A 72,089-nucleotide genomic window follows, 5' to 3' on the forward strand; every position below is an offset into this window, starting at 1 on the left:
ACAACAATAATACAAATAATTAAACTACAATATATTATAACAAAATATCAATAAGACTAATAAATTCAAAATTACTTAAAAACTTAATAAGTTACTTAAAAACTCAAAGACTAAGCAACAATTAGAATAAAAAATGTGGTAAAATAACTCTATTTTGTAGAGTTATCACACCCCCAAACTTAAAGTTTTGCTAGTCCTCAAGCAAAAGAAAATTAAAACACACATTTTTTTTTGGTGATATAAAAAGGATTTTCTCAAAAATTTCACAATGAAAATAAATCTAAAAAATTATTATGAATATAGATTAAGCTTATCAAATGATCAATCTTGATTTCTAAGAAGATTTAAGCAATATTATTTTTCATCTAAACTTATAAGAAATAGAAGTGTTTTATTATGAAAAATATATAAAAAAAAAAACTTAAATCTTGTCCTAGCTCTTGTTTTCATTTCTTAATATTGTTTACGTTATCTTAATTTTATTGTTTATTTTTTATTTTTATTGTGTTCAGTACTCTTCTAAATTTCTGTTATAATTTTTTTTTTAAATCTCTTGAAATGGATCATTTTTGGAATTCTAAGTACAACTATTATGAGCACTCAAATTTAAATTATAGAGAAACTAACGACATGTATGATATGCATGAATCCATTATTGATATCTCATTTGCCCCCGCCCATAATCCAAATTTTTTATGGAGTCATACCCAGTCTTCAATGAATCAAGGGCATGAATTCAACATGCATAATCAAAGTCATGCCCAATCCGACCTATCATATCCCATTCAACGAAAAATGAACTCATCTTTAGAGGATACCCTACAACAGTTCATGCAATCAACCTACCAAATCTTACAAGCCCAGCCTCAGTCAATCTCAAAAATTGAGACAATAGCAGGACAGCTTGCAACTGTTATAGAGTCCGAAAAACAAGTTTATCCCAATTAATCCATTCACAATCCAAATAGTCAAATTCAAAGTGAAAAGAGAATGAAGTAGTTGAAGAACTTATAATATGCATTCAACCCCCTAATGAAACAAAGAGTTGAATGAAATAATTTTCGAGGCTCATGAGGAAAATGAAAAATATATAATTATATCTCAAGAGCCCATAATTGAACAAATTTGTATATTTACTCAAAATGAAAAGGATTCTAATATAGTTATGCAATTTTCTTATTTTATTGATATTCCCTTAAAATTGCATATTTCTAGTTTTCTTGTAAGTGTGATGTTATCAATTATTATTTATGATATTTGCATCAAAGTCATAACTCACCCTACTAATGAAATTCTACACCATCGATTGGGTGTAGGTTAAAATAAAAAAAAATAATTATAGTCGAGCTAAAGACTATAAACTAAAGCGCTTTGTGGGAGGCAACCCATACTCTCATGATTCATTTTATATTTCACTTGTGCTGTGTGTTTTTATTTCATGTTTTTCAAAAGCTTAAAAGAAACTTCTTGCCCAAAAAAGGTCAAATGAAAAGAAGAGAAGAAAACAAAGGACCCAAATCAAAGAAGCATACATCAAAGGGAGTAGTTCTTTTTTTTTTTCCATTTTATTAAACATTGAGGACAATGTTTCATTAAAGTTAGGGGGTAGTGTGTATGTGTGTTTTTTTTTCTTTCTGTTTATGTGTTTTTCTTGGTGTTTATGCATGCTTTTCGTTTTTTGTAAAATGTCAAAAAAAATTGGTGATATTTTTCATGTCCAATTAAATACCTTAATTAAGTTTAATTGTAGTTATCTAAAGAATATGAATAGTTTTTAAGCTTTATTTTTAATTATTGGGTCAAGTTTTCTAAGTTTTTTATTTTTATGTATATATTTCATAATAGAACACTTCTATTTCTTATAAGTTTATATGAAAAATAATACTGCTTAAATCTTCTTAGAAATCAAGATTGATCATTTGATAAGCTTAATCTATATTCATAAAAAAATTTAGAACTATTCTCTTTGTGCAATTCTTGAGGAAATACTTATGATGTCACCAATAATTAAAAAAAATTGTATGTTTTAATTTTCTTTTGATTGAGGACTAGCAAAAATTTAAGTTTGGGGCTGTAATAACTCTACAAAATAGAGTTATTTTACCACTATTTATAAGCTAATTAGTGTTAAGTTCTTAAGTTTTTGATTAATTTATTAAGTTTTTAAGTAATTTAGAATTTCTTAGCTTTATTTTAATTTTATAGATTTTTGTGTATTTTTATAGTTATATTATTGTAAAATGTTGTAGTTTAATTAATTGAATTATTGAGTTTAGTTAGAAGTAAAAAAAAATGCACTTTTGTTGATCTTTAATATAAATTAAATTGAATTTTAATTAAGTATTTTTAAATGATTAATATGATTTATTTATTGAAAATATTTGAATGTGATTTAATCTATTTTTATGTTGTAGAAATTGTTATATTTTTTGTTGTGTTTGAAAAATAAAGAGAAAGAATGGAAAATGGCATTTTTGAAGGGAGAATAACCCACCAAGTCAGCCCAAAGGCCCAGTGGCCCAATCTGCACCTAGCCCACACCAGCCCGCCTAGCTCCCTGCACCACCGTGGGCCCGCCTGCCCTCTCCCAGCTCCAGGCCCAACGCCTCCCCAAACTTCCTCCAGCTGCTCCCAACTAGCCCCCCCCCCCCCCCCCCCCCAAGGCCCAATCTAATGCCTAAAGCCCCAACCTCCTAGGCAGCTTGCCACCAGCCCACCTTCAGCTCTCCCAGCTGCCCCTCAGCTCTCCCAGCAAGCCCATGCTAAGCCCAACTGAGCCCACACGCCCAGCCGCCTGAACCACCTGGCCCAGCCACCTTACCCTTCCCCTTGAGGCCAATTTGTCCCCTTGTCCCTTTGTCCAAAAATACCACATTTTTATCCAACTTTTCTACACAACTTTTACCCCAAAATCATCATTACACCCTAAAATTTACCCATACTTGCCATATTATTATTTATTTAACCAATTTAATTAATTTAAATTGATTATTGTAATACTCTCATTTTGGCTATAAATAGGGAATTTTTAAGACCATTTGAGGTGTGCTTATTTTAGGGAGGTCACACTACACATTTGCTACGCTTTCAAGACCACTCCATTCTCTTCATATTTTTCTTCTTTTTGGTCATTTTTTCTATGAGTTTTTAGAGGAAAATTTTGGGGGTTTCTCCTCCAAATTTTCCTACTTATGTTTATAATTTTTTGTTTGTAATTTCAATGCTAGTTATGAGTTTCTATTCTTTTTAAGATTATTAAGGTGATGATGAAACAATATGTAACTAGATACTATTTATGTTATGTGTGGATTTCCCATTTTGTCCAATAAAGTTTATGAATTTTCTTCTTCAAATATTTTATTTCATCTTAAATATCTTGTATTCTTTATTGTTAGAATATATTTATACTTTGTTCTTCATTAGTGCAAAATCATAATATTCTTTGATTAAGGTGTGCCATTAAATTGTCCACATCAAATGCTTAGAACAAAAATATTATGTTTTGCCTTATAAATAATATTAATTAATTTATTTGTTATTTTATTAGATTAATTTACATTAAATACTTTGAAATTATAATTTTAAAAGTGAAGATAAATCCTAAAATTCCATGATAATTTGCGCTTAAATAGAATATCTAATTTGAATAAGTGATAGTTGATTAATTTCTATTATTAATGAAACTTGGGAATCAATGTACTTATAAATATTATTGAACTTATATTTTGTGGATTCTAATACATTAATAATCTTATTTTACCATCTTGATTTCTACTAGTAATTTATTTTTATATAGTGTCTTTAATTTCATTATTATTAATTATTTATTTTATTTTCATTATACAAAAATCTCATCAATCTTTGGAGCTAGGTTAGAATTTATTAATTTTGATTTAAAATAGTTTTCTTTTTTATTTTAGACAACTCCTTTGAGTTCGACCTCGTGCTTACATGAACACTATATTTCATATACGATTCGTGCGCTTGCGAGTTATAAATTTTTAAAACATACCCATTTTGGGTCATACACTTGCTCACCACTCCCACTACAAAGTAGATCTCCAGTCACAGCATACAACATAGCATGCAGTAGACTTCTAATTGCAAATGCATAAGGAATTCATTTCATCTTTTATTTCTCTTGAGGAGTCTGTGAAGACTGCTGCTTAGAAAAACAAATTCTATGTCAAGACGCTAAATGCAATGCCCCGAATTCTCCGATGTGGTTTAATGGCGGGATTAGTAGGTCGGGAGGGTCATTCTTGCTTAATTATGCCATTAAATGATATTATGCATGTATATGTGAATTATATAATAATATGATGTTAAATGCATGCATGTGGGTCCACATTTTAATTACAGGGGTGTGATGGTAATTTGGCCTGTTGAGGGTATAATTGTATAATTGTATGCATGTCGGTGATATATGTTGAGACCACATTATAATGTGGGTTTGTTCGAGGTATTCGGCATGAGACGATCTTGGAATATTGATTAGCAATTTAGTCACAACAGGTTTAAGTGCGGGGCTCGGGTTGAGTCTCGGGGTGATTTTAATGATTTAAGCGTTACCGGGTATTAAAAGGTAACATGATGTGAATTATAGGTGTTAGTGATTATTGAGAATAGCGAGAATTGGAGAGCGTTAATTATGATTAACGAGATAGGAGGAAAGTACCAAATATGCCCTTGGGAGCCTTTAGAAATCTTAAATTGACCTAGGGTAAAATGGTCATTTCACCCCTAGGATAGATAAAACCATTGGTGGCTGAAAGAAGAGAGTAAAACAGAGCAAGTTTCAAAGTTTCTCCCGTACCATCTTCTCCTTCAGTTTTCTTTGTAATTTTTGAACCATTCTTGAGGATTCAAGCTTGGGAAGCAAGCCTTAGGAGTTTGGGAGTGTGTTCCTCCATTGAAGAGCATCATAAGCTGAGCTTTGGGTAAGTTTTTAACCATAGAATTCTCTGGTTTGCCTTGTTTTGCAGCTGAGATTTCTAGGGTGAATATTTGGTTTTGTTGGGAGTTTTGGCTAGGGTTCCTATGCTTGTGATGTTTGTGGTGTGTTAGGATGGTTTTTGGGTTCATTTGGCATCAAGAATGGGATTTGGAAGCTTGGGAATCAGGTTGGGATCGAAGGAGATGAAGAAGGCTGGTTCAGGGGAGTTTTGGTCTGGAGGTAGCGCTATAGCGCCCACCCTAGGGCGCTACAGCGCTCCTCAGGAGGTAGATGGGCATGTTGGGGGTTCTGAGTATAGCGCTGGGGTGCTAGGGGTTCAGCGCTGTAGCGCTACCCTGTTCCTTCAAAGTCCCGTTTTGAGTGTTTTTAAGGGTTTTTGACTTGGGGTTTCAATCCTTAAGGCCCAAGATCGAATCTACTCACTGTGTGGGCATGTTTCGAGGTCCCGAGAGTGGTGCTTAGGTTAAGACCCTATTCATGTGGATTCTCATTAATGGAGGTTATAATTGGTTGTGATTAGGTAACCACTAAGGAACTAAAAGATCGATCGTTCTCAGGGGTCGTCCTTATTATACTTCTCGCTCGAACCTGAGGTAAGAAAACTGCACCCTGTGTATATATGACATGCCTATTTTCTATAGGGGCATGTTGATTGACAATGTGGACATGGATTTCATATTAAATGCTAGTGAATTTTGATTACTTGTATATGGCACTGACTAGTTAGGGGCACTGACTAGTTAGGGACACTGACCCAAGAGTCAGAAACGGCATGAGCGTCCTGAACGCAGGGTTGAATGAAGATTAGATCTAATCGATATCAGTGTTGAATGGATCTAAGGAATTACCACTGGACCGACCCTAAGGTCGATGAACTTATAAGCGCTTGGCTAATCTAAGACTAGTTACACAGAGCCAGGGCATATGGCCCCGGTGACTGTTTGTCACATGGCTAGGGAACGCTGTTCCAGGGGTTATGACTCTATGGTCATGAGGAAGGTTATGTTGGTGAATATTCACCATACACCTATCCTGTTCAAACTTATGAAAGGTTCACTTATCAGTTAAGCCCGAGTGACCCTATCGTCACATGGCTATAGGGGGTTGTACCCGCTTATGTGACTTTTGCGACTGTCACCTATTTGTTTGGACTGAGGGTCCTGAATGATTATTACGATCATTGTTGATATTATATCATGCTTTATTGTGTTTTCTTGTTGGGTCTTGGCTCATGGGTGCTATGTGGTGCAGGTAAAGGGAAAGAAAAGCTCACCCAGCCTTGAGTGGAGAGCTTAGGTGGTGATGTGTACATATGCGGCCGCTTGACCACCACGGCCAAGGCGTTCTTAGAGGAACTAAGGAGTTTACCCTATTTTTGCCGCTTAGGTCGGCGGGATTGTAAATTTGAAACAGTAATGACCATTTTGTACTGAGAACAACTTGTAAATGTTTTTATTAGCTCTGCAGAGCAGTTTGTAATGAAAGATATCCATTCCTTTTTATTAGTTTTTCTACCTTAACCTGTTAATCACACTTAGAGCACGTTTTTTAACCAAAGGACTCGGGTAGCGGGTCAAATTTCTGGTTCACCGTTCATCGTAACTATTCTGGGGTAACCAGGGCATTACAACTTGGTATCAGAGCAATGCCAAGGTTAGGGTTCCTGTAGACTGGCTGGACATGTACACACATCACTGAAGTCAAGCTCGACTCATGGTTTGGTAACTATTTATGTAGTTATATGTATGACTGCTTAAATGCAACATATATGCTTTACCTGTATGCATGAAGCACTATGTTAAACCCGTGCCTTGAAGTATTATATCCTCAGCAATTGTGTGCTTATTAGTACTGGGAATTGCTGGAACATACCTATAAGTATGATTGATTGTGAATTATCATGTGATACATGCTGAGTGATAAATGCTATAGACATGTATCTGCCTATATATGTTGTATGACTGTGGACTGTGATAATTGTCTATTTGTTCTTGGACCGTAAGGCGGCAAGAGGTTTAGTTATTACTACCTGACTGGCCGTATTGATCATTATTTCAGTAAGGTATCAGTGACAGAATTATGAATCCATTACAGACAGACACTTCAGCTGGCCAGAGTGATCAGGGCCAGAATAATAATAATAGCCAGGGTCAGGAAAATGACCAGTCATAGATTCCACAGCCTGCTCCTGTAAACTGGCAGCAGATAGTCAGTGATCTGCAGGCTACTATATTGAAACAGGGAGAAGAGCTTCGTCTCTTGAAGCAACAGCAAGGGCTTGCAGTGGCCAGTGGATCAGAGGCACTTCCTGCGTTGGTGCTAGCAGCTGGGCAGCTGCCTGAGGTTGGGAATAAATGGGAGCCTCTTTATGAAAGGTTCAGGAAGCAACAACCTCCAGTATTCGAGGGTAGTGCAGATCCTGCCAAGGCTGAACAATGGATGAGCATGATTACCACTATCCTTGACTTTATGAGGGTATCTGGTAATGAGAGGGTGGCCTGTGCCACTTACATGTTTTGGGAGGATGCTCGGATTTGGTGGGAAGTGATTACCCAGACTAAGAATGTTAATGCTCTGACTTGGGAAGAGTTTCAGACTCTATTCAATGAAAAATATTATAATGATGCTATTAGAGCGGCGAAGGCCGAGGAGTTCATTAGGCTACTGCAGGGGAACTTATCAGTCACTGAGTATGCCTTAAAGTTTGATCGTTTGGCAAAGTTTTCCAAGGAGTTGGTGCCCACTGATGGGACTAGGAGAGAGAGATTATTGAAGGGGGTACAGCCCAGGTCAGCCCGAGATGTACATATCACCACTGTGGCTAGGGTTACTACTTATGCACAGGTGGTTGAGAAGGCACTCACAGCTAAGAGTGCAGAGATCAAGATCTGGCGTGACAGTGCAGCCAAAAAGGATTTCAGGAGGACAGGTCCTCCATTTGTGGGTTCTGGTAGGGGTGTTGGCCCCAGTGATCAGAAGAGGAAGGTGCCTGACACCTTCCCAGTTCCAGGTCCTGACAGGAGGCCCCGTGGTATTTCTATGGGTCATCCAGGTGGTGGTGAAGCCTGGAAGTCTTATCCTGAGTGCCCTAGATGAAAGAGGCATCACTTGGGAAAGTGTAGGGCAAAGGCCTGCTTCTCGTGTGGAGCAGTGGGTCATCTTAAAAAGGATTGCCCTAAGGCAAGAAAGGAAGAAACCAGAAAGGCGAACAGCTCGGCCCCATCTCGAGTGTTCGCGTTGACCCAAGCAGAAGCTGAGGCTTCTCCCTCAGTTGTTACAGGTCAGCTTCTTAGTGCTGGAACCCCTTATAATGTGCTGATTGATTCTGGTGCTACACATTCTTTTGTTGCTAGTAGTGTTATTGATAGACTGTGTAGACCTTGTGATTTTTATGCTGTGGGGTTTGGTACCTTGTTTCCCACTGGAGAGTTAGTGGTATCCAGGAGGTGGGTCAGATCTTTGCCAGTGACAGTAGAGGGCAGAGAGTTATCAGTGGATTTGATAGAGTTGGTTATGACTGACTTTGATATGATACTGGGTATGGATTGGTTGGCAAAGTATGGGGCAACCATTGATTGCAGAAGGAAGATGGTCACCTTTGAGCCTGAAGGTGAGGATCCTTTTGTGTTTGTTGGTGTTGTACATGGACCTCGCATTCCTATTATTTCTGCATTGAGGGCTAGGGATTTATTGTAAGAAGGTTGCATTGGATTCTTGGCCAGTGTAGTTGATACTACTCAGGTCATGCCAGTGAGACCGGAAGATACTAGACTTGTATGTGAGTTTCTGGATGTGTTTCCAGAAGATTTGCCAGGGTTTCCACCACACAGAGAAATTGAGTTCATTATAGAACTGGCACCAGAGACGGAGCCAGTGTCTAGAGCGCCTTACAGAATGGCCCCAGCTGAGTTGAAAGAATTAAAAGTATAGTTGCAAGAACTGTTGGATTTAGGTTTTATCAGACCTAGCTTTTCACCTTGGGGTGCGCCAGTTTTGTTTGTAAAGAAGAAGGATGGTTCTCTAAGAATGTGTATTGAATACAGAGAACTGAATAAGCTGACAATTAAGAATAAGCATCCTTTGCCAAGGATAGATGATCTGTTCGATCAGTTGCAAGGCAAGAAGGTATTCTCAAAGATCGACCTTCGTTCTAGTTATCATCAGTTGAGGGTCAAGGAGGGAGATATACCTAAGACTACTTTCTGTACTAGGTATGGGCATTATGAGTTCCTAGTTATGTCATTTGGATTGACTAATGCCCCTGCTGCGTTTATGGATTTGATGAACAGAGTGTTCAAGGATTATTTTGACCAATTTGTGATTGTCTTCATCGATGATATTCTGTTGTATCTCAGACTGAGTCAGAACATGAGCAGCATCTGAGGTTGGTTCTCCAGAGACTGAGAGAGCACAGACTGTTTGCTAAGTTCAAGAAGTGTGAGTTCTAGTTGTCTCAGGTATCCTTTCTTGGGCACATTGTCAGTAAGGAGGGGATTAAAGTGGATCCAGCAAAGATCGAAGCGGTCAGAGATTGGCCAAGGCCAAGGAATGCTTCTGAGGTTAGAAGTTTCCTTGGATTGGCAAGCTATTATAGACGTTTCGTGGAAGGGTTCTCAAAGATAGCTAGTACATTTATTGAGCTGACAAGCAAGGGTCAGAAGTTTGTGTGGTCAGATAAATGTGAGAACAGCTTCCAGCAACTGAAGCAGAGATTGATTACAGCTCTGATCCTGAGTCTTCCGACAGGTCAGGAGAAGTTTGTGATTTACTGTGATGCTTCTCATCAAGGTTTGGGCTGTGTTTTGATGCAATCAAAGAAGGTAATTGCCTATGCTTCTCGTCAGTTGAAGGAGTATGAAAAAAGATATCCTACTCATGATTTAGAGTTAGCAGCTATGGTTTTTGCTTTGAAGATATGGAGGCACTATCTCTATGGAGAGAAGTGTGAGATTTATTCAGACCACAAGAGCCTGAAGTACTTCTTCACCCAGAAAGATCTGAATATGAGGCAAAGGCATTGGCTGGAGTTAGTAAAAGATTATGATTGTGAGATCGTGTATTATCCAGGAAAAGCCAACGTGGTAGCTGATGCTTTAAGCCGAAAGGGTCCGGGACAGATTCATGGTATGAGGCTGATAGCCAGAGAGTTAGCATATGATATGACCAGAGCTGGTATAGAGTTGCTGGTGGGCCAGTTGGCTAACATTACGCTACAGTATATGCTGCTAGAGAGAATTAAGGAGGGTCAGCTGAGTGATCCACAACTGATCAAGATCAGAGAGGGTGTTCTGGCTGAAGCATCCAGAGATTATACAGTGTCTGAGTAAGGCTTTTTGAGATACAAGGGGCGGATATGTGTTCCGTTAGACACTGCTTTGAGGCGAGAGATTCTAGATGAATCTCATACTACACCTTACTCTTTGCATCCAGGCACCACGAAGATGTATCAGGTTGTGAGATCGTTATATTGGTGGCCAGGGATAAAGAGAGATGTAGTAGAGTATGTGGCTAAGTGCTTGACCTGTCAACAGGTCAAGGCTGAGCATCAGAGGCCGGCAAGGCTACTGCAGCCTCTGGATATCCCGGAGTGGAAGTGGGAAGACATCACAATGGATTTTGTGGTGGGCTTACCCAAGACTGTTAGTCAACATGATTCTATTTGGGTGATAGTGGATCGCTATACCAAGTCATCTCACTTTCTGCCAGTGAGGACTACTTATACAGTTGACCAGTATGCAGATCTCTATGTGAGAGAGATCGTGCGGCTCCATGGTGTGCCTAGGTAGATCGTGTCAGATCAGGACCCTACTTTTACTTCCAAGTTCTGAGGGAGTTTGCAGAAGGCCATGGGGACACAGTTGAAGTTCAGTACTGCTTATCATCCTTAGACAGATGGGTAATCTGAGAGGACGATCCAGATATTAGAGGACATGCTGAGAGCATGTATGCTGGACTTTGGTGGATCTTGGAGTAAGTATCTGCCTTTGATAGAATTCTCCCACAAATTTAGTTATCAGTCTACCATCGGGGTTGCACCTTATGAGATGCTGTATGGTAGGAAATGCAGGTCTCTCATTCATTGGGATGAGACAGGTGAAAGGAGATACTTAGGTCCTGAGGCAGTTCAGAGGACCAATGAGGCCATTGAGAAGATTAGAGCTCGAATGCTTACTTCTCAGACTAGACAGGAGAGCTATGCAGATCCCAAACGCAGGAACGTGGAGTTCCAGGTGGGAGACTATGTCTTCCTTAGAGTCTCACCATGGAAAGGGTTGCGAAGGTTTGGGAAGAAGGGCAAGCTGAGCCCCAGATATGTAGGTCCATTTGAGATCCTGGAAAGGATTGGTGAGGTGGCTTACAGGTTGGCTTTACCTCTGGCATTATCGGCCATGCATAATGTATTTCATGTTTCAGCTCTTCGGAGGTATATGCCTGATGTTAATCATATTCTGAGCTATGAAGATCTGGAGCTTGAGGTAGATCTCTCCTATGAGGAACAACCTTTCCAGATACTTGACAGAAAGGATAAGGTCCTCAGAAATAAGACGATACCTTTGGTTAAGGTATTGTGGAGGAACAGCAAGGTCGAGGAAGCGACCTGGGAGATGGAGTCAGACATGCAGAATCAATATCCCGAGCTGTTCAGGTAAATTTTGAGGACGAAATTTCTGTAAGGAGGGGATAGTTGTAATGCTTCGAATTCTCCGATGTGGTTTAATGGCGGGATTAGTAGGCCGGGAGGGCTATACTTGATTAATTATACCATTAAATGATATTATGCATGTATATGTGAATTATATTATAATATGATATTAAATGCATGCATGTGGGTCCACATTTTAATTACAGGGGTGTGATGGTAATTTGGCATGTTGAGGGTATAATTGTATAATTGTATGCATGTCGGTGATATATGTTGAGACCACATTATAGTGTGGGTTTGTTCGAGGTATTCGGCATGAGACGATCTTGGAATATTGATTAGCAGTTTAGTCACAACAGGTTTAAGTGCAGGGCTCGGGTTTAGTCTCGGGATGATTTTAATGATTTAAGCGTTACCAGGTATTAAAGGGTAACAGGATGTGAATTATAGGTGTTAGAGATTATTGAGAATAGCGGGAATTGGAGAGCGTTAATTATGATTAACGAGATAGGAGGAAAGTACCAAATATGCCCTTGGGAGCCTTTAGAAATCTTAAATTGACCTAGGGGTAAAATGGTCATTTCACCCCTAGGATAGATAAAACCATTGGTGGCTGAAAGAAGAGAGTAAAACAGAGCAAGTTTCAAAGTTTCTCCCGTACCATCTTCTCCTTCAGTTTTCTTTGTAATTTTTGAACCATTCTTGAGGATTCAAGCTTGGGAAGGAAGCCTTGGGAGTTTGGGAGTGTGTTCCTCCATTGAAGAGCATCATAAGCTGAGCTTTGGGTAAGTTTTTAACCATAGAATTCTTTGGTTTGCCCTATTTTAGCTTTGTTTTGCAGCTGAGATTTCTAGGGTGAATATTTGGTTTTGTTGGGAGTTTTGGCTAGGGTTCCTATGCTTGTGATGTTTGGGGTGTGTTAGGATGGTTTTTGGGTTCATTTGGCATCAAGAATGGGATTTGGAAGCTTAGGAATCAGGTTGGAATCGAAGGAGAGGAAGAAGGCTGGTTCAGGGGAGTTTTGGTCTGGAGGTAGCGCTATAGCGCCCACCCTAGGGCGCTACAGCACTCCTCAGGAGGCAGATGGGCATGTTGGGGGTTCTGAGTATAGCGCTGGGGCGCTAGGGGTTCAGCGCTGTAGCGCTACCCTGTTCCTTCAAAGTCCCGTTTTGAATGTTTTTAAGGGTTTTTCACTTGGGGTTTCAATCCTTAAGGCCCAAGATCGAATCTACTCACTGTGTGGGCATGTTTCGAGGTCCCGAGAGTGGTGCTTAGGTTAAGACCCTATTCATGTGGATTCTCATTAATGGAGGTTATAATTGGTTGTGATTAGGTAACCGCTAAGGAACTAAAAGATCGATCGTTCTCAGGGGTCGTCCTTATTATACTTCTCGCTCGAACCTGAGGTAAGAAAACTGCACCCTGTGTATATATGACATGCCTATTTGCTATAGGGGCATGTTGATTGACAATGTGGACATGGATTACATATTAAATGCTAGTGAATGTTGATTACTTGTATATGGCACTGACTAGTCAGGGACGCTGACCTAAGAGTCAGAAACGGCATGAGCGTCCTAAACGCAGGGCCGAATGAAGATTAGATCTAATCGATATCAGTGTTGAATGGCTCTAAGGCATTAACACTGGACCGACCCTAAGGTCGATGAACTTATAAGCGCTTGGCTAGTCTAAGACTAGTTACTCAGAGCCAGGGCATATGGCCCCGGTGACTGTTTGTCACATGGCTAGGGAACGTTGTTCCAGGGGTTATGACTCTATGGTCATGAGGAAGGTTATGTTGGTGAATATTCACCATACACCTATCCTGTTCAAACTTATGAAAGGTTCACTTATCAGTTAAGCCCGAGTGACCCTATCGTCACATGGCTATAGGGGGTTGTACCCGCTTATGTGACTTTTGCGACTGTCACCTATTTGTTTGGACTGATGGTCCTGAATGATTATTACGATCATTGTTGATATTATATCATGCTTTATTGTGTTTTCTTGCTGGGCCTTGGCTCATGTATGCTTGTGGTGCAGGTAAAGGGAAAGAAAAGATCACCCAGCCTTGAGTGGAGAGCTTAGGTGGTGATGTGTACATATGCGACCGCTTGACCACCACGGCCAAGGCGTTCTCAGAGGAACTAGGGAGTTTACCCTATTTTTGCCGCTTAGGTCGGCGGGATTGTAAATTTGAAACAGTAATGACCATTTTGTACTGAGAACAACTTGTAAATGTTTTGATTAGCTCTGCAGAGTAGTTTGTAATGAAAGATATCCATTCCTTTTTATTATTTTTTCTACCTTAACCTGTTAATCACGCTTAGAGCACGTTTTTTTAACCAAATGACTCGGGTAGCGGGTCAAATTTTTTGTTCACCGTAACTGTTCTAGGGTAACCAGGGCGTTACACTAAACATCCTTTCTCAGAATTTGTTACAGTGTAACACCCAAGCACCTCACCCAAGTAGGTCGCTTGGGTTAGAGCCAGAATTCAGTTATTTCTATCCTGGATGATCTGGATACCAAGAACACGACTTGTTACAACGAAATCTGGAATTTTGTTTCTAGCCAGTTCTTTATGTCTGATAATTTCTTGACATTGTTTCCAATGAGTAAGACATCTTCTACAGAAAGTATTAAGAACACCACAATGTATTTTTCCTTAAGTTGGTTAAACACAAGGGTCATCTACATTTTGTTCAAAACCATAGGTCTTAATGTTCCTATTAAACCTTAAGTTCCAGGAGTGCGAATCTTGTTTAAGTCCATAGATTGACTTACTCAACTTGCTGACTTTCTTGTCCAACTACTTTAAATCCTTTTGATTGATCCACGTTAATGGTTTCACCAAGATAGCCATTGAAAATGTATTTTTTATGTCCATTTGCCTTATCTCTTAATCAAGGGTTGTGATTATGGAAAAGAGTATACTAAATGAATTTTAACATGGCTACTGGAGAAAAAAGTTTTCTCTAAGTCAACTTTCTCTCTCTCTGCCACGAGTCAAGTCTTAAATGTATCGACCTTTCCATCAGCTCCTCTCTTATTCTTATAAACCCACTTGCACCCCATGTGCCTAAAGTCCAATGGCGCATCTACAAGATCTCAGATAAATTTATAGTACTTAGACTCAATTTCCTGATACTTGGCTTCGAGCCAAAAATCCCTTCCAGACCTACCCATTGCTTGTTTAAAGGCCAATATATCATTATTACTTGTGTCCCCAACCAGCTTGTGGGTTTCACTATCTATCTCATAGGTACTGGGTTCCAAGAATCCCACTACGACGAGATACCATAACATTTTGACTTGGATTAGTGGTTTCAAAATCTACCTTGTTTTCATCGAGTTGTGTCAGTGAAGATGGAACAATAGTTTATCATGTTTTCACCTAATACTATTTTGTTATGAGGCTTGAAATTCATTATGTAGTCGTTATCCATAAAAGCAGCGTTTGTAGAGGCAAACAATTTCTTGTCTACTGGACTTTAAAAACAGACCACCTTGAGTACCTTTAGGATATCCAACAAATAAGCAAACCTCAGTTTGTTGTTCTAGCTTTCCTACCTTTTTGCTCAGGACATGAGCAAGACACCCCCAAATTACATAATGACGTAAACCAGGTTCACAACCATTCTATAAATCTAGTGGTGTCTTGGAGACAACTTTGAAACGGCACAACATTTAAAAAATGTCTAATGCGGTCTAGGTAGTATGTCTCCAGAAAATATATGGGTAAGAAACTGGTAGAGTTGAATAGCTTATCATAGAACACGCATTATCATAAGCGCGCGATTCACGTCGCTCAGCAACATCGCTCTGTTGCGAAGTCCCTAGGGCAGTTGCTTTCTAAAATTCTCCAAGTTCAATTAAATGATCTCGGTTCTCATTATCCAAATATCCTCCACCCCTATTAGATCGCAAGATCTTTAACGTTTTACCTAATTTGGTTTTAAAGCCATAGCAATGAATTCTTTGAAATTCTTAACAAATTCTCAGAATTCATTTGCTTTAGGTACTTACATGAGTCTCTAGAGAAATCGTCAATGAAGGTGACAGAATACTCATAACCACTCCTCGCTTGAACATTCATTTGTCGCTAGACATTTGAATATACTAGCATTAGTGGTTCTTTGGCCCTTTCTCTATCACAGAGAATGGACACTTTGTCATTTTTCCCTCGAGACTAGATTCACAAACAAGTAGATCACCCTAGGTGAGTTCCCTCAAAGGCCCAACCTTTGTTAATCTTTGAATCCTATCATAGAAAATATGATCAAAGCGAAGATGCCAAAGGTACATCATTTCTATTGTTATTGACTTTTTATCGTTTAACGGTCCTAGGCTTAGATATTTAAACAACTCATTATTTAGCACATATGGTTCGTTTGGTTGCAATAGGTGCTCATTTTCCATACATCCACCCCATAATTAACATCCATTTAAAGAAATAAGATTTTATTACTTGTGAAAGTAACTACATATTGTTGTTGATGTTTTAAGGAAAATTAAAATTAAAATTTCACTAAAAATAAGAATAAAATAAACATTGTCTTGAAACAATAGATTTATTTCCAAAATCCATTCAAGCTTATCATTTTTCCTTGTCTGATACGAACAACCCTTGTCGGATTCCAAGCTTTAGCTTTTCATCCTTCATGACTTTCCTAATGCTAAAAGGTCGTAAAAAGGTATATGCATGTTTAGTAGATCCTGGTCCAACAGTCTAAAACCGAAGAATCATCATCTAAAATCACATGCATCCAAGAAAAATATTTCATTATCTTGGGTTCCATATACCTTGAGTACCGGGAAATCTTGTCCCAATTCTCAGTCTCCTTGCAGTTGGATACACTCCCCTTTAGTGTACTTATAATCGGACCATGCTCCAAGATGCTTTGCAACATTTGGTGCCTTGCCAGTGGACGTCTTGTTCTTTTTGTTTGAATTTCTTCCTCATTTGCTCTTTGAGCATGTTTGGTAGTATTAACCTTCCTTCCTTTGCTCAAACCACCAGCAACAATCCTCCTTGAAATATTTGGTAATCGTTGCATAGGAAAAATAGGAATATATTTGATTATCACGAACTCAATGTTGTCCATAATCAACAACATGTTGATGTTGGACAAATATTTCGTGAGGTTCTCATCATAGAGTAACCTTTTAGAGATTAGAGTGAGTATGTGGTGTGAAGCCTAGAGCTACGATTATCAACTAAGTCAAAATTAACGCATTGCTTGACAAACATTCATTCATCAAATTTTTAGAAATAGCATAACATACAAATTGTTTTGAGATAAGAAAAATACTAAAACACTTATCTTCTATTTCTTAGGTACTTTAACTAGCCATAAACCCATGTGTCCCGGTAGGCAAGAGTCACAAATATTCACTTAATTAAACAGAGAAACATATCTCAATTAATAAAATGTCCTAGACTTTTATTAACTACCTATCCATCTTATCAAAGTAACGAAAATCCAAGTGTCCCGGTAGGCGAGAGTCACAAATATTTCTTACTTTATGAGTTTGACCCACGGTTTCGATTTTTATTGTAACGCCCTGGGTAGCCAAGACTATTACACTGTGTGATTATAAAGGTGCAAGACTTGCTAATCAAGTCATGTAGTTGAAAAAGTGGTCCTAAAGTCGTAATTAGGTCAATATTAAAAGGTTTTAGTCATAAACAGATAATTTTCATATAAAATGATTGTTTAGTACATGGGATCCCAAAACAGGGTTTAAAAGACATGTTTACAAAAATTCCAAAACTTATAAATAACCATGGCCACTCTAATGGCAAAATATACATTTTAGGTTTCCGTCCTTGTACAAACCCTCGACTGTGGCGGCCGAGCAGTTGACAATGTACACCTCGCCCCCAGAGCTCTTCAACTCATGGCTGAACCACCAAACCCTTGCCTTTACCTGCACCACGAAGCACCCGTGAGCCGAGGCTCAGCAAGAAAACTATAATGCATAGCATAATCAACAACAGTAATCAGGTAATTCAGCGATCATTAATCAAGCACCCAATAGATCACATCGTTCACATAAATAGTGATATCAATCAACAAACTAACAATTAACCATCCAGGTAATAAACATGTCATGATCATCAGATTAACATCAATTAACATAACCCACAATATCTAGGGTTGACACCCTTAGGCCACACCCTCTAAATAATTCACTGTCTTCGGCTCACTTAGGGCGAGCCCAGTGTTCAACTCACTGACTCTGGCTCGCTTAGGGCAAGCTTAGTGATTATTTAATTAACCTCAGCTACCAGTGGCCGAGCCGCGTCCTGTGCACAAATATTGATTCCGACACTCTTAGGTCGTTTATCTCATGTCCCCATGGCATAATACCGTCATAGGATATCACATACAAGTATAGGGAACTCTTAGTCCCAACATAACCACATAACCGGGTGCAGTTTTCTTACCTTAAATTCTGATAGCTTTGATTAGTGAAATCGACCTTCATGCGTGATCCCGTCCGAGCCCTAGCGTACACCTAGTCATAGCCATAAATTAGAACCATCATTAAACTTCAATTCCATAACCTAACCTTGGGACCAATCCCGAGCCTTCGGGAAGCCCTAATTCCACTAAACGGGGTGGTGGAATCAAACCCCGAGCCCCCGGGCAAAAACCCTAAGAAAATACCCAAAAATACACTTCTGAAGGTAGGGTAGCACTACAGCGCCACAAGGTGGGTGCTAAACATTACAAGCAGAGCCAAAAGTCCCCAGAAAACCCAAGCCTAGCACTGTAGCGCCCTAAGGCTAGCGCTACAACGCTAGTTACAACACCTTCAGCACACTGATTTTCTTCTTCGAATTTCCTCGAGCCAAAACTCCCTAAAACCCCTCCAAACCTCAACCACACACCAAATTGAGCCTACCATCATCTACATCTCACCCCACATAGCCCAATAACATAAAACTTAGCCACATGCACCATTAAACAAAGAAAACCATGTTTGAGCTTGAAGCTCAAAAACTCAACAGAAAAACCAGAACAACCCAGATTCTCAAGTGACCAAGCTCAGAATTTCTTACCTTTAATGGGGAGTCCAATCCTAGGTTGCCCTTAGTGTCCTTCCAGTCCTTAGCTCCTCAATTCCCCAAGCTCAAATCCTAGAATTCCCATCCAAAAACTCAAATTCAAAAGCAACTCATCAAAGTCAGAAAATTCATACCAAACTCTTTAGGCTTTACCTTAATTTGATAGCTAATTCCAGCCAACCCTCTTCAATTACTTCAAGGTTCAAGGCTCCAAGACTTAACTTAGACTCTCTCTGAATTTACAGCTTCAAATTCCACAAGAAATAATGAGGAAGACCACCATTCGAGAGAGAGAAGGAGAGAGGTCATGTACTCTGTTTTTCCTTCCTTCTTTCTTCCTTTTCTTTCCTTTAACTTCTAACTCATTCTACAGCTTCCACTAAGTGTATAAAGGCAGTTTAATACTTATCTACTTTTAAGTCAAATGACCATTTTACCCTCCCATTAAAACCTAAGCCTTTAAACATTCTAAGGGTATTTTGGTCATTTGTTCCCAATTCCCGCTAATTCCTCGAGTGTCCCTAATACTTACCGCTTACTTTCTGACACCTAACCAATCACCAATTATTTTCCTCAATATCAAATAGCCTCTAATATATTTCCCAAATTCCCAGAAATACCCACAGGCTCCCCTGAGCCGGGTATAAATCCCCACCGTGACTTTTTCGCTAAACCGCTCACTAGGATCGCCTCGAGTCACAAGCTGCAAATATATCCACAAAATAATGTGGTCTCAGAAATTTATCACAAATAACTACATTTATACCCTTAACGGGCCAAAATTACAAACATGCCCTTATGAACAAGACAGGGCCCACTTGCATATTTAATACTCATAAATATGCATCTAATCATATCCATATACTCATATAGTCATGCATGCCACATAATCATGCATTTAATCATTTATTCACATGAATACCAATTATGCCCTCCTGACACACTAATAAAGGCCCTTAAGCCTTATTAGTAATTTTGGTTCGTTACAATTATAGACTTAATTCCTATAATCACCGTAGGGATGAGTCTATAGAAGGTCCATCTATAACCATCTATCCTAAGAAATTTAATCATGTTAAGAAGTTCAGTGAACAACTTCCGTAGGGAGACGAAATCAAAGCGCCATGAGGCCCCACTGAACTATAATCTTGTTAAATCAACGGTGGAGATCGAATTCAAATTTTAAAACTCATTATTAAATCTTTTAGTATTCTTTTGAAAATTACCAACTTAGGTTTTCCAAATTATTAAATTAATCAATAAACCATAGTTTATAATTTTCCTATTAATTCTTAAATTACTATTGAAAATTAATCAAAAAATTAGAATTAATTTGTTTCTAATCAATTATTAGGGGCAACTAAAAATATTAACCTAATACAATTAAGTCCAACTTAGGTAAATGAGCCTTAACAACTTGAACTTGCATAGAGGAGAGCAGGGTTCAATATGTTGTACTCACTACGAAGGCTCCCTAACTTCCACACAAAGCCCAAAAAGACAGGAATTTGAACATTCGTTTTATTAATTGATATTTAATTGATTAGACCCAATATAGTAATGCAAAGCAAATGGACATTCACAAGTGAAACCACCCACAAGAGATGAATTTAAACTTTACATGTTCAATTGATTCCAAATAAAACTTATCAAGATTATGACCCGTTTTATTTGATCTTTTTCTCATTATCTAAAATAATGGGTCATCACTATAAGCTCATCATCTAAGCACAAATTTGTAAAAATGACAATTATAATGATGCATGACATGCTAATTAATTGGATGGGTCTAGCATACAATCAATATAGCATGTTACTAATTTATGCATGTACACGTTTATCACCAAAAAAAATAAATAGCTAAAAAAAATAATTAATCAATCTATTTCATGAAATTAATCACAATTAATTTCAATTCAATCAATCTTCAAAATATTAATCAATAAAAATTAATTCAATTGTTCCCATTTGAGAAAAAAATATCTTTATTTTCTTTTTAGAAAAAAAAAAATTACCAAAAAATATTTACTTGCACAAAAATATATCATTTATTAAGGTTTAAAAATACAAATACAAAATAAATGATTTTTTTTATTTAACGCCTTACACATATAAATATGTTACTGTTGACACGATTCTTCGCCAACAGGTAATTAAGAGAAGAAGAGAAAGGGATTAGTGCTGAATATAGAACCGTCGCAGATATAAAATCTTAGAGAGTGAACTAGGTGACTCAAGACACGTTTTTAAGTGGTTCGAATGTTAAAATCCTTCTACTCCACTAGTCAATATTATTGATATACTCTGGGTATTTGGTTACAAAACATATATCTATTCAGAGACTATTTTTCCCAACCCTTGTCAACTCCCAGGTTCTCCATATTTATAGGAGAAGGCACCTGGAAGTTGGTAAGGAGGTCATCCCGTGACCTTATTATTTGTCATATCAACTCTGTGACATTCATGATTAATTCCTAAACCTGACACATAAGTATGGTCAAATCGATAGGTAAGGAGATAATGGACCGCACGGCCCAACCCAGCCGTGGGTTTCTGAACATGCACGTTCCTGCTGCGTGTCCGAGAAGTCAGGGAGATATCGGACACGTGATGTCAGATATATGCACGTTTATCTTGCGTGTGTTGACTTTACAGAGGGTCAGAGCTCCGTATATAGCTCGTGCCACGAGCTGCTCCCCTGACCCGACCTTCGGCCTTCAGGTTCTTTGCCCCAGTCCTGGGCAACCTTGGCGTGTCCTTAGGGATTGCTCGAGCTAAGAAGGTACGACCTCGAAACGGGAGCTCCAATCTTGGGGATGTTCATGGACTAATTGTGATTAGTCAGTAGCTCGGCCTGCTAATCAGCCCATGGGAAAATCAGGGCATACAGTTACCAAATTTATATCTTCTATATAAAAAATGTATAGACAACGGAAATTCTTGGTTTTAACAGTTTTTTATTTTTTCCCGTTAACTTTAACGGAATATTCTTATATTTAACAGAATATTCTTATATTTAACAGTAGATTGTAAACATGACTTAAACTTAGATAAAATTAAATAAATAAATAATTAAACAAATTAAAATAAGATATTTTACAATAACAATTATTTAAAAATAATAAACCATATGTTTAATAACTTAAATAAAATTTAATTAAACTTAAACTTCACATATTAGAATAATGTTATATTAAACATATAATATAATATAATCTACTATCAACTAGCAACAAACTCAAATTTAAAATCCACATATAATATTAATATTATATTAAACATATAATATATAATCTCCTGTTGTTACTGCAAAATTAAAAAACTAGAACAAACATAAACTTAAACAAAAATTAATTAATTAATTAATTAAAATATGATATTTTAAAGATATTTTATGATAATTAAAATAATTAAATCATATTTATTTAAAAATAATAAAAGCATACATATCATTTTTTTATCTCATAAATTTGTGTAGTAGTATGTTTTTTTATCAAGTGATTGAAGCTATTTTTCTTCATCAAATTCACCAAAGGACATTGTGAGATACATTAGAAACTAAAAATAGTTGATGCATGTATACTACTGTCTACACTATGACTTTTTTTATTCTTATTATTTCTATTATTAATTTCTTATTAAATATTATTGTAATTTATGTATATGTCATGTAAATATATATATATATATATCTATGTCAATGTTGTGTTTAGATGTCCTATATGTAGAGATTATTGATATAAATATTTATGTATACTATAGAACTATAATTCAATCTATTATATATATTTTAAAAACACTAAACCAATTTTTATTAAAATTATAGATAATATTTACAACTTTAAAACTAAACAAACGTGTATTGCATGTTGCTTTTACCTAGTATATATATATAGTTTCCTAAAAAAATGGGCCACAACACCTTCCTTTTTTTATTTTTTATTATTTACTATTTTTATTTTTATTTTTAGTCTTATACATTAAAAACTAGGGGTGTTTGTGGTGCGGGTGGTGCGGTTTTTCTCTAATTTTTTTGGACCGCACCGCATATGCAGTTTGAACAATTTTCCAAACTGCAACCCGCACTGCATAGACCTCAAACCACATAAATTGCACCGCAAAAATGCGGTGTGGGCAGTTTATATCTATCGCCAGATAATTTAACAATTAAATATTATAATTAAGAAAGATGCATAATAAATCTCATAACCATAGAGTGTTTACCAAATTAATTAAATGTACAACAAGCTAATAAACTTTAAGCAAAACAATAAAAATATAACAAGCTAATAACAAAGAAAAAATATAATATAAAAGTAAATATTATTTTAATTAAGGAAGAATATATTTAGATTGAAGTACAATATGTGTTAGCATCCTATGAAACATTATATTTTTTTTAGATAATGTGTATATTATATTATACTATATAAATATTTATGCATTAACTTTAAATGTAGTAAAATTGAAAAAAACAATATAAAAAAGTTAATATATAATGATGCGGTGCGGTGTGGTTTGAACTGCATTTATAAAATTTAAAACCGCAAACTGCATCGCACCGCGCAGTTTGGCAAAAATACAAACTGCAACCGCATCGCAAAGGGTTCTAAACCACAAATTGCGGTGCAGTGTAGGCGGTTTGTGCGGTGTGGGCGGTTTTATGAACACCCATATTAAAAATGTATGTTATATAATAATATATGACATTAAAAAATAATAATAATACTTAAAATATATTTTACAACTGAATGAAACAAAATCCCAAAAAAAATAATTTTTGTGCAATTTTCAAACTTTTATTTTAGGGTTTATACTTTTTTGGACCCTGTGTTTTGTCTCATTACCTGTTTGGACCCTGTATTTTGAAAAATTACTTTTTGAACCCTATGTTTTGTAAAATGGTTAAAATAGAACCCTAAACCTGATTTTGGTCAATGTTTTCACAACTAAAATCACAAATAATTTACCAAACTAACAATTCAGAACAAAAATAAAATCATTCTGCTTAAAAACTGTGTTGTTATATTCAAATTTTTCATCATCAAAATTGAGTTTAGGGTTCTATTTTAACTATTTTACAAAACATAGGGTCCAAAAAGTAATTTGTCAAAACACAGGGCCCAAATAAGTAATGGGACAAAACACAGGGTCCAAAAAAGTATAAACTCTTTATTTTATGTAAAGAGTTTATGAGTTTTATACAATAAAATAAAACACACTTAAACAATCATAAAATATACAAAAATCATGAACAATATTATTTTTAGCATCACACATACATAATATTTAAACATGCAAACATTTATGCTACCATCCAATTAACAAATCTAACATGTCAAAAAATCACATATATATATATATAAACATATAAACTAGCAACCATTAGCTCTGAAGCCAATTGTAAGATCTCATTTATATAAGTTTATATGCATGCTCCCTATAAATATATATTCAAAACAATATACATAGTAGAAAGCATAAAATCATACAAGCATGTGAAGATTACAGGGATACGTAAATACAATAACAAAACCATTAGAGTACTTACGAGACGCGTAGCGGAACAATGACTACTCCCTTTAGATTCCCTAACATTTTGTTCTTATTGAATGCTAGGTAATTCAAGGAATCTAAACCGCTTTGAAACAAAACCACAGTATTTTAAGTCTTTCTCTAAAACAACTTAGTGTTTGTGTGGGCAAGTCTCAACACATGAGAAGAGAATTCCTAGAGAGAAAACTAAGAGTGAGTGGGCGGCTAGGTATAGAATATTAGTAGTGAATTTTTACCTTGCCAAATTCATCTAACCTAATGCATTTTATAACACTAGTATAAATAGACAATTGGCTAGGACATAAAATAGGTTTTAGTTACCCATTTTATTTTAATTATTTAATAATTATAATTAATTAAATACTTGTCAAAATTAACCAATTATACTTTTGACCTTTATTTAATTCATTTTATTAATATTAATACAAATTTATCAATATTAACAAAATTATCCCAATTAACTATAATACTCTCTTTATGAGACTTTGCAATAAAAACCTCAAATTTTCCTTTATTTCTTTTCTCACAAAAATATCAATAAATAATTTAACATTATTTATTTCCATTGAACTAGTCAATATGATATTTTTATAATTAATAATTAAACTAGTCAATATGATATTTTTATAATTAATAATTAATTATTCAATACTACTAGGTTCATTTTGATAAGAGATGACATGAGGATCATGAATCCATGAATTCAAGCTCCAATAAATTACCGTGAGTTTATTTATAACAAATAATCTCACTATCTTATTAATTCCTCATGATTCTACTACAGACTCAGAATTGTATTCTTGATTTTATATAACATTTTACATTAAATGTAAATACGTTATCTATTGTTATAACCATAACCATCATTCAATCCTCTATAGATGATCTACTAATGAGACGGTTGAAAATCACTGATTTACCCCTCATTGGTATTTTATTCTTAACTCTCACAAAGTTCCTTGTAAATGATATTTGCGTAAATTTAATTACAAAAATGAGCACTCTATCATTTAACACTTGGACCAAGCTATAAGGAAATTATTGTCTCACTTCTTAAACAGAAGCTATAGATTTCATATCTATGATAAATACTCACACTCAATTATACTACCAAATCTTCAATATGTAAGTATGAGCTAGTCCGTAGGGTAAGTTGGTAATAAATAAATAAAATGACTTGAATAATACAATTAGCAGAATATTAATTACTTAGAATTAAGATTGAATTGACCTATGGTCAACATTATGGTATGATTAGATTAGAAAATAACGATACTTACTTATCTTGTCAATAATCAATATCGGTCCAATCCAATGTAACAAAATACAATCGATCTTATCTACTTGGATAAGACATCACACCCCGAATGTGTAAGTAGATCATATCGTAGATTACCATATCAGTGAAAATCCAATGCACTGACTTAATCTTAGAACTCGTTCTTTTGAACATATAATTACAATTATAATCCACTATGACCTAATCACTATAATTGTAATTATTTATATGTTCGAGATTTTATAAATGTTTGTATTATTCAAATAATCATGTAATAAAACAAGCAAGCAATACGGTTGTCAAACTAAATGATTTCTACTTCTTGTATTGACAATATTAAATCGCGTTACATATCCGACATAGTTTTATAAGGGCATAAAACCTAATAATTTCCATTGGTATCCCATGTTTTTTTTGTCTTTTATTTGTTATTATAAAATGTATATATTCATAAAATATCTTATTTCCATTTATATTTTTTATTTGGTTTATTGTATTCTACTACTTCCACAATATCATTTATTTCCTATTTTTATTTGTTCTTGGAGGAAGTGTCAAAATTATATATGTATTCAAATAGAATTTTCTTTTCGTAGTTTAGCTTTTTTTTTGTGATTTTTTTAATTGATAAAACTATTAATTTAATAATATATTTTTATAATAAATGACATCATGACTGAAAATGTGAGGAAAACTACTCATGCACATTAAGGTTTAATATAGTTATTAATTAGTGCATAAAATTATATCATGCATGCTCCCAAGTTACAATTCGACATATTATACAATATTTACTAAATAATTAATAAAATTAAATATTCATGTTTATGTCATCACAAAATAATCAGTATAAATTTATATCATTTTTTTTGTATCCGACTTTTACTTACTCTTTATTATTTCATTTTTAATTTTAAACTTAAATTGACATAAACATTATTAGTATATATTAGTTATAGTCATCTATGTTTTGTCTTAATACTAATTGTTATTAAATATTAATCAATTCAAATATATATTTTTAAAGATAATTGCCATGTTGCATGCCTCAAATTTTTTTATCTTCATAAATTGATAAAATGATTCTTGAATTTTTTTAATACAATTTAACCAGCAATTAATTTCAAATAGAATTTTTTTATAAATTATATGGCTTTTTGGATATGAATAAAAAATAAAAAATTATGTAATATTCAAACTTTCTTTACAATTAAAATAATAAAAAAATAGTTGTTATTATTTATATATTACAAAATTTGACAAGGAAAAAAATTCAAACATTTTCATTCTTCAAAAATTTTAAAATCAGTTATATATTTTTGTTTGATTTATTCATCTTTTAATGAATTAAGAATGAATTATTAGATTAGAAATTAATTCCAATCCAAATTTAATTTTTTTTGTTTGATTTATTCATCTTTTAATGAATTGAGGATGAAATACTAGATGAAAAATTAATTTCAATCCAAATTTAATGCTATTATTTCAAATTAATATTATGTTTTTAAAATTCAATAATAACACATATATTGTATGTGCTCATACCAGGTCCAACCCTAAGCATAGGTGGACTAAGTCTGTGCCTATGGCTCCCACTTTAAAAAGACTCATATTTTGAAAAATATAATTATTTTATACAAAATGTCCAAAAATTTTATAAAAATATCATTTTATATATAATTATTATAAAAGTACTAAAAACATTTTTGGCTCGATCCTAACCGCGGGCGAGACTTATACCACTAGTATATATATATATATATATAAAAGAAACTTAAAAAAATCAAATTTTATTTTGTTTATTAATTTTTAATTTAATTAATATTTTTTTAATTTTATTTATTTTTGGAATTTTATAATTTTATAAAAGTGAAATCAGATTCAACCACTTCTTCGTTGATATTACTAATGATGTAATGAGTTTCATTCGATTAGTGAGAACCTATGTTATTTATTTCACCTAGCTGAGGATACATAGAATAGGAAAAAAAATCCTTAATATATTTAGGTACGTTAATTAAAGGTATTAAATATTACATGCAACAACGTTAAATATTAACAAAGATACAATGACGTAAGATACAACCACCTTAATAAGAAATATATGAGATATACAACCAACTTAAAACGATAAATTATGTGAATTTATTCATGCAAACGCTATTGAAGAGACATGCAAAAATATTCATTTTAATTAATTCTTTTATCCTATTGAAATATTGTACATTTTTAATGGACTAATATAACACGAATGTTTATTAAAAAATTAATATGTTCTAGTTTAAAATAATAAAATGAGTAAAGTAGTTCTTTCTATTTTCTTCAAAAAAAAAAAATTGAACAAACTCATAATTATTTCAATAGATAAAATTATACAACATAATAATGACACTTTATTTATATTATGCATGAAATATAGTAAATAAAAAAATATTTAACATATGAAACTATAACACACGGCAGAGCATAATAATTCAATAAAATTATACTAATATGTATATATAAGGAAAAATACTAATTTCATCTTTGTATTTTTTCCAAATACGCGATCGACCATGGTATTTTGTTAAATAATAATTCGTACCTTATGTGTTACAAAATAAATCAAAAGAGTTTCCTGGATGATTTTAGTTAAAATATTTTCAAATATAATATTTCTTTCTCATATCTCTTTCTGTGCTTCTTTGAACTTATCGCATCATCAAAGAGACCAGAGACTTGATCTTATAATTGAAAATATTTTGATAAAAATTAGATATAGGGTATTATTTTAATCCATTTTGTAAACATAATGTCCGAATTGTCATTTAACAAAACATAAGTGTCAATTGTGTATTTAGAAAAAAATATAAAGACTAAAATAGTATTTTTTCTATATAAATATATATTTTTTATTTTAAAATGTCAACATAAATTTTATACATATATATTTAATTTTTTTTAAAAATAAAACAGGATAGTCGTGACCCCCTAATTTCGTCATTGAATACATAACACCATATATGTCTCTCTTAACATAACTTACTTGGAAAAGTTAATTAGTGATAATGCAACGACATTAATACGTACACCTTAACAAAAAATATGTATAATATTACATGAAACTGTATCAAATACAAATACGATGTAAATGATATTATTCATGCATACATGATTGGATAGTTTTCAGGTTAAGTAAACTTTTGATATATTAGAGACTTTCAACAATAAATCAATAAGATCATTTATAAAAAGTATCCTTAATATGTAATTTAAAATTCTAAATATATATATATATCTATTCCATATAAAAAGTGTGTAGATAACAGAAATTCTTAATTTTAACGGTTTTTTAATTTTTTCCAGTTAATTTTAACAAAATATTCTTATATTTAACAGTAGATTGTAAACATGACTTAAACTTAAGTAAATAAATAATTAAATAAATTAAAATAAGATATTTTTGAGATATTTTACAATGATAATTATTTAAAAATAATAAAACCATATATTTTATAACTTAAATAAAATTTAATCAAACTTAATATTATATTAAACATATAATATATAATCATTTGTTATCACTGCCAAATTCAAAAACTAGAACAAACATAAATTTAAACAAAAATAAATAAATAAATTAATTAATTAAAATAAGATATTTTATGATAATTTAAATAATTAAATCATATTTATTTAAAAATAATAAAGATGATTGGAGCTTTTTTTCTTCATCAAATTCACTAAAGAATATTGCGAGATATATTAGAATATAAAAATAGTTAATGCATATATACTACTGTCTACACTATGACTTTTTCTATTATTATTTTATTTCTATTATAAATTTATTTTTAAATATTATTCTATTTTATATATATGTTATGTAATCATGTAAATATATATTTATCTCAACGTTTTGTTTAGATTTCATATATATAAAAATTATTAATATAAATATTTATATATAATATAGAACTATAATTCATTCGATTATAAAAATATATATATTTTCAAAAAGATAGTGAACCAGATTTTTTTAAAATTATATACAATATTTATAATTTTAAAACTAAGCAAACGTGCATTTGTAGGTTACTTTTATCTAGTATATATATATATATATATATGAGTAAACTAATCCATCTTCAACAATTTTTAATTTTCACTCCAAGGTCATACTTTAAAAGATTGATGTAATTAGACAAAAGTTAATGTACATAAATTTTGAACCAAAACTATCTTATGTTATGCAAAATATTATAAGTTGACAACCTTGTTGATACGACATTTTGGAGACATGTCACAAGGAATAATTTGACCACAATACAATAATAATAATAATAATACTAAACTAATAGGGCTCAGATATAATATGATCATCACTGTTGATATATATTATTTCTCAGCAAATTCCTATGCGGTCGAATATTTGTTAACAAAATCTACAACCGAAATTCAAGGGATGTGGGGAATATTTGGCTGTAAATATGACTTAGTTAAAGAAATTACTTTTCGTGCTCTAATCTCATGAGAGGCCATAATAGAGTCCAAGCGCGTGCATCACTCTCGACTCAATGTAAAATAATAATAAAATCTATTTCGTGAAAACTACAGAAAATAGTGAGAATAACCCATTAATGTTCTTTAAACTACACATCTTTAAGTAGTGTGTTTATAACCAAAAGCCAACCCTATTCCCATGCTCTGCAAAGCTGGGACCTTTAAACACCCATTTCACATTTATTTTCTTTTAAGTTCAACATTTCAACTTATTTATACGAGTAAGTATCAAAGTTGGTACAATGAAAAGAGAAAATTTGTGGTTTAATTTGGTGGAGTAACTGTCAAAGGCATTGAATGGTGAGTTAAAATGTTACAACCAGACAACATTAACAGCAAGAAAGAGAGAGTAAGAAGAAAAGAAGAAGAGAGTCAACTCGTAAAAATTTATCCAAAGACAGAGGAACCAGATTCTGTATCCCATTTACATGTCTTATTCTTTATCAATCTAATTAAATTTCGACACATCGTCTCAATACAAATGTTTATAATTAGATTATGTTAAGTAAAATGACGTGTCACACCATAGTTGGATGGAAAGAAAATAATAAAAATTAAGACAGAATAATGAGATGATAAAAATTTCAGAATTAGAGAAATTAGACGAAAAAAAAGGCCCAAAACAACTTGGTAAAGTAAGAGAGAGCGTTGAACGAGACAAAGTGGAGACAAAGTGTTTCCAGCACAATATTTATTTTACATTTATTTAAGTTTTTGGTAAAAGGAGAATAAAAATATCTGCTTTTTTTTTCTTCTTCTTCTTTTGTGGAGGTCCATTATATCACCTGCTGGTTCTATATCATCTACTCGCTGCATACCAAGAGGTGGTCCAATCTCTCTACTTGTTCCTTAAAGCACTTCTATCAATTCTTTGTCAAATACCCATTTCAGTTTACACAATATTTTCATTTTAAAAGGTTAAAAAAAAAATATTTTCTTTTCAATATTTGATCAAGGAGTTTTAGTCCACCCAGTTTCAAAGATCCAACATTTTTCACTTGGTTCAAAAGGGTATGCGCCTTTTGCTCTCTTCTGAATTTCTTTTATTCTAATACATCACCTTTGGAACCAGATCTTATATCATTTTGCATTAACATGCTATATATTATTTGCTAATGATCGTATTTTGCCACAAGTTCTTCTTTTTCCCCCTAAGAAAAGTGATAGAGCTGTTTGTGTTGTGCGAGTTTCAGATCGATTACTGGGAAAAGCTAAGTAGCAGATTTGGGTTTTATTTGCTTATATTTTGAAATTTGATAAATGGGTTTTTCTGTGTCAATTTCTTTTAGTTTTAATGTCAAAATTTGTTTGTATAATGGTTTAATCAGTGATGAATTGTCAAATCATATACTCCCATTTTCAGACGTTTTGTTGTTCTCATTTTCTTATCCAAACAGGGTTATTGCATTTCTTATCATCTTTTTTATTTGACTTGATTTTGACCCATTTGTTTTATATAATGGTGTAAACAACAATGCATTTACACAACAGATACTTAAAATTGAATAAGTTCTGTTGTCGTTGTTATCTCTTCATTTTTCGTCAGCCAAACAAGGTTTATGCATTTATCTTCTCTCACAATTTTGTCTTGGTTTTGAACCCATTTTTCTCTCTTGCTAAACAGATATAAGGTTGAAAAAGGAAGAAAATTTAGGCAGTGCATCAGTGGTGGTGTTGGGGTGTGGAGGAGAGCTCAGATCTAAAATCATAAAGGGTTAATTATGTCTTTCCTCGGAACCCAACAGAAATGCAAGGCTTGCGATAAGACAGTTTATCCAGTAGAGCAGCTATCTGCAGATGGTGTTTCTTACCACAAGTCATGCTTTAAGTGCACCCATTGCAAAGGGACTTTAAAGGTACATTACACTACTCTTAATTTGTAGCTCAATTCTTTTGCATTGTTATCATTTCCATGCAATGAAAAGATTCCCATATTTTTATTTTGGTTGAGCTGATAAGTCTACCATTATGAAAGTTCCTTTGCTACACTAACCTTGTTCTAATGCTTATATAGTTTCTACCATGGAGATGCCCATATTAACATTTGGGCTCAATAAACGTCTATGTGAGAACTAGATTTGAGAATTCGAAAGGAGAATTGTTTGATAGACTGAAATCCTGCTGTTAAAGTTAAAGACTAGTAAATCAAGAATTTGGAAGTTTTATTGTTGTTGAGGAATGTCTATTTTTGTTTCAGCTGAGCAACTATTCCTCAATGGAAGGTGTTCTGTACTGCAAGCCTCATTTTGAGCAACTCTTCAAGGAAACTGGCAATTTCAACAAGAACTTTCAGTCACGTATGTCTTTTCTTTTCACTGAGAAAGTTCTTTACCTGATTTTTCTTAGTTTTTTTCCCTTTCTTTTTGTTACCTTTTTTTAATTTGCCATAAATTTTATTTTCAACAGCTGCAAAGTCAGCTGACAAGTTAACTCCAGAGCTGGTAAATTACCTCTGCAATGCACTGCATTTGATTACAAATCTAACTCTGAATGAAGGAATAACTTGATTAAATCCAATATCCCATGTTGTCTTCTTTTCAGACTAGATCACCAAGCAAAGCTGCCGGCATGTTCTCAGGAACACAAGACAAATGTGCCACTTGTGGTAAAACCGCCTATCCACTGGAGAAGGTAGGATAGCAAGATCTTAGAATGTTTATCGGTTATGATGCCTTAGAAATATCTTCTTCTACTTCCATTTCTCTATGTCATGGTCTAACTTGCTCTTCACACCTTCTCACATTATGCTTGCGTATTCCACAACTACAGTTGTGGATTATGTTGGTATCCTTCTTATTTTGGCTGAATAAGTGTTAGAGTGTCCCACTTGGAAAGTATGTGGAAATATTGTACTATTTATAAGAGCTTGAGTTGATACATTGAACTTCATGAGTTGTATTATACCTTCCATTCTCTATTCTTACAGGCTATCCCTAAATATTGTGTTATTTCACGCCATTGGTTTTGGAGACTTTTAACTTAACATCTTGCATGGTCAATTGGCTTGCTCTTGACCCAATTTGCTTTGTTTGTTTGTTTGTGTGTATGGAGTAGTCTGAGTTCCACTTGAAATGGGTTTCCATGTATGTGCAAATATCCACTTTGAATGTACTCAAAGCAAGCACAAATGGCACAATATTTATGGCAATTATAATTTCAGAGACTTAATACTTGTTTGAAAACTTTGCAGGTGACAGTGGAGAGTCTGACTTATCACAAGTCTTGTTTCAAGTGCTCCCACGGTGGCTGCGCCATATCGCCATCTAACTATGCAGCTTTGGAGGGGATTCTGTACTGCAAACACCATTTCTCTCAGCTCTTCAAGGAGAAGGGAAACTACAACCATCTGATCAAGTCTGCATCGATTAAACGGGCTGCCGCAGCCTCTATTCCAGAAGCATAAACTCATGAAAGAAAAAACATAAAGAAAAAAAAAAACAAAAGAGAACTTGTGGTGTGGTTACAATGACTTTCTTTCTATTGTTTGAGAGTGTTTTTTTTTCTTCTCCTCAGCACTATGATGCTTTATTTTACATGATGGAGACGGGCAAAACTTGGCTTTTCTCTGTCATGTATGGCCACCAGTGTTGGATCGTGTTGTTTTTTTGTTGTTGTATGGGAATGGGATGTGGAAATCCAACGGTTGTAAAATGACAATTCAGGACCTGAGATGCAAGTCATGTTGCCTTTTCATAAAGACATGGAAACACCCGAGTCAAGTGAGTTATTTCTTTTATGTCACTCGACTCATAACGTGAACTCCATAACATCTACGATTCTACATATACATATGTATTATAATATTTATATTTGTAGTTAAAAAAAAATCATATTTTTAGTCAACCATATAATAGGGGAGATATGGTGGCATGTTTTTCATAAACAAAATCATATTTATAATGAGTAGATGTGACATTTTATGGTAGACATAAATATTTGGAGCTGATTATTTCGGAGAGAAAAATTTAATTTATTTTGTAGATGGGTCTCTTTTTAAAATTTTATCTCAGTCTCTCTCCAAGTAACGCTTACACTGATTGATTGAAGAGGGGAGCATGCTATGAATTAAAAAAATAAAACATTGACGAAATAATTCTAATTCTAAATTTTATCCTAAAATTGTATTAAAACACTTTTATATACACTAGCAGAAAGCAACGTGCAACATTTGCTTAGTTGTATTACAAAAATATGTGAATTTAGTTTTATTTTTTAACTTTGCTTTACAATGTTTATAGCTAGGCCCTAATAGAAGTGAATATGGTTCAGATGACACTTCTTTTAGCAATTGTCTAAATCTAGTAGAACGCATATGCGATTGACCTATTTTGATGACACTTCTATATATTATGAATATTATTGTTATCCAAAATAAAAGAGAATTTCGTTGTCTCTTTGATACTTTTTGTAGATGAATAACATGTTCAATATTGTTAGTATATTGAACACTAATAGAATGTTGAGTAATCGATATTGTCGTACGATCATTAGCAAATGTGTCCAAATCATCGTTATTTGATGATTCAGTATCATTTATACGAATTGAATTGGTTTTTAATGCTTTCTGTTTAGCATATCTCTCTCTTTGTTTTCTACGAATCTCTTCCTTTTTTTCTTCTAGAAAATCTTTATATCAAATTCTTCACGCAGGTGGTTTGTCATGATCTTCCAAAAGGAAAAAATTTCAAATATAAAGTTCATAATTTTTTTTGTAGGTTTATAATTTTTTTAAACTGTTAATAATGAAATCTTACAATTGCCCATTGTGTGAATGAATGAAGTATATGTTTCAACTACAAGATATTTTTCTACAGGAAAAAAGTAACAAATATATCATATCATAGTCTAGATTAAATAATTAAATGATAAAATATCTTTTCAAATATACTAATTAACTTCCAATTATTTATGTAATAATAAATAATTAATATTTTAATTAATACTAACTTGGTAACACTCAAAATGTTGAATGTGAATAGAGATTGGTGTAATCCTGAAAGTAATAAAGTTAAATTTTTAATGTAATTATATTTTTTTATATAAGAATATGATAATCTACCAAACTATATATATATGGAAATTAATAACAATAATATTTATATATTTATTAATACATACAATTTATATATTATGAATATTATTGTTATCCAAAATAAACTAATTATTAATATTATATGATGATAATAATATATTCTAAATTTTGTCTACCTAACTTATTTAATTTTAATTAATTTAAATATATAAATAAAAATTTTATTTACCTAAGTTATAAATTTAAGTATAAATTTTTAGTTATTAATATTTGTAGTATAAATTTTGGATAAATTTTAGGATCATTAGTGGAAAAAATTACATATCATTGGGCCAAACTCAAAGTAAATAGCTGAAACACAATAATCAAACCCTAACTATCAATAACCATATTATAAATATATATATATTTTCTCCCAAAACCCTTAACCTAGTTTTCATTTCTAAACCTGTCCTAGCCGCCACCCCCAAAACTCAACACCACCACCATCTTCGTTAGCTACATCTCCCCTCACCCAAAAACAGTGAGACCCTGTCTTCCCTCCCTCACCATCTTCGACCTCAACTGTCCTACCTGAGCCACGAGGACCCAAGCGCAAATGTCCGAATCACCCAGGCCCATCTCGGCCTCCCTCGTGCGCGACCCCGAAGCTAGGTGACCTGAACCAAGACACGACCCCAACTTAGCCCTCACCATTTGCTCAATCTGCTACAAAGATCTAAAGCCCATTGTTGAAGATCTTCAAGCTATATCCATTTGCGGCCATGTCTTCCACGAGCTATGGTTAGTTTCCTCTCTCTCTTTATATATATATATATATATATATATGTATTTTTCAATTATTGAAAAATTGGTTAGTCTTGGAACGACTGGGAAAGGACAACAAAGAGGAGGTAATAATGACTTTCTATAAGATAAGTATGGTAATTTATAATTGAATTTGTATGAGAAATGAGATGGTACCTTGTCATTCATGATGATCTGTGACTCACTATCTAATTTTGAATAAGATGATCTTGCAATATTTTTGTGTGGCAATAATGAATTATTTTAGAACTTTGTGTAGATTGACCACCTGATTTGAGAAAAAAAAAATTGGGTTGTAAATCAATTTAAAAAATAATTGAATTATAATTTAAAAATTAGATAAAAATAATTGATATGATAACTCTTATATAAGAGTGATGTTAATATAGATATTATTTTAAAAATAAATTATAATTAATATTGTTTGAAAAAATGTCAACATTTTGGATTAAATTTAGAGGTTATTTATTGAATGATTTGATTACGCACAATGAATATTTTTACTTACTGTTTTTTCAAGAATTTGTATAAGATGAATAGAAAAAATCATAACTGAGTTTGAATAAGTTTGTACCTAGTGATTCATGTTTCGTTGAACTTTATCTTATATGAGCCGGTTACACTTATTTTTGATTCACTATCTGTTTAGAGATAAAAATTGAATTTCTATAAGATGATATGTTTATTTAATTATAACTGAATTTGTATAAAATTGTATGAAACACTATATGATAAAAAAAATGAATTTCTATAAGATGGATATGGTAATTTATAATTGAATGTGTATGAGAAATGAGATGGTACCTTGTGATTCTTGTTTTGTTGAATATTTTTGTCTGGCATTAATAATTAACCTTGGAATTTTGCGTAGATGGACCTGTTGATTTGAGAAAAAAAAAAGAGTTGCAATCAATGATTTATGATTATAAAGAAATTGAGTTAGATGTAATTTTGATGCTCTCATACTTGATATTGGTTGATGAGAGAAAAATTCTATGTTGATAAAAATAATTGTTATGATAACTCTCATATAAGAGTGATGTTAAATTATAGATATTATTTTAAAATAATTTAAACTTAATATTGTTTGAAAAGATCTCAACAGGATTGATTAAATTTTGAGATAATTTATTTTGAATAATTTCTTTATTTGTTTACTCACGATTTTTCCAACTAAGAAATTTTAAATACAAAAATAAATGGGTAGGTAGATTTCCAATTTGCATATTAGCATAATTGAATATTACTTTTTAATTTATATAAATTTCAAACAAAGATATCAAGTTCGAGATTTTTACCATTCATGTTAAAAATCACGTAAAAAGACGATATCAATTTTTTTAATCAATTTATTTAAAAAGGATAAGTAAGTTTGAAAGTTAAAATAAAAAAATCTAACCCGTAGATTTCAAATCCCTCAATTTTCGCAATTGAATATTATTTATTATTATAAAGAATTTGAAACAAACAAACAAATTTCAAGATTTTTCCTATTCACGTCAACAAAGAAATCCACGTTAATGAACGCTTATCAATTTTTTTAATTAACTTAAATAAAAATGTTAAAGTTAACAGCAGATTATTGATATCTGTTAAAGTTGACAAAATTTTAAAATAACTCCATTAAAATAAAAAAATTTTGTCATCTATACATTTATTATATAAGAAGATGTATATTTAGTACAATTTATATCCATCAACAAAGTGTTAATGATTGGTTTGATCCTCATGTGGTAGCTTGGATCCACTAGTCAATAAAATATTGGTCCAAAACAAATTTAAAAATATGTATAAAATCTAAGTTTGATTTAATTACTTTTATTAAAAAAACCTCAAAATCCTAAAAAATTTAAAAAACATATTAAAAAAAAATTAACTTATAAGAAAAATCAACAGCATAAAAACTAAACAAATTCAAGAAATTAATGTTGACATAAGATTTTCATTAATGAAAGTTAGATTTGAGCACTTCTTGGATGAATTCAGATTGGGTAATCTTAATTGTAAAATGCAAGGAGTTGATTAATAGAGAGCATAATGGTGTTGTATTCTTTGTACCAAAATCTAAACCCCTTTTTGGTGGGGTTCATCCTATTTATAGGGAGGAAGTATTTCTTCTTAGAGCAACTTTAATGCATGTGCCAAAAAAATAGCTTGGTGACTACATTCTGACAAGTAGCTTGGTGACTACATTCTGACAGGTTGCTTGACCCTTGGAGAGCATTTGGGTACATCAATATTGAAGCACCGTTGGGCAACGATGCCTTTTTTTTTTTTTAATTATACATATATATATATATATATATATATATAGGCAAGTTCTTAAGTCCCTCACCGGACTTAGTCCAACAAGTGGGACCCAAAAAAATTGTCAAGTGTCAAGCTATTGAATTATTTGGTGTTTTTATTATTACATGATTTTACTTGATGAGTCGGTGATGTAAACCGGTTGTAAAAAAAAATTGAATTATGGTCTGAAAAGTATGGGCAAAATAGTAATTTGCAGGTAAAAAAAAGTCTACAGTGGAGGGCAATAAGGTAAAATTAGTATTGTGTTCAAACATATTTACGAAATTGGGAAAGTAATATTTAAGAGTCACTTAGTAATTTTTAAAGGAGTAGTCATGAATAATGTTGCATGTAAAAGTAATGAATTTCCAGTAACTCATCTGCATATAAGTAACATTTTGATGTCAGTAAGTAATATTAAATAGAGTGGTTAGTAGCTGAAAGTAAAAAAACCGAAAGTAATTATTGTTTGTTTTTTTGTGAGTAACAAATGAATTGTCTTAGTGAATATCTCAGTTTTGTTTGACTTGTTTAATGGTTAGAAGAATGAATTACCATTGATTATGTAGCTTTAGGTTGTATAGTTAATTTAGAATGAATTTTGGCCATTATATGGTATTTGGTATGTAAGACTTTCCCTTTGCATAAGTTATTTTATAATCTCCTGATGTGTAACACAATTAGAGTATAATAATAATAATACCACTAAACGTACCATATTTAAGTTATAATATTTGTATGGTTGCTCGATTAGGAGTCACTACTTCGTTAAAAAAAGTGTGATTAAAATATTTCTATCATAAATGGAGACTAAAAATTTAATCTCATACAATATAAAAAGATGATCAATTGATGAATCATTCATACTATACTTTTGTAACTTCATTTGACTTGTACGGTGAAGTACATAGGTTTAAATTGCAAACCACATTGGCGGCTTAGTTGACGAGGAAATTAATAATTTGTTATTGATTGCATGGAAGATGGGGTCAAGTAATTGGGATGTGTCGATTGTACGAATATGTGTTATAGTAGAACATCCCCAATCACGGTTGTGTAATCTAAGCTTTGAACTTACAAAATTATAGTATGACCCAATTAATTTTCCAATTGTCAAGTTTTGAACAATTGTCATCCCACGTCAATTTTGTAGTAATGTAATGTGTCTATTTTATTTGGTATCATGAAAAAATAGCAAATTGATATTCGATTAGTGACTAAAGTCACAAATTTCACCTGTTGACCCTTAAAAGTTAGCATTTTCGAGATTTTATTGGTACAATTATTTTTGTCTCTAATATAGCCATTTTATGCAAGATCGTGATAAACTATAAAATTGGTGTTCGAGTAATGATAAAGTTACTGTTGGACCATAAAAATAAACTATTTAATATTTTAGTACTACGATTAATAATCTTGATCAAGAAAAGGTAAAATAAATTTATTTATTTATTTTAGTGTTATTTAAATTAGTGGTATGATTATTAAATACATACATTATTTATTTTTATTCAAGATTATTTTTGGATGTAAACCTTATATTTAGAAATCATTAGCAAAATATATTTATTAAATATTTAAACGTAAGAAATTGTTTTTCTTTCTTAATTATCTAATTCAGTGCACACACTCCTAACTTATATTAAATAAATTTATGTATTTCAAATAATTACAAAATCATGAATTTAAGCACTATAGAAATATAGTAAAATTATATTATATCTTAACATATTCAATTAAAAATATAAACAAAGTTATTAAATACAAATTTGTCATACCAAAAATAAACAAAATAAAACAAGATATACATTTATGAAAAAAAAAAAAAAAAATTCTTGAACTCCAAATACGTAGCATAAGCAAATCAAGAAGAAACATATCAAATTTATTTTTTTACAGATTTATACAAAAATATGTTATATATTTATATGTAACTACACTACTTTTAAGTGTTTCTATAATTCTTTAGTACCCAACTTTAGATAGAAAACAATAAATTGGTTAAATATTTGGGTAAGTCTAATATATATATATATAGAGAGAGAGAGAGAGGTATAACAACTTTTGAAGAGAAAGTTACATTTTGGAAATAAAAGTAACAGGTAACAAGTTGCTAAGGGTAAAAAAGTATATTGATGCTTTTTCATACAAAAATATTCATCCTACCATTAAAAGAGAATCTCCAAAAACCCAAGGGTTAATAATTTGTGATGAACTTAGTCCCTCAAAATGAAGTGAGGGACTAAAGAAGTGCCCATATATATATATATATGTAACGTTCAAATTTTTTAAACAATCAAAATTTTGACCCTTTTATTTTTAAATTTTACCATTGCATAGTTTTTATTTATTTTTCAAACAATTTATTTTCTTCTATAAATACTGATCAATTTTATTAATTTTCACACCATTCATACATTCTTCGTCAAAATTGTCAAACCACAAATTTTATTTTCTTACCAATGGATTCCCAAAATTCTCCACATACCAACTCCAAAAATCCAAATTTTCAATATTATCAATTTAATCAAAATTTTCAAAATTTTCCCTCTACTAATTCCCAAAATCCAAATATTCAATATTCTCAATTTAACCAAAATTTTCCAAATTCTCAAAATTATCCCATGTCTTCTTACCATTTCTAAAATTTGGGCTCTTTTGAGACGCCCCAACATGCTCAATTCTTCGCACTAGTAAATTCACTACCATATGTCTTTCATATGTTTTCCCTACACCAACCCGAAACGGTTTCAAGAAATTATAAGCCAAGTATAGAAAATTCTAGTATTGATTTGAATCATGAAACTTCATCGACATCTGTCTCTGAAACTCAACCCGAACATGGTGTTGAAGGGGTGGAAAATGTAGTTCTACACAATGAAGATGAATCAAGGCATAAAAGTAAAGCCAAATGGAGCAAGGAAGCAACTTTACTTCTGATAAATGGGTGGCTTAATACATCTAAGGATGCCATCATGGGGAATGACCAAACTTCTACAAATTTATGGGCTCGGATTGCAGAATACTACAACATCAACCAAATAGGTCAACATACAAGAACTGGAAGGCAATGCAAAGACCATTGGAACAAGATGAATAGAAAGGTGGTGTGTTTCAATGGGTGTTATGAACGAGTGCAACAAGCACATCACATTGGTTGGTCTGATGAGACAATTCTTGAGAATGCACATCAATTGTTTAAATATGAAAATAACAACTCAAATTTTCTGCTTGTGGATTGTTGGAGATTGGTAAAGGATGGGCCGAAATGGAATACAATGTACCAACCAAAAGGTGATAAGAGAACAAAGGTGTCAAAATCAAGGGCATATACTTCATCTTCCAATTCAGACATCAGTGATGATGAAGTACGTGAAGTGTGCCCTACTGGCCAAAAGATAGCAAAGAGAAAAGGGAAGGAAAAAAAAGACATATACTACATTTATAGAGATTAATGAACGGAAAGCATTTGCATTAGAGAAATTTGTGGTGATAAGGGAGAAAGAGGCAGAAGATAATAGGATGACAAAATACATGGATTATATCGCCATGAGGCATATGACTCCTGAGCAAAAGAAAGAACATGAAAACTTGTGTACTTATATTAAGACTAATATCCTGAAGTTATAATTGCTATGTATTTTTATCAATCACATTATTGTGTAATATTTTTTTTAAAAACTTCCTTTATTTAGTGAGTGAATTGCGACTATATTTTAACACCTATATTTTAACGACTATATATGTTACCATGTCTATAAATACCAAATTCCAATCTTCCTTTTACTCAACTCTCCACTCCATCCTTCATTTTACTCACTCATTCATCTTTCATTCTCAAATATCATCTACTCTAAGTTCGACAATGGATTCGCCAAATTCTCTGAATCCGTACGACAATATGAGTTTAGACGAAATCATAATAGCACAGTGTACTAACGAGTATGATGATCAATATTTCAAAGAGTCCATGGATGGGGGTAGCTCAACAAGGTGGGGAAGAAAGAGAGCTCACATTGATAGAGGTCATGTAGAAGGACACCCACGTTTGTTCGATGACTACTTTTCTAATGAATCGGTGTATACAGAATATCAATTTCAAAGAAGATTTAGAATGCATAAACTTGTATTCCTATGCATAGTGAAAGCTCTAGACAATCATTCAGAGTATTTCCAGATGAGGTTTGATGCAGACGATAGAAGGGGGATTTTTGCCATTACAAAAGTGCACCACTGCTATGCGAATGTTGGCATATGGAGCGCCTGCTGATTATGTTGATGAGTGTGTTCGAATTGGTGAAACCACCGCTATCGAATTCCTAGTCAATTTCTTTCGGGGAGTGAATGAGATTTTTGGGACCGAATATTTGAGACATCCCAATATTGGGGACATTCGTTGCTTACTTCAAATGGGGGAGGTACGTGGTTTTCCAGGCATGTTGGGAGGCATTGATTATATGCACTAGGAATGGAAAAATTACCCAGTTGCATGGAAAGGCCAATTCACGCGAGGTGATCACGGCAGGCCAACAATCATGCTTGAAGCAGTTGCGTCACAAGATCTCTGGATATGACATTTGATTTTTTTTTTGGTGTTTCGGGATTCAATAATGATCATAAAGTGTTAGATCAATCCCCATTATTCACTGACATCTTACAAGGGCAAGCTCCAAGAGTTGAGTGTATGATAAATGACACACAATACAACCAGGGGTACTATCTAGCAGATGGTATCTCTCCAGAGTGGGGTACATTTGTAAAAACTATCTCACTGCCTCAAGGAGAAAATAAATTTTTTTTCCCGATGCCAAGAAGCGGTATGCAAAGATTTTGAGTGAGCATTCAGAGTACTTCAATCTCGTTTTGCTATTGTACGAGGACTAGCACGTTTTTGACAAAGAGATGTTCTCAAATATATTATGTATGCATGCATTATATTGCACAACATTATTGTCGAGGATGAAAGAGATGCATATGAGAGTTTGTTTGATTTTAATTATGATGAAGGCCCCACCGACACCCCAACGGCTATAATATTGCATGGACCTATTTCTGACTTCCCAACAATGCTTCAAAGAAATGCTGAAATTCGTGACAAAAACATTCATCGTAATCTTCAGGCGGACTTGGTGGAGCACCTATGGTCAAAATTTGGAAATATTTCTAATTAGCATTTTTTTTAATTATTTTAGATTGATTAATTATGATTATGTCATTTTATGAGCTACTTTTAAATTTCGTCTAACGTAAATTTCATGTAATATTTATTTATATTAATATATGAATTTAAAAAATTTAGTGTGACAATATTTATAATTACAAAATAATATAGTAAATACTAATATGTGGTACCATAGTTGACAACTTTTTGAGTGACTTAGCATTGAAACATTTTTATGGAAAAAAATGGCAAAAATGATGTGGATGAGAGAGAAAATAAAAAATTTAATTTTGAGATAACTTGGATATTTTGGGCAACCAATGGGAGTAGCTAGCATTGGAGCTACTCTTACAATTATTTATATTTATTTTTAGAAACAAAAGTCATATATATGGGAATTGTAAAAAATTGCCACTAGCTCACAGGGTCAAATAATGAACGACTGATTCTTTTTAGTCACATATCAGTGGAAAAAAAGAGGTTGACATCATTTAGTATGACAGCTTGTTGGTCTGATACATGACAAAACTATTGCAAACTTTTCTAAAGGGTGGCAACCCCTATTCTGTGAGTATGATTCTTCTCATGTCTTTCATGTAGCTCTAACTCGAGTCTTTCTCGTGGCTCTAGCTACTGCTTAATTTTGTGCATTTCAGTACGTGTCACCCATTATTTTTCCCATGTATCAAACTAGTACAACGATTTCCATTATTGAGGAACCGTGCTGTATTGACTCGTGGAACTCAAATTTTACATTTTAAGGTCGCTAGTCAAATTCTTCATAATTCATTAGCATTAACTGAGGTACATTTTCCTCCTTATATATATATATACTAGCTGCAAACAATGTGCAATCGCTTAGTTTTATTTAAAAAATTTATTAAATATATTTGTTTACCCAAAAAATATTTGCTTGATGACGTGGCACAATAGGGACGTACGTGGATAGCACGGATTGTTTAGTGATGATAGTTTGGTCGAACAATGAACAGGATAGCAAGCTACTCGATGGATTCAAGAAAGATGATGAACAGTACGACAGAAGATATGCTGACATATGCGACCAGGTCTGATTGTAGTAACGAAGCCAGAGTTCAAATACAGTTATAAGTCGGGTATTTGTAAGATATTTGACCCTCTATATGTGTAATTCGTTATGAATTATGTTATTATTCAAATATGCTTATAACAAAGTTTAAACACGGCCCATCGACCCATATGTACATCCTTAAACCTATAAATAGGACTCATGGGATTCATTTATGGGGGGCAAGAATTGATATTCAAGGAGAATTAGTGTTTTTAGACACGACTTTTGTATTTCACTTTGGAGCTTGTGAAACTTAGTGAACCATAGTTTGCTAATCGCAGGTTTCAGAGTTTACATTAATAGAAACACTAAGTGGATGCAGGCTATTACCAATCTCTGGGGCCGAACCACTATAAAATCTTCGTGTTTTTTAGTTCTTCTATTCAGCTAATTAATTCTTTTCATTTTTAGGGACTCTGTGTCGTTGGCTAAATCATCAGTCAACATTTTTGGTGCTTTCGTTGAGAGTTGAACTCAAGAACTTCAAGATAAACAATGGCGAAAACCTCCAAGAAAGTGGGTCAGATAGGGCAGACACCTGATATAATGCCAAATCAACCTCCTCCACAAAATGTAGCGGAGGACGAGCCACAAGTGGAAAATGAGGAGGAAGAGATGGATGCTAAAACTTTGCGAACAACTTTGATAGTATTGCAAGAGGAATTAGCTACTCTGAAAGTTAATCAAGAGAATGTGGCTGAAATGATGGTGCTGCAGCAAATGGAGATTGACCAGCAGCGCCGAGAACTGAATGAGTGGCAGGATGACATGGACTGTCGGCAGAGAGACGCCACATAAACTTTAGAAGCAGCCATTCAGTTGGCTTGAGGACATCCTACACCAGCCTCTCAACCAGATCACCCACCACGCTCCCATCCTCACCAAAATCCACACTCAGAGCATCCCCAATATCATCACAATCCACCACACCCAAGGAGTCCTCAAAGACCAGAGCAACCTCCCGCTGCTTAGCAGGAAAGGCCAACCCAAAATCCTGACAGAAACAACGAGCATCAACCACCCTCTCGATTTGGTCGGGATAACGTTCAATAGCACAGGAAAAATAAGGCCGAGTAGCATCCCAAAAGCCCTAGACGCCAGACAGCTGGGGAATAGAACCCTCCTGGTAGAGGACAACATCCCTCGGGAAGCAGGAGGCAAGTGGACTCAGACTCTGCCGCCCGGGATCCCCCCCGACATAGTAATGTCAGAGGACCTAATGACCAATGCAAGCCCCCACTTGTTTATCAAGACAGACCAGGAGGAAGAGAGGGGAATAATGCGTATAGCAGGTCGCATACTCATAGGTTGCAATTCATAGATGGCCATGATTATAATGAGGCAGACTCTGGCAGGAGGAACAATGGTCGGCAGCAGAAGGAAAGGGATGGACAGCAAAATTCTTTGCCAATGAAGAATCGACCGACGAGTCAAAATGTTGGGGGACAGGCTAAACAACCCAATGTCTTTGACCGACTAAGTGAAAGTGAGCAGAGACGTAGGGATGAAGATTTGAGGGATGTGATCAATAACCAAAGGGAAAGACACAATAAGCACTTCCCCCCAGCCCCAGCTGCTCCAGTAATACCAGAAGTTGTACAAGCTCAGATAGATGCCTTGAATTAGTCTGTTCAACAACTAGTTGGGAATAAAATGTCCCACATAGAGTTTGATCGAAGAAAGGGCACCTTATTCGTTAATAGAATTTCTTTGGCAGAAATCGTGAGCAAATTCAAAATGCCAGTTCTACCCAACTTCACGGGAGGAGAAGATCTTGTATCTCACGTGAACAATGTAATGCCCCAAATTCCCTAATAAAGTTTAGGACCTTGATTAGGAGGCCGGGAGGGCCATAATTAATTTATTATGCTATTTAATGATAATATGCATGTTTAGGTGTATTAAATATGCATGTGAATCCATTTGTGATTAATTGGGCGATTTTCATATTTTGGCCATTTCGGGCATTTTTAGCATGTATGTGAAATGTGTGTGGTGCTTTGTTATTATTTGGTTATGCCAGGGTTACCCAGCACAAGACGATCCTAGGAGGTAAGCTAGTGGGAAAGTCACAACGAGATTTAAGCTTGACTTGGAGTAAGTCAAGGGGTATTTAGAGCATTACCGGGTTATTGGGTAATGAGAATTAATATTTGGTGATAAATTGGGAGTTAGTAAGATCAGGGGGAAATTCTGGAAGTTTTGACTATAATGTCCCCGGGGGTGTTTTTGGGACCCCAAGCATTAGGTTTTATTGGAAGCTACTTAAGCTTGAAGTAACCTTTTAAGAAATAAAAGGAATGTTCTGTACGTTCTCTCTCCCTAAAAGTTTCCTTTTCGTCTCCCGATCGCGTTTTCAAAGATAGCTTGAGTTCTAGGACTCGGAATCAAGCGAGGATCGAGGCATAGCAATCCTAAGGAGAATTAGAAGCTTATTAGCCAGAGGATTTAGTTGGAAACAACTCAATCGGAGGTAATTCAAGTTTTAAAAAGTTTTTAAGCTTGAATTGGACTTTGTGAATCGTTGAGTTTTTAATTCGTTTGAGCCTTAGGTTTTGGTGGTTTTGGACCATTGGGGAGTTTGAGAACTTTGATTTGATGATTTGGGAATGTTTATACATGTTTTTGGGAGGTTTTAAAAGGTTAAAAATGAAGGAAAATGGCTGCCCCGAAGTTGGGCCGCGGCCCTGTTCTTGGGTGCCGTGGCCCTGGTTCGATGAAGCTGGTGCAGGAATTTGTTCCTGCTGGGCGCCGCGGCCCTTGCTTCAGAGTTGGCTGGGGGTCACGGCTCAAGGTTCCAGGGCCACGGCTCAGGCAGGCTTTTGAGTCCGTTTGGGTGTTTTGACCCCGGGAACATGGTTTTAGGCCTTGGGATCATTCCTACTACCCGAATTAGTGAGGATTGATGTCTTGGAGGCTAAGTTTTAGTTCAAGGATTGGTTTTAGAACTTGAACTCATTGGATCACCATTTGTGGTTGTGACTAGGTTATCACTAGAGGCTTGGAGTCAGGATCGTGCTTGTGGCTCATTTGTTGGTAACCTATGCTTGGACCCAAGGTAAGAAAACTGCACCCCATGTGTGACATGCATGCTGTTATTGATGCATGTTAGATGTTTAAATGTAAACATTGATAGCATAATGAATGCTTAGCAATCTTGCTCATTTGCATATGATTATTATAGAGGCATGCTGGATGATTAAGTGTGATGCATGTGATGCACGAGAAACATGTGATTAGGGCATGCCATGAATGATAGATATGAGATTGGTCAGAGCTTGAGTCTCTGTGTTTGTGCATGATCATTATTATGCTCGCAATTGTTAAGTAAGCATGCTGAATGCCTCATCTTTGGATGTGTGACATATGATATATGTTTGGTAGCAATGCTTACTTGTGCATGGTACTGACTCATTAGTCAGAATTGGCAAAGGTGTTAGTATCAACTGTGAAGCTGTGACTCATTAGTCAGGTTCGGTAGTGGTACTGGGCACTGGTCACATTGCGCTGACTCATTAGTCAGGACGGCCTTAGCGTGTTCCACGCAAGCCAACAAAGATCAGATCTAATAGACTTTCTGCATTGAATGACTCAAATGAGCATTAGTGCCGGACCGACCTCAAGGTCGATGAATACTAAAAAGCGCTTGTCTAGCCAAGGGCTAGCCATTTAGAGCCAGGGCCAACGAGCCCCGTGACTGTTATGTCACATGGCTATGGGCACCGACCCCACAGTGACGTGCTTGTCAGTCACTCATCTGATAAGAGCCATTGCAGGAAAGCCCAGGTAACGGTGTTGTTACACGACTATGGGCACTGAGGCCCTAGTGACTTGTTTGTCAGTCACTCAGTATGGTTTACTAGAACCTCAAGTGATATTCACTCATCTGATCAGAGCTATGAGCTCTGTATGATCATTTTGATCATCATATGCATGGCTTTGGGTGCTGAGCCCCGTAGTGACTTACTTGTTGGTCACTCAGCATGGTTTACCAGAACCTCAAGTGTTGAGACACTCATCTGATTAGGATTGACTTGATAGTCATCCAATCAGAAGGGCAGGATTTCTTATCCTGGATACCCCAGCATTGTTTGAATTCATTTGCATGCTTGAATAAAGCTATGATTGCTAGGCATGCCAGATATGATTTGATATCATGATATGACTGTTCATGAGCATATGAGTTTTCTTGCTGGGCTTTGGCTCACAGGTGCTTTGTGGTGCAGCTAAAGGCAAAAGGAAGCTGGACCATCCTTGAGTTGGAGAGCTTAGGTGATGACGTGACATATGCAGCTGCTCGACCAATACTTGGGCGAGGTTTGAAAGAGGAACTAGGGATAAACCCTATTTTGCTGCTTAGAACGGCCTGTTGTAAATATTTTCTTGTAATAGACTCTGAAATTATATTTTTGGGATCCCAATGTATACAGTAAACGTTCTAGTGAAACGTTATATCCTAACCAAAATTTTTAATCCCTAAACCGCTAATCATACTTAGTTACACGTTTATGGCCAAACGACTCGATTAGCGAGTTTAGCACTGTTTGCAATGTGCACTGTAGCGGTCCCTGGTGTTGGGGCGTTACAAACAAGTTTGAGATACAAATAGATATCCAGAATGTATCTGAAGATGGTCGGTGCAGGATTTTTCCTGCCACTTTGTTTGAATCAGCTCAGGAATGTGTTAGGAACAAGTTTCCTAATACGCAGCGGAATGGTGGTGGGGTTGGCCCAGTGTACAACAAAATTTTTGTCACATATTTAAACTACCTTTAAATATGCGGATCCATTAATATACATACATTAATCATAAGCAAGTTAAGAATAGAAATCATACCTTTTGAAGCCTATCAAGTGTCATTGCTATCTTTTCGTATTTAGAACGATCTTCCTATCCAAGCCGCTCCCAGGTACTCACACTAAGATCTTCCAAAGCGTTCTCTACACCTCAAGAAGTGTGCGGGCACTTAGAGAATGAAGGATAGTTTATTTGTGATTCTACTTGATGTACTCAACACATGAGATCAAGAGAATAGGTCTTAGAATTGGTTCTTTATTTTTTAGGGAGAGAAAACTATCGTTCTATTTTTTTTACAGAGCGAATCTTCTCAGTTTTTTGAGATTGGTTGGTTATCTTAATTATCTTCTGATAAGTCATACTTAAAAAAAAAATTCAAATTTAAAAAATAAATCTGTAACCAACTTACAATTTACTTTTTTTTAATTAATTATTTTATTAATGAAAATATCCAAAAAATTATTTTTTTGAATTATCCATTAATTAATTAAATAAATAAAAATGAAAATCCTATCCCTGAAAATAGCAGTACACGCCACACACAGTCCATGGACTGTGTGTGCACGTGTAGCATCCCTATTTTTAGGGATGTTGGTTTTTTCAATTTTTATTTAATTATTTATTTAAACTTATTTGTGAGATAAGATCTAACAACCTGATAACTAATTCAAATTTGAATTCAAATTTAAATTACATATCCTTTTTAACTAATTATCAAATATAATTAATTATTTGAATAAATATTAATCTTTTAAATTCAAATCCAATTTGAACTTATCAGATTATTATCTCTCACTCAAATAACGATATTTAATTAATTCTACCAATTAATTAAATCCAATATTTTCGAAAAATAAATATTTAATTTATTATAATTTCAAAAATTATAATTAATTAAAATTTGAAATTAATTTAATTATTTAATATAATTTCAAAAATTATACAATAATTAAATATTAATTAATTTTGTTAACTACAACTAATTTGTAATTAATTAATTAACCACTATCATCATATAATTGCATATTTGGCCTGAAGAATAAATTTCTTCTTAAATATGTCTTTAAACTATTTTTCCCTTCATATCAACTCTTACCTCGAATAGTGTTGATAGAGCCGCTATAGGGACCTTTGGACCTATAATTCCAAGCTCTAATAAATTTGAGATTATTAATTAAACTCTTTAATCAAATAATCTTAATTTATTAATCTCATAATTATTCCACTATAAATATGAGACTGCACTCTTGTAATTATAGACATTTCATTTACTGAGTACTTTATAATTATAAAGTGTCCATTGATATAATCATTGCATACAAATTGACCCTCTAATAATTGTTCATAATTAATCAGGAATAAAATTACCGTTTTACCCTTTTAATTATATCTTGTTTCCTTAAGTACCATTGACTTTACTAGCGAAGGTTAATTCATAACTAAATTAAAAATTTGAGCTCAATAACCTTTCAGTTCCAAAAGTCAACCCTTAAGAGAACCATCATTCAATCTCTTGCAAGAAGGAATAGATTCCAGATCTGTATACTATGTCCCCAACCATCTACATTAATGAGTTCCCAAAACAAAAGTTTCTAGCTTGATCATTCTGACAGACCCTAATGAGTGAATCAAAGAACTCATATAACATAAATAGGAGTTCATAGTAACTTCAGAATTAAGATCTATTTGTATATGATCATCTGTTGATATATTTAATTAACACTTCGAAATGGTATTTAATTAAGTATTAATAAATATATCTGGTCCAGTTCTATATTGTAACGCCCTGGATAGCCAGGACTGCTACACTGTGTGTTTATAAAGTGCTAGACTTGCTAATCAAGTCATTTAATTAAAAGCGTGTTATCGAAACTATAGAGGAACTAGGGTTAAAATGTTTTGGTCTCAAAAGTCGCATTTTCATTAAGTAACATTATCTGTTTACACGGGATCCCAAAAATATTAAGTTTAAGGACCGTTTACAAAAGTCATAAGGTTTGGATACAATAACAAGCCATATTAAGGCAAAACAGACAGTTAGGTAATCCCTGTCCTGATCCACTCCTCGACCACGGCGATCGAACAGTTGGCTATGTACATTCAACCCCACAGCCCTCCAACTCAGGATTGGTCCAGCTTGCCCTTGCCTTTACCTGCACCACGTAGCACTCGTGAGCTAAGGCCCAGCAAGAAAACACAACAACAGAGCATAAGCAATCAACAGACAAATCAATATCTCATATTGCATCACATAATCTCAACCATATAACCATTCAGTAAAATAAAGTATTCCACATACTAAACATATCAACTCATATAATTTACAGTTCACAAACGATAACTAGGGCTAGCGCCCTCAGGCCGCTCCCTCCGTTATCCCACTGACTCCGGCCCGCTTAAACCGAGCTCAGTGAATATTAAGCTGTCCTCGGCTACCAATGGCCAAGTCGCGTCCTGTGCGCAAATATAGTGTACGGCGCCCTTAGGCCGCTTTTACATGTCCCATGGCATAATACCATCATTGACACGATACAAATATCGGGAGCACTTAGTCCCATCACAAACATATAACCGGGTGCAGTTTTCTTACCTTTCAATTCACTAGCTTTGATCCCTCGACTCCTTGAGCACGATCCCCTTCGAGCCCTAGCGCTCACCTAAACACAATCATAGGCCAAAGTCATCATCAATCCTCAAGTCCAAAACCCAGCCTCGGGGCTAATCCCGAGCCCCCGGGAAGTCCTAGTTCCACCAAACAAGGTGGTGGAACCAAACCCCAAACCCTTGGTCAAAAACCCTTGCAAATAACCCTAAAATCCTCCAGGGTAGCACTACAGCGCTCATGGGAGGGCGCTACAGCGCTACAAACAGAAGCAAAATCCCCTCAGCAAGCTTGGCCTAGCGCTACAGCGCCCAAAGGCTAGCGCTGTAGTGCTAGTCACAGGCAGGCTAACACCAGTTTTTCCCTCCTGCGATTTCCTCGAACCAACCTCAACCAAAACTCCTCCAAATATTTCCCAAACTCAAAAACAACCTTATGACCATACTCCACTCATCCCAAGCACCCCAAATACCTAGAACTCAAGCACATGCATCCCCAAACTCAAAATTCACCATAGCCACTTCTAGACAATGAAACTTAGCAGAAACCAGTTGAACATCAAAGTTAGAGCTTAGAATTTATACCTTTGATGGGATTTCGACCACAAGTTGCCTCTAGACTTCCTTGGCTTGCTCCTCCTCAGCCTTAGGCCTGAATTCCCTAAAGTTTCCATCCAATTCAACTTAAACACCATAGCTCAAAAATCAGAAACAGAAACTGAAGAACTCTAAAGTCTTACCTCAAGTGATAGTGACCTCTTGCTAAACCTCTGCCAATTCCTCAACCCTAGCTTAGGATCCTTGATGTTCAGTCTATCCCAGCTCTCCTCTGAGCTTTGCTCCAGAAATCCTCAAGAAATTGATGAAGGAAGCTTAAACCGACCTTAGAAAACTCTCTTTGTTTTTCCTTCCTTTTTCTTCTTTTCTCTCTTTCAGACTTCTACACTTCTCTACACTTCCCACTAACATAAAGTCTCAGTAATTCTATCCTTAGAAAGCCAAATGACCCTAATGCCCTCCCCTTTATTCCTAACCCTTTAATCCACTTAAGGGCATTCTAGTCATTTTACCCAATTCCTGCTAACTCCTCGAGTGTCTCTAATATTTCCCGCTTAATTCCCGATACCTAATTAATCACCAATAATATTCCTCAATGTCAAGATAGACTCCAGTACACTCACTAAATTCCCATTTATATCCCTAAGCTCACCCCGAGCTGGGTATAAATCCCTGCCATGACTTTTTCGCTACTTTGCTCACTAGGATCGTCTTGAGTCGCAGATCACAGACATATCCACATAATAATGTGGTCTCGACAATTATCACATATATCAATACAGTTATGCCCATAATGGCCAAAATTATGATTATGCCCTTCTAACCTTATCAGGGCCTATATGCATACTAATACACATAGTCATGCATCTTAGATATTCAAATAGTCATATAACATGCTTTAAATCATAATCATGCATCTTAATCATTAAAATCACACATAATTCCCATTATGCCCTCCAGGCACACTAATCAGGGCTCTTAAGCCTTACTAGCAAGTTTGGGTCATTACAACTATCCCCTCCTAATGAGAATTTCGTCCTCGAAATTTACCTGAACAACTCGGGATACTGATCCCGCATCGCTGTCTCAAGCTCCCAGGTCACCTCCTCGACCTTACTATTCCTCCACAACACTTTAACTAGAGGAATCGTCTTATTCCGCAATACTTTATCTTTTTGATCCAAGATCTGGACTGGTTGCTCCTCATAAGCCAAATCTGCCTGTAACTCCAAGTCTTCATACCTTAACACATGAGTCACATCTGAGACATACTTCCGAAGCATGGAGACATGGAACACATCATGAACTCCAGACAACGATGGTGGCAAGGCCAACCTGTAAGCCACCTGTCCAACCCTTTCCGGGATCTCGAATGGTCCAATGAATCTAGGGCTTAGCTTGCCCTTCTTCCCAAACCTCCTCACCCCTCGCAATGGTGAAACTCGAAGAAAGACGTGGTCCCCAACTTGGAACTCCACGTCCCTACGCTTAGGATCAGCATAGCTTTTCTGTCTACCTTGAGATGCGAGCATCCTAGCCCAGATCTTCTCTATGGCCTCACTTGTCTTCCGAACCATATCTGGCCCCAAATATCTCCTCTCACCCATCTCATCTCAATGAATGGGTAATCTACACTTCCTCCCATATAACATCTCATAGGGAGCCACTCCAATCGTTGACTGATAACTATTGTTATACGAAAATTCAATCAACGGAAGATACTTACTCCATGAACCCTCAAAATCAATTACACATGCTCTGAGCATATCCTCCAATACCTGGATCGTCCTCTCAGACTGTCCATCAGTTTGAGGATGAAAGGCTGTACTGAACTTCAACTGAGTCCCCAAAGCTTTCTGCAAACCACCCCAAAACTTGGAAGTGAAAATAGGATCCCGGTCTGACACTATAGACTTAGGAACCCCATGGAGACGTACGATCTCCCTCACATACAACTCAGTATACTGATCCACAGTATACGTCGACTTCACTGGAAGGAAATGGGCTGACTTGGTGTATCTATCCACTATCACCCACACCGAGTCATGAAGTCCTACTGTCTTGGGTAATCCTCCCACAAAATCCATGGTAATGTCCTCCCATTTCCATTCAGGAATACCCAAAGGCTGAAGCAACCCTGCTGGTTGCTGATGCTCAATTTTCACCCGCTGACAGGTTAAGCATCTGGCAACGTACTCTACCACATCCTTCTTCATCCCGGGCCACCAATACAAAGTTCGCAGATCCTGATACATCTTCGTGGTACCCGGATGAAGTGAGTACGGCGTCGTATGAGACTCATCTAGTATCTCTCGTCTGATCCCCTCATCAGCTGGAACACAAATCCACCCCTGATACCGAAGTAAACCAACCTCAGAAACAGAATAGTCCTTAGCTACTCCCGCTAAGACATCCTCTCTAACCCTCTGTAACTGAGCATCTGCCAACTGCCCTTCTTTGATCCATTCTAGCAGGGTTGACTGCATAGTAATATTAGCCAACCGGCCTACCACCAACTCTATCCCTGCTCTAACCATCTCATCAGCTAACTTCCTTGAGATCTGAACAGAGCTATACAACTGACCTGGACCTCTCCGGCTCAATGCATCTGCCACCACATTGGCTTTTCCCGGATGGTAAAGAATATCACAATCATAATCCTTTACCAACTCTAGCCAATGCCTCTGTCTCATGTTCAGGTCCTTCTGTGTAAAGAAAAACTTCAAGCTCTTATGGTCAGTATATACCTCGCACTTCTCCCCATACAAATAATGCCACTAAATCTTCAGTGCAAAAACCACTGTTGCAAGCTCCAAATCATGGGTAGGATACCGCTGCTCATACTCCTTCAGCTGTCGTGATGCATAAGCTATAACCTTCTCATTCTGCATCAACACACAACCTAAGCCCAACCTCGATGCATCACAGTAGACAACAAACTTCCCTTCCCCCGAAGGAAGACTCAACACTGGCGCTGTAATAAGTCGTCGCTTCAACTCCTGGAAACTGTTTTCACATTTGTCTAACCAGATAAACTTCAGATTCTTCCTTGTCAATTCTGTCATTGGTGCTGATATCTTCGAAAATCCCTCTACAAACCATCTGTAGTAACCTGCCAGACCAAGAAAACTTCGCACCTCCGAGGCATTCCTTGGCCTCGGCCAATCTCTAACTGCCTCTATCTTAGATGGATCCATCTTAATCCCATCTGCACCTACAATATGTCCAAGGAATGTCACTTCAGGTAACCAAAACTCACACTTCTTAAACTTAGCATACAACTGATGCTCCCTCAACCTCTGAAGAACCTGCCGAAGATGAAGCTCGTGCTCCGCCTCTGAACTAGAATACACCAAGATGTCGTCGATGAAGACAATAACGAACTGATCCAGGAAATCCTTGAACACCCTGTTCATTAGATCCATAAAGGCTGCTGGGGCATTGGTCAAACCAAAAGACATGACCAAGAACTCATAGTGCCCATACCGTGTTCGGAAGGCCGTCTTAGGTATGTCCTCATCCTTGATCCTTAGCTGGTGATAACCAGATCGAAGATCAATCTTTGAGAACACTGTCTTACCCTGCAGCTGATCGAACAAGTCATCAATCCTTGGTAGGGGGTATTTATTCTTGATAGTTAACTTGTTCAACTCTCGATAGTCAATACACATCCTCAAAGTCCCGTCCTTCTTCTTAACAAACAAAACTGGAGCACCCCATGGCGAGTAGCTAGGTCTGATGAACCCCAAATCCAGAAGCTCCTGCAGCTGTATCTTTAATTCTTTCAGTTCTGCTGGTGCCATTCTATATGGTGCCCTCGACATTGGCTCTGTCCTTGGTGCCAATTCAATAACAAACTAACTGAATCTCTCTATGTGGCAGCAACCCAGGCAAATCCTCAGGAAACACATCCAAGAACTCGCAAACCAATCTGGTCTCCTCCAGTCCTACTGGTGAAACTCTGGTGGTATCCACCACACTGGCCTGAAAGCCCATACATCCACCCTATAGCAAATCTCTGGCTCTCAATGCAGTTATCCTGGGTACGCGGGGTCCATGCACCGCTCCCACAAAAACAAAGGGATCCTCGCCCTCTGGCTCAAAGGTTACCATCTTCTTCCTACAGTCAATGGTAGCTCCATATCTAACCAGCCAATCCATACCTAAAATCATATCAAAGTCCTCCATACTCAACTCAATCAAGTCTACTGATAACTCTCTTCCATCAACTATCACTGGCAGTGCTCTAATCCACCTCCTAGATACTACCAGTTCTCCTGTAGGCAATATAGTCCCAAACCCCAAAGTACTATACTCACTAGGTCTACACAGTCTATCAATCACCTTATCAGATACAAACAAATGCGTAGAACCAGAATCAATCAACACAGTAAAAGGAATGCCAGCACTAGAAAGCTGACCTGTCACTACCGAGGGACTAGCCTCGGCCTCCGCCTGCCTCAGGGTGAACACTCGAGCTGGAGTTAAGCTGTCCACCTTCCCTGTCTCTCCCTTCTTCACTGTCGGGCAATCCTTCTTGAGGTGTCCCACCACCCCGCACACATAGCAGGCCTTAGCTCGACACTCGCCTGGATGGCGTCTCTTGCACCTCGTGCACTCTGAATAAGTCCTCCATGAATCACCACCTCCCTGACGGCCACCCTGAGTACCCCGACCTCTCCTATCAGGACCAGGAGCGATCAGAGCATCAGGAGTCTTTCTCTTCAAATCACTGGGGCCTCCGCCTCTACCAGAACCAGAATATGGAGGCACCGCCCTGCGGCCCTCCCTTCTCACAACACTCTCCCTCCATATCTTATTCTCCGCTTCCTCAGCGGTAAGAGCCTTCTCCACAGCCTGGGCATAAGTTGTCCCTCCAGGAACTGTGGTAATTCTTACATCCTGGGCTATCATAGCATTCAACCCTCTGATAAATCTGTCTTGCCTAGCCGCATCGGTAGGCACAAGATCTGGTGTGAACTTCGCAAGTCTGTCGAACTTCAAGGCATATTCTGTAACTGTCATACTGCCCTGAACCAACCCCACAAACTCATTCACTTTCGCTGCCCTAACGGCAACATTATAATACTTCTGGTTAAACAAGTCCTTAAACCCTTCCCAAGTCAACGTAAAAACATCCCTGGTTTGTGATGCCACCTCCCACCAGATTCGGGCATCCTCCCTCAGCATATAAGTGGCACAGGCCACCTTGTCATGTCCTTCCACTCTCATAAAATCAAGTATGGTAGTGATCATAGTCATCCACTGCTCAGCCTTCAGTGGATCTGGTCCACCCTCAAAGATCGGGGGCTGTTGCTTCCTGAACCGCTCATACAATGGTTCCCACTTGTTCCCAACATCAACTGGCTGTACCACAGATACCATTGCCGGTGGCACAACAGGGGAAACACTCCCATATGGAGCCTGCTGTAGAATTCGAATATGTTCATCTTGGCTCTGAAGCTGGGCCTGCATGTCGGCCATTAACTGCTGCCAGTTCTCAGGGACTGGCGGAGGAGTCGGGCCCCGATCATCATCTCTATCCCCAGACCTGCCGGCTAGTTGTGTGGATTTTCTTGAACGCATACTATTCAAGTCAATCTACAATCAACGACTCGACAATTAGGCTATGATGACAGGGTAATATTCCTTTCATGATCCATCACTGAAACTCCAATCATTCACAAACAATCAAAGTATAACAGTTTATCCAGATATTCATTCACATGCATAGCAGTGCTAATAAGCACACCTCAATAAAAACATGCAATAGTCAAGGGCCAGGCCCTATCAGTTTCTCATGCTCCCTATTCATCAAACATATATCAACAATCATATCTCACTCAAATCATTTAAACACATAATCATGTATACACAATTACCAAACCTTGAGTTGAGCTTGTCTCTCGCGGCGAATGTACATATCCAGCCAGTCTTCAGGACCCATAAACCAAGGACGCTCTGATACCAAGTTGTAACGCCCTGGATATCCAGGACTGCTACACTGTGTGTTTATAAAGTGCTAGACTTGCTAATCAAGTCATTTAATTAAAAGTGTTTTTATCGAAACTAGGGTTAAAATGTTTTGGTCTCAAAAGTCGCATTTTCATTAAGTAACATTATCTGTTTACACGGGATCCCAAAAATATTAAGTTTAAGAACCGTTTACAAAAGTCATAAGGTTTGGATACAATAACAAGCCATATTAAGGCAAAACAGACAGTTAGGTAATCCCTGTCCTGATCCACTCCTCGACCAGGCGATCGAACAGCTGGCTATGTACATTCAACCCCACAGCCCTCCAACTCAGGATTGGTCCAGCTTGCCCTTGCCTTTACCTGCACCACGTAGCACTCGTGAGCCAAGGCCCAGCAAGAAAACACAACAACAGAGCATAAGCAATCAACAGACAAATCAATATCTCATATTGCATCACATAATCTCAACCATATAACCATTCAGTATAATAAAGTATTCCACATACTAAACATATCAACTCATATAATTTACAGTTCACAAACGATAACTAGGGCTAGCGCCCTCAGGCCGCTCCCTCCGTTATCCCACTGACTCCAGCTCGCTTAAACCGAGCTTAGTGAATATTAAGCTGTCCTCGGCTACCAATGGCCAAGCCGCGCCCTGTGTTGCAAATATAGTGTACGACGCCCTTAGGCCGCTTTTACATGTCCCATGGCATAATACCATCATTGACACGATACAAATATCGGGAGCACTTAGTCCCATCACAAACATATAACCGGGTGCAGTTTTCTTACCTTTCAATTCACTAGCTTTGATCCCTCGACTCCTTGAGCACGATCCCCCTTGAGCCCTAGTGCTCACCTAAACACAATCATAGGCCAAAGTCATCATCAATCCTCAAGTCCAAAACCCAGCCTCGAGGCTAATCCCGAGCCCCCGGGAAGTCCTAGTTCCACCAAATAAGGTGGTGGAACCAAACCCCAAACCCTTGGTCAAAAACCCTTGCAAATAACCCTAAAATCCTCTTCAGAAGGCAGGGTAGCGCTACAGCGCTCATGGGAGGGCGCTACAATGCTACAAACAGAAGCAAAATCCCCTCAGCAAGCTTGGCCTAGCGCTACAGCGCCCAAAGGCTAGCGCTGTAGCGCTAGTCACAAGCAGGCTAACACCAGTTTTTCCCTCCTGCGATTTCCTCGAACCAACCTCAACCAAAACTCCTCCAAATATTTCCCAAACTCAAAAACAACCTTATGACCATAATCCACTCATCCCAAGCACCCCAAATACCTAGAACTCAAGCACATGCATTCCCAAACTCAAAATTCACCATAGCCACTTCTAGACAATGAAACTTAGCAGAAACCAGTTGAACATCAAAGTTAGAGCTTAGAATTTATACCTTTGATGGGATTTCGACCACAAGTTGCCTCTAGACTTCCTTGGCTTGCTCCTCCTCAGCCTTAGGCCTGAATTCCCTAAAGTTTCCATCCAATTCAACTTAAACACCATAGCTCAAAAACCAGAAACAGAAATTGAAGAACTCTAAAGTCTTACCTCAAGTGTTAGTGACCTCTTGCTAAACCTCTGCCAATTCCTCAACCCTAGCTTAGGATCCTTGATGTTCAGTCTATCCCAGCTCTCCTCTGAGCTTTGCTCCAGAAATCCTCAAGAAATTGATGAAGGAAGCTTAAACCGACCTTAGAAAACTCTCTTTGTTTTTCCTTCCTTTTTCTTCTTTTCTCTCTTTCAGACTTCTACACTTCTCTACACTTCCCACTAACATAAAGTCTCAGTAATTCCATCCTTAGAAATCCAAATGACCCTAATGCCCTCCCCTTTATTCCTAACCCTTTAATCCACTTAAGGGCATTCTAGTCATTTTACCCAATTCCTGCTAACTCCTCGAGTGTCTCTAATATTTCCCGCTTAATTCCCAATACCTAATTAATCACCAATAATATTCCTCAATGTCAAGATAGACTCCAGTACACTCACTAAATTCCCATTTATACCCCTAAGCTCACCCCGAGCCGGGTATAAATCGCCGCCATGACTTTTTCGCTACTTTGCTCACTAGGATCGTCTTGAGTCGCAGATCACAGACATATCCACATAATAATGTGGTCTCGACAATTATCACATATATCAATACAGTTATGCCCATAATGGCCAAAATTACGATTATGCCCTTCTAACCTAATCAGGGCCTATATGCATACTAATACACATAGTCATGCATCTCAGATATTCAAATAGTCATATAACATGCTTTAAATCATAATCATGCGTCTTAATCATTAAAATCACACATAATTCCCATTATGCCCTCCAGGCACACTAATCAGGGCCCTTAAGCCTTACTAGCAAATTTGGGACTGCTTGAAATTCTTTGAACTTTCCAAAAGTTTCAGATTTTCTTTGCATTAAGTATAGGTAACCATATCTTGAATAATCGTCAATAAAAGTGACGAAGTATTCATAACCTCCTCTTGCTTGTACATCAAGTGGACTGCAAACATCCGTATGTACTTGTTGAAGTGGTTCTGTGGCTCTTGAACCTTAGCAGAGAAAGTTCTCTTGGTCATTTTGCCTTCTAGACAGGATTCATAAACAGGGAGAGATCCAATAGATAGTTATCTTAAAGGACCATCCTTTACAAGCCTATTTATTCTGTCAAGACCAATATGGCCCAATCTCAAATGCCACAGATATGTTTCACTATCGGAATCAGTCTTTTGTCGTTTAATAGATCTAGGATTAGCTGTTTTAAATAATTCAGAATTATTAACAGATTTCTCTTTAGCTTGCCATTTATAAAGCCCATCCATAGATTTTGCAGAACATATCTTAAAACCATATCTTGAAATAACAATCAAATTATCATTAAAAGAGATTTTAAAATTTTGTTCATGCAACATAGAAACAGAAATTAAGTTTTTAGAAAATCTAGGAATATAATAAACGTTCTCTAAAACGAGAAATTTATTCTTCTCAAATTCCAAACAGGCTGTTCCAACTGCTGCTGCAGAGACAATCTGACCACTGTCTACCCTCATAGTCACCTCTCCATCAGCAAGCTTTCTCGTTGAACTAAGAATTGAAAGAGAAAAGCAAACATGGTTAGTGGCTCCTGAATCTACTATCCAGGATGAGGAATTGTCTTCCACTAAACAAGCTTCTAGCACAAGTAAATCAAATTTACCTGTCTTTTTCTCTTTGAGGTCAGCAAGATACTTTGGACAGTTTCTCTTCCAGTGACCATCTTCTCCACAGTGAAAGCAAGTCCCTTTTGGGGTCTTCTTTTTGGAGGTTTTAGTGTTCTTGTTCTCTTTGCTTTTGGATGACTTTTTAGGCTTCTCACATATTAATACAATGTTCAAGTTTGATTTCCATTTCATGTAGTTTTCACCAGTCAACTTTTCATTAGCAAGTAAAGAAGATACAAGATTTGAGCTAGACATAATTGCTAAAAATAAATAAATAAACAAAATGAATTTATGAATATAATAAATATCAGTTATTTTTGGAATAGTAATCGTGATGCATGAATGCAACAATTAAAGAACACATAAAAAATAATTACTAATTCCACAATTAATTCATTTGAACAATATTGGACCAGCCTTAGGTAGGTCAGACTAATTCAAAATTAATTTTGAGACAAGTTCTCAAATTTATAAGTGAAAACTTGAATCAATATTTCTCTTTTGACTTATAAACAACTGCTTGTTTGGTCAAGAATACACTAGTTCGCTCGAAAGCCTAATGTACCTTGTGAGTGTAACCCATTATTTTAGATCAATGACTTAACTCAAGAGTGTGCCTTAGGGTCAGTCAAACTTGAAATACATAATTAAATCCTATTCTTGAAAAAGAAGTTTGCCTTGAGAATAACACAATCGGAAGCCTTCCTTAGGGGGACACAAGCAATGGTGTCGCGAGGCCCTCTCCATGCTACCTCGATGCTAACTAATAATGGAGACTATGGGACTTATTGTCATAACTCCCTCTCCCACTCACTATTTTATAATATGTGTTTTCTCAAAACATCCTATGCTTTTTAATTGGTTGTAACAATAAAGTGATCTATTTTTACCAAATGATATTCTAATAATTATTAATCAAATTAAGCAAAAATAAAATTATAGAACTATGCCCTAATTAATTCAATTTTATTTTGCTATAATTACTAAGAATATCATTTATAATTTAATAAAACAATTTTATTAAATAGTAGAAATTAAACTACTTTTAAAATCTATTTCTGCTCTTGAACTAGTTAAAAACTAGATTTATTATTATATGGTCCAACATATAATCACATAGGACAATCCTAAGGCATGTTTATACTCATATGAGATGCATGCACAATTTCAAATACTGTGTGGGTTATATGTATGGCATGTCGAAAAATGCATGATAAAGTATTAAGCAATTCAATCACATTCAAATTTTTAAATAAATAAATACTAACTAAATAAATAAATAAATGCAGGCCGAGTGTATTGGGTATTTCTAGAAAAATTACAACACTTGCAAAAATATACACAAAAATGTAAGAAACTACATAAGACCTAAAAAGATCTCTATCTTTAACTTTGGGCCTTCATAAGTAGTCTTGATCCATTCAACCACTTATCCATTTAATTTTTAATTAAAATAGCTTTTAATTATCTTAAACAAATTTTAAGAATAATTAACTTGGGCTTTAATGCCCGATAAGTTATTAGGCCCCGTTTTGAATTTTGGGCTCATACAATTAATTCAAAATAAAACAATTTTAATTATGGGCTAAAATTAATTAAGCCCATAATTTAAATGGATAATTTTAGATGCAAGCCCTAGGGTTTAGAAACCCTAGGGGCGGCTGCATATGGTGGCTCAGCATGGGGCACGACAGTAGCTGGCTGGGGCGCACGGTGCACATGCGATAGGTATACCACCATTCCTTTTAGGTGACTAGCCCTAATCTGAAAAGACATATCCAACAGGGATACGACCAAGTTTTGTCATTTTCACAACGACTATGGCCATGATACAAACGAGTGTAACCAGCTCAAGGGCGAGATTGAGTTCCTTATTCGACAAGAACATCTAAGGATATATGTGTGAATAGGGGGAAGTTCTCAGCAAGAGGCTCACAGAACGAGCAGGCACCGTACGCCAACGCTCGCCTCCTCTACAGCCAGCTCTTGTCACTGGTACATTGTTGACCATCTGCGGAGGACCACATATATTAGGTGACAATGGTAAGGCGAGGGAGAGATATGCCAGAACCCTACGTCACGATCAGTACATCAAAATGCTAAACGTCAAGGAGCGAACTCTCAAAAAAGCTCGAACAGAGGAAGAATTACTAACTTTCTCCGAGCTAAACGCACAGCATGTCCGATTTCCCCACTTAGATCCTCTAGTTGTGGATGTTCAGATCGCCAACATGATGGTAAAATGAGTGTTGGTGGATACATGAAGCTCGATCAACATTTTGTACAAGTCTTCACTGGAAAAAATGAAATTGTCAGTGCAATATTTAGAGCCATGCAACCAAACCATCTATTGTTTTTCTAGCGAAGGGCTAGCACCAATAGGTTCGATTAGACTCCCAGTCACAGTAGGAACTGCACCTGCGAACAAGACATTTCTCGCTACTTTTATAGTAGTTGATTGTCCTTCCGCATATAATGCTGTGATCGGAAGGTCCATACTCGTCGATCTGCGAGCCATAACTTCGATTTGACATTTAGCAATGAAGTTTCCAACCGATGCAGGAGTTAGGTGTGTGTTGGGAAACCAGAGAGAAGCTAGAGAATGCTACAATTCCTCGATCACAAAGGCAAGAAGAGGCAGATCAAAAAGCAGAGCTGAAAAAAGGTTGCTAGTGGTAAATGAGACGCAAGCCCAATCAAGTGAACAAGTCACCAAATAGGGCATTGCCCAAAGAGAGGATATGGATTTGGATCCTTGCTTAGGGGATTTTGAAGAAAACATTAGGCCTGTGGAGGACCTCGAGGAGGTCCAACTAGAAGAGAAAGATCCGACCAAGGTTGTGAAAGTCTGTAAAAACTTAGAGACAACTATAAAAAAAAAACTAGTGGAGTTTCTAAGGAGGCACCAGGAGGTATTTTCCTTGTCTCATAAATATATGGTTGGAATAGACCCAACAGTAATTGGTCATGTCTTGAATATAGACAAAAATCATTCACCTATACAACAAAAAAGAAGGCTGCCAGACAAAGATAGATCTAAAGCCCTAAAAGAAGAAGTTGAGAAGATGAAGGAAAATGGATTCATCAGGGTAGTGTTTTATCCATCATGGGTCTCTAATCTCGTACTAGTTCCCAAGCTAAATGGTAAGTGGAGGACGTGCGTGGATTTCACAAACCTAAATAAAGCCTGCCTGAAGGATTGTCTCCCACTTCCAAGAATCGACCAGCTGGTCGATGCTACATCAGGACATGAAGTTTTATCATTCAAGGACGCGTACTTAAATTATAATCAAATTAGTATGCATCCACCTAATGAAGATCACACTAGCCTTCGAACAGATACGAGACTTTACTGCTACAAAGTAATGCCCTTTGGTTTGAAAAACGTTGGTGCGGATTACCGACGACTAGTCAACCACATGTTCAAAGAGCTGTTCGGCAACAGCATATAGGTCTACATCGACGATATGCTAGTCAAGTAAAAAAGGGTTAGTGAACACATCAAGGACCTACAAGAATGCTTCAACATCTTGAACAAATATCAAATGAAACTAAATCCTCTAAAGTGTTCATTTGGTGTTGGATCAAGAATTTTATTGGGATTCATAGTAAACTCTCGAGGAATCAAAGCCAATCCCGAAAAGATTCAAGCACTGATAGAGATTCAGCCACCAGCCAAAGTTAAAGATGTGCAAAGTTTGACAGGAAAAATTGCTGCCCTAAGTAGATTCGTATCTAAGTCTACGGACAAGTGTGTCCCATTTTTAATCTACTCAGCGCAAACAAAAAGTTTGAATGGACAAAGGAATGCGAATATGCTTTTCAGGCGCTCAAAGCCCACATGTCGCAACCACCCATGATGCCTTAGCCAAGTTAGCAAGCGCCAAAGATGCTGACACTTTGAGCATAGTACCGGTCTAACGTTTATTAGCACCAAGCATTCAAGCAGTAGAATACTCTCTAATAATGAAAGAGTTCGACACATGGATGACTCCCATCATACAATATCTCGAACAAGGAGTGTTACCAGCAGATAGGAATAAGGCAAGGACGCTTCAAAGGCAATCAACTCGGTTTATTTTGATTGATGGAGTCTTATATAGACGAGGATACTCAATGCTTTTATTACGGTGTGTCTCTAAGGAAAAGGCTAAGGAATTGATGCAAGAAGTACATGAAGGTTTCTGTGGAGATCACGCTGGGGGGCAAAGTTTGTCAAAGAAAATTATCTGGCAAGGGTATTTCTAGCCTACAATGATCAAAGATTCTATGGAATTCATTAAGAAGTGTGATAAATGCCAACAATTTTCTAAGATACCTCGAGCAGCCCCAAATGAGCTTATACAGATGCAAAGCCCATGGCCATTCGCGATTTGGGGAATTGACCTAATCGGAGTGGTTTGTCGACTACTTTACTAAGTGGGTTGAAGCTGAGCCATTCGCAACAATCACGACCAAGAAAGTATTAGATTTCATTGTCAAAAACATTGTATGCCGATATGGGTTGCCGAAAAAAATTGTCTCAGATAATGGCACACAATTTGACAACAACCTTTTCACCGATTTTCGCGAGCGGCATGGTATCACGAAGAGCTTTTCGTCAGTCGCTCATGCACAAGCCAACGGACAGATTGAAGCTGTTAACAAAAATCTGAAGGACACACTAAAGAAAAGGCTCAAAGAAGCAAAGGGAGCATGGCCAGAACAATTGCAGAAGTACTTTGGTCGTACAGGACATCTCAACGAACAGCAACAAGTCATATGCCATTTTCCTTAGCCTGTGGGTATGAAGCCATGTTACCCGTTGAGTTAGATCCACCATCGCATAGAAGGCTAGCATATGGCCAGAGAGCAAATAATCAGTTATTAATGGAGTCTTTCGACTTGGTCAATGAAAGGCGCGAGCAGGCTCAACTTCGAGTTGCAGCATACCAACAAAAGGGCGCTTGATATTTTAACTCTAAAGTACACAAAATAAAGTTTGACGTGGGAGATTTGGTACTTAGAAGAGTTTTTCTTAACACTCGCGATCAGGCTGCTAGAGTACTCGGAACAAACTGGGAAGGTCCATATCAAATTGAAGAAATTCTTCAACCAGGCACATACAAACTTGCTCGCTTAAACGGAGATCTCGTCCCTCGCTATTGGAATGGAGAACACATGCACAAGTATTATCAATGAACAATTCTTTTTAAAGAATTGGCTTGTATTAATTTTACTTTTTACAAGTTTGTGAATAAAGGTTGGCCAGTTAGATGGCTGGTTGCTTATGAGTATAAGATCAATTTTTTATCACTCGTACAGACATGAATCTTGTTCATTTTATTACAAGAAATAAAAGGTACTCTGCGCAACCAATTATTCTTGCCAATTATTGTATTTATTACAAGTGTTTGCTCATTACATGTATTGTTTTGCTATATTATCATTGATTGTTTACAAGTATGCGAGCAGTAATGTTCGAACAGGTATTGGTCATGGCAAGTGACTGAGAACCTTAGACTCCTCGATCACTTGGGAGGCATATAAGATACTAAGTGAGCAAAGCATATCAACATAAAACATATGTAAATACATGAGCGAAATAAGGGAAAACATACTATGACACTTAGAGTATTTTTAAAAAAATTTAGTTAATTTTGTGAAATCTTAATAAAGTGTTATGCTAAGTTCAGTCATACAAATAGATGTTATAATAGCAATGAGAATGTATTATAATATCAAAATGAATCGTCTTTACACCGCGAGCAATGACTGCTCAGATGTAATTAAAAATAAAAAAGGAAAGTAAAGCTGCCTTAGGCAGCAAATTGTCTCAACACCACGAACAGTTTGTTCGAGTGTTTTAATTACATAAAAAAATGTTTATTGTGCAGCTGAAAGGGTCCCTGCTGAAGTTGTTGGTCGACTGAATGTCCGGATTCTTCGTTAGCACCATCGATGCTTGTTGCCAAGGAAATTTCAGGAGAATCTGAGGCATTTTGAGCATTTTTCTCCTCATCTAGGCGAGCAGTACACTTGGCAAGTTCAGCTTGTTTTACCTACTCAGGAACCTCTAGATTATTCTTCCAAAACATGTAGAAGCAGTTGAAGGTGGCTCCTTGGAACCTTTCCAAGTTTTGGGAGTTTTTCTCCTCAAGCAGTTTGACTCGCTCCTCTAGACCAGTGGCCTCCTTCATGCTTGCCTCCAGATCCTCTTGAAGCTTGGTTTCTTCCTTGTAATTAGTCTCAGAGGCTTCCATAAACTTCTCCTTGGCAGCAACAGCCTTGGCCAGATATTCTTGGCTCTTCTTCAGCTCCTCGGTTAAAACGACAACTTTGTCTTCAGCTGCTTTGACCTTATACATTGGTCTCCTCGGCAACTGCCTTAACCTTAGCTTCCCATGCCTTGATTTCTTCGGCATGGTTTACATCGACTTCCTCAGCGTGGTGCCAACCGTTGTTCATGGTCAAGATACCCTGTGAACAGTAGAAGAATGAAGCTTTCAGAGCTAATCAAAGGAAATGTTGTTCGACTAAAACACAATACAGAAGAATCTTACACTAAGAAGTTCATTGAACCCACGAGCAAGGATTTGGCTGGGTTTTAATGAAGGAAGACAGGCAAAGGCCTCCTAGCAGCGACGATGCTTACTTAATTTCTGCAGTTTGTCATTTGTTGAGCTATAGGCATTGCTCAGCAATTCTGCAGCCAAAGCTTTCCCTGTTTGGTCGATGGAGGGATCAGTGCGAGGAGGAGGAGGCATAGTTGATCTAGAAGGAATGGGAGCTGGAGGGGCCTCAGGTCGAGCCCTTTTTCTTGAAGGTTCCCCACTGCCTTCTCCAAGGTTTCTTCTGCTCGATTTCTTCTTGCTCGCTGGAGTGTTTACAGAAGCGTAGATATCGAAGGCGTTGTCGGATGGCATGACTACAAAACAAAAACAAACGAGCAGATATGTCACGAAATAGTTTGGCACAATAAAGAAACAAACTAAAAAGAAATTCTAAGTAGTATACTCGAACTATTATTAATGGTTGCTACATTATCTAAGGAACTACTGCTACACTCACTATCTGCCTCGAAGAAGTCCGAGCTAAAACTACTGGTCGTAAATTTAAAGTTGCCATCCCTATCAAATAAATGATAAGGGATAGGTAGTTTATTTAAGAGTGAGAAATCTATACTGTTCTCATCGAAATTTTTTGAGTATGGGACTAGTATATTCTGGTAATTTTTGTTTTCCCTTCCCATATTAGCTGCTCGAGTGTTGGGGGTAAGTTCTCGAATGGTCACTCCTGTTGGTCGGCACCTTTGGGGTTGTGACACATCCTGCTGCTGCTCGAGGTTTTCTTGTCCTTCAGTGCCCTCTCCAGTGGCACTCCCCACGGTGGATTCCCTCACTTGCTGGCGAGGTTCTAAAAGGCTGGCCAGCCTTAAGTTGCTCTTCGTGGTCAACTCCTTGATGCTTTTTTCTATATTCGTCATGCTGACCAGGACTGTGGCTCTTATCTCCATTTCTGGAGTGGGGTCTGGTCGGTGCCATGGAAAGATGAAAAATAATTGGATAAATGTCGATCAGAGATTAAAAGTTTACCTCCTCGTGTGAAGGCCATGTTGTTTGCAACTAAGTCGGTCGTGAGGAAGTACTCTTGGAAGTACCTTCCTACATCGGACTTGTAGATAATGTCACTCAGGAATGTGCGATCGGATTCCTAGTGGTAGAAATGAAAGAACCCCATGTTGTTTTGATTGGGGTTGGATTTGACATCGAGCATATAGTTGATATCATGAGAAGTAGGCACATGCCACTTTTTGTGATTATATAAGATATAGAGTGCTGAAAGTACTCTACATCCATTGGGTGTTATTTGGAAAAGGGTGACCTCGAAATCATTAACCACCCCCCAGAAAAAGTCATGCAAGGGCAAGATTGCCCCCGCTTTTATATGATACCTCGACCAGGAGCTATAGGTGCCTCCAGGCACATTTACCCTCTGGTTGAGTGTAGGTTTGTACAGAGTAATCCCAGGAAGCCTGTACTTCTTGGGATATTTTACTGCCATCCTGGTCGATATGACGCCAGGAGTGGCAATGTACCAGTCTACCTTTACTCGAGGCCGTCACAGGGACGAGCTTTGGGTTGGATATCTGGTGGTGAAAAGTTTAAAGGTTAAGGATCGCTTGACGAACCCTCAGCAATGGTTGCAGGCTGGTTGGAAGGTGAGTTTGTGGGTTTCTTTTTTCTACGAGCAATGTGTTTGACACGACCCATGTTCGATTTGTTCTGTGACAGATTGTAAGGAGGACTGGTTGTAGGGTTTGGGTGTGAGGCTGCAGGCTCAGAAAAAGGCAGAGAAGGCTGTTCTTGATCCTCGAACAGGAAAGCGAGAAGGTCATCGTCTATTGGTCTCTCACCTCCCCAGGGATCATGAATGAATATTTGAGAAGAGCAAAGGGGAAGTGAGAATCTACGACCAATAGATAGAAGAAAGAGAAAAGCAAGCATAACGTTGCTCGTGTATAAAAGTTAAGCTTTTATACGACCAGCAACATCCTGATAAAAACACAATGAACATGCGAGCATGTTGAAAAAACAGATCAAAAAGTGAATGTGATTTCAACTCCGAAAACAGGCGGGAAAAGCCCAGATTTCCAAAATACTCAAAATCGAATTTTCACTTCGATTTTGGACCCGAAATCAGTGTACCTAGACCCCATATTCCTTTTGTATGATATATTACCTAAAATCTCTATTCTAGCATAATTGTTTTATGTATTTTTTCCCTAAACCCGATTATCCAAAAAAAAATCTCAAGAACAGTAGAAACTCAGTAACAAAAACCTGTGAATCAGGACCATAATACATGAAAATTGCTACAAAGATAACAAGATGGGTTCGAAAACTTACTTGGAGTACGAGTTGTAGGAGAAATCACGAAAGTTTTGCTCAGAGTTGCTCGAAGACATCTCAAGTCGCATTGGAGTCTCTGGGTTTTCTTGAAGTTTTTCCGAATATTCTTGGAGAGAGAAGGCTCGAGTAAAAAATGAAAAAAGGTGAAGAGGCTTATATTTATACTGCTCGGGGCAGTAATGGAAGGTAATGGTGGGAATAAAGTTTCGATGCATAGGGAATCGTAATAACCATCAAATCATTTTTGGGAAACTGTAAAGGTCATAATTACTTGCCTTTTCGAAAAAGTAATTAATGACGGATGTAACAAGTCAGATGGATTGCTGGTCGAGTAAGTTTATTAAATGTTGATCGCATTAAAATAAACTTGGGGGGCAAATGTTTACCCGAAAAATATTTGCTTGATGAGGTGGCACAATAGGGACGTACGTGGATAACACGTGACTGTTTAATGATGATAGTTCGGTCGACCAACGACCAGGATAGCAAGCTGCTCGATGGATTCAAGAAAGATGATGAACAGTACTACAGAAGATATGCTGACGTATGCGACCAGGTCTGATTGTAGTAACGAAGCCAGAGTTCAAATATAGCTATAAGTCAGATATTTCTACGATATTTGACCCACTTTATGTGTAACTATTATGAACTATGTTATTATTCAAATATGTTTATAACAAAGTTTAAACATGACCCATCGACCCATATGTACATCCTTGAACCTTTAAATATGACTCATGATATTCATTTATGGGGTGCCAAGAATTGATATTCAAGGAGAATTAGTGTTTTTATACATGACTTTTGTACTTTGGAGCTTGTGAAACTTAGTGAACCCTACTTTGCTAATCGCAGGTTTCAAAGTTTACATTAATAGAAACACTAAGTAGATGTAGGTTATTACCAATCTCTGGGGCCAAACCATTATAAAATCTTCGTGTTGTTTAGTTCTTGCATTCAACTAATTAATTCTTATCATTTTTAGGGACTTTGTATCATTGGCTAAATCATCAGTCAACAATATTTATTAAGTTTTTATGGTTTTCATATAAATTTTATATAAATAAACAATATTATATACATAAAAGAATGACATAAATATATAAAATGAAAAATTAAACCTAAATATTGTTTATGATTTTTAAAATATAAATGATAACTTTTTAGATCATAAACTATACTATTTAATGTATAAAACATTCATGATATTATGAAAATCACACATTTATGATTGGAGAAGAAACTATTTTGTTCTTGATAGAAGATAAATGTTATTCAAATTTCTTATGCAGTTATACTATTTGTACACACATAGAACATATATATAATGTATTTATAATATTTGTTGTTATTTAATATGAATATATATATATATATTTAGTTAAGTTACATTAAGTAATTAAAATATATTTTATTTTTTAATATAAATGATAAATTTTTTAATAAAAATTAAGACTATGTATTATATATTATTATAATAATGGTATTTTATAATATTTGAGTCTATATTAATATAATTACACTCATATATAATATATTTTTTTATTTAATATGAATATATATATATTTAGTTAAGTTACATTAAGTAATAATTTTTTTTTTTTAAATATAAATGA

At 35.8% G+C, this 72,089-nt stretch overlaps 3 protein-coding genes and 1 long non-coding RNA gene across 5 annotated transcripts; all 4 read left to right on the forward strand.

Moving 5' to 3' along the window:
- Window positions 1–30,733: 30,733 nt before the first annotated feature.
- On the forward strand, window positions 30,734–33,794 carry LOC133798324 (LIM domain-containing protein WLIM2b). 2 transcript variants are annotated; one of them, XM_062236562.1, is made up of 6 exons: window positions 30,734–30,882; window positions 31,683–31,914; window positions 32,256–32,355; window positions 32,465–32,499; window positions 32,600–32,689; window positions 33,249–33,794. In XM_062236562.1, the coding sequence occupies exons 2-6, from the start codon at window positions 31,780–31,782 to the stop codon at window positions 33,459–33,461; spliced, it is 573 nt and encodes a 190-aa protein (XP_062092546.1). In that variant the 5' UTR covers window positions 30,734–30,882; window positions 31,683–31,779; the 3' UTR covers window positions 33,462–33,794. The 2 variants fall into 2 exon arrangements, with proteins under 2 accessions (XP_062092546.1, XP_062092545.1); XM_062236561.1 differs by having other exon boundaries at window positions 30,847–31,069.
- Window positions 33,795–35,516: 1,722 nt separating this feature from the next.
- On the forward strand, window positions 35,517–38,565 carry LOC133798325 (uncharacterized). Its single transcript, XR_009875826.1, has 2 exons — window positions 35,517–35,873; window positions 38,099–38,565. It is a non-coding gene; the product is annotated as an uncharacterized LOC133798325 (long non-coding RNA).
- Window positions 38,566–40,906: 2,341 nt separating this feature from the next.
- On the forward strand, window positions 40,907–41,641 carry LOC133795946 (glutathione S-transferase T3-like). Its single transcript, XM_062233432.1, has one exon. It carries the CDS (start codon window positions 40,907–40,909, stop codon window positions 41,639–41,641), a length of 735 nt encoding a protein of 244 aa, XP_062089416.1.
- Window positions 41,642–42,051: 410 nt separating this feature from the next.
- Window positions 42,052–42,456, forward strand: LOC133795947 (uncharacterized). Its single transcript, XM_062233433.1, has one exon. The coding sequence runs from the start codon at window positions 42,052–42,054 to the stop codon at window positions 42,454–42,456; it is 405 nt and encodes a 134-aa protein (XP_062089417.1).
- The last annotated feature ends 29,633 nt before the right edge of the window (window positions 42,457–72,089 follow it).

Source organism: Humulus lupulus, chromosome 8 (genome assembly GCF_963169125.1).
Source record: "Humulus lupulus chromosome 8, drHumLupu1.1, whole genome shotgun sequence".
NCBI classification, from domain to species: domain Eukaryota; kingdom Viridiplantae; phylum Streptophyta; class Magnoliopsida; order Rosales; family Cannabaceae; genus Humulus; species Humulus lupulus.

Coding starts and splice junctions, on each gene's coding strand:
- LOC133795946 (XM_062233432.1), top strand. CDS start 40,907: ATGTTTTCCCTACACCAACCCGAAACGGTTTCAAGAAATTATAAGCCA.
- LOC133798324 (XM_062236562.1), top strand. CDS start 31,780: ATGTCTTTCCTCGGAACCCAACAGAAATGCAAGGCTTGCGATAAGACA. Junction 31,915..32,255: donor ATTGCAAAGGGACTTTAAAG/GTACATTACACT, acceptor TTTTTGTTTCAG/CTGAGCAACTATTCCTCAAT. Junction 32,500..32,599: donor ACAAGTTAACTCCAGAGCTG/GTAAATTACCTC, acceptor TCTTCTTTTCAG/ACTAGATCACCAAGCAAAGC.
- LOC133795947 (XM_062233433.1), top strand. CDS start 42,052: ATGGATTCGCCAAATTCTCTGAATCCGTACGACAATATGAGTTTAGAC.